This window comes from Anolis carolinensis, chromosome 4 (genome assembly GCF_035594765.1).
Source record: "Anolis carolinensis isolate JA03-04 chromosome 4, rAnoCar3.1.pri, whole genome shotgun sequence".
In the NCBI taxonomy this organism is placed as follows: Eukaryota; Metazoa; Chordata; class Lepidosauria; order Squamata; family Dactyloidae; genus Anolis; species Anolis carolinensis.
This window is the reverse complement of record NC_085844.1, coordinates 167,766,993-167,839,081: the sequence shown is the minus strand read 5'-3', so window position 1 is coordinate 167,839,081 and position 72,089 is coordinate 167,766,993. Positions and strand designations below refer to the sequence as shown.

General features: G+C 42.6%; 2 protein-coding genes across 2 annotated transcripts in view; both read left to right on the top strand.

Moving 5' to 3' along the window:
- The window catches only part of il23r (interleukin 23 receptor), a 59,165-nt gene extending 57,422 nt beyond the window's left edge, over nucleotides 1-1,743 (top strand). The window contains exon 16 of the mRNA XM_062978187.1: nucleotides 1-1,743. This exon is cut by the window's left edge and continues 364 nt beyond it. Coding sequence (XP_062834257.1) covers nucleotides 1-257 — 257 coding nt within the window. The 3' untranslated portion in view covers nucleotides 258-1,743.
- Nucleotides 1,744-20,215: 18,472 nt separating this feature from the next.
- il12rb2 (interleukin 12 receptor subunit beta 2) lies at nucleotides 20,216-64,058 on the top strand. The gene is made up of 19 exons (XM_062978178.1): nucleotides 20,216-20,303; nucleotides 27,552-27,605; nucleotides 29,690-29,803; nucleotides 31,092-31,175; nucleotides 32,175-32,214; nucleotides 33,600-33,853; nucleotides 34,618-34,732; nucleotides 36,161-36,315; nucleotides 37,381-37,523; nucleotides 39,465-39,603; nucleotides 40,120-40,199; nucleotides 42,378-42,591; nucleotides 49,888-50,085; nucleotides 51,563-51,664; nucleotides 51,758-51,916; nucleotides 52,702-52,836; nucleotides 57,528-57,630; nucleotides 60,569-60,668; nucleotides 62,141-64,058. Exons 3-19 carry the CDS (start codon nucleotides 29,797-29,799, stop codon nucleotides 62,669-62,671), a joined length of 2,559 nt encoding a protein of 852 aa, XP_062834248.1. The 5' UTR covers nucleotides 20,216-20,303; nucleotides 27,552-27,605; nucleotides 29,690-29,796; the 3' UTR covers nucleotides 62,672-64,058.
- Nucleotides 64,059-72,089: the final 8,031 nt, after the last annotated feature.

The following is a 72,089-nucleotide window of genomic DNA, read 5'->3' as shown; positions in this document are numbered from 1 at the left end:
GGCCTGATGAAAATACACTTTTATTTCAGAAAATCAGCCTTGTTTTGAACAGTGGTAGAAGTGGGCAAAGCAATGTGTTCAGCCCAGTAGAGGAAGAACCAAATACACCAACAGCAATGCAGTGGACTTGCCTGCTTTCAGATGACAATATTCAAGAACAGACTTTCATACCCGACGAACTGCTCACTTGCTTAAAAACAGTGGATAATGATTCTACAGCTGTAATGTCTTATTTTCCTCAAAGTATGGCAAAGTGATTGTGTGAGCTGTAAGAAAGAAGGATAGGAGCATCTTGAAACAGTGGCATAAAGCACCAGTTATCAGTTCCAAGCAGAATACCTCCGATCTGGGTTTCTTGTCTTTGGTGAAATCAAAAAGATGGCACCAGCAGCAATGACACTTAAAAGGTTCTCAAGCCAATTTATTCTGATGTTATGAGAAATTTATATTTTGAATTGGAAGGCTAGGGGAAGCCTGAAAGTCATCTGGAAAATTTCTGTTTAAAGACAAAGAATTGAATCTTCAAAAACAAAACGGAGAGGAGGGAACCAAAAAGCTGGTCAAAATGGATTAAGAGAGTTGGATTTTATCAGCTACTGGAGAGGATGGAGTTAAGGCTGCAATATACCTGAGACAGGGGTCTGCTATGGTGGGATTATTGCAGCATCTTTTTCTCCCTCCCCAGCAGCAGCAGCATCTGTCTATTTCTTTTTGGAAAGTTTCCTAAGCTTCTCCTCCAGAGAGGGCCCTGCTGGAAACTTGCTTTCCCAGCAGCACTTGCATGGGACAGGCATTGAAAAGTCTGAGTTCCTCTTGGAGCATGATGGGGGTTGAAGTTTCTTCTCTCTCTCTCTCTCTCTCTCTCTCTCTCTCTCTCTCTCTCTCTCTCTCTCTCTGTTTCTCAGCCAATAAAACGCCAAGTTGTGTCCATGCTCTGATTGGCTGAGAATGGACACAACCAGCGACTACAATTCTCAGAACCCTGTCTTGCGATTTGTCTTATTTTTAAAAATGTTATGATAAAAACCTTAAATGATTTTTTAAAAATCAGTAGATTGGCAAATTGTTTTTTAAACTTGGCAGGCCTGCAGTTGTAAATGGGATCTAAAACTGAAGTAGGTTTCATGCAGATAGGCCTTAAAATGACTAAAAGTTTCCCATTGTAGCCAATGTGCAGAATTTTTGCCGAACGAAAATGGCAACACCCCTCCCAATTTGAGTAACTTCCCGATAAACTGAAAATGGACGCCAAAATGGCATGCCTTTTGGCTGAATTTGCAGTAGAAAAATTCTTCAGAACTTGAACTGGGACAGCAAACTCCATCCACCATCATCTTGTTGCTTCCCAACATCTCTCATCTGAGGCCACCATCTTACTGCACCTAATTTGATACCATCTTACCACAAATCCTGTATAAACTGAGACTTTACCATTTCTAATTCAGAAAATTGGCGTGTTGCAGAAAACAAGTAGTACTCCATAGCCCATGTAAATGAACCAGTCATGATTTTTCATACCTTTTCCATTCCATTAGTCAGAATGTAGACCGAAGTCAAGAAATTAGAACACTGGGATTTGGAAACGTAGATATGAAGGAAATAGAAAGGATTTTGAAGTGTAAAGATATCTTATTGAATTCTAAAGTTAGGATTGTCCATATACTGTATATCTTATTTCTGTGTATGGCTGGGAAAGTTGGACAGTGATGGAAGCTGCTAAGAATAAAATGGACAGTGATGGAAGCTGCTAAGAATAAAATCAACTCATTTGTGCTGATAGGGAATACTTCTATGGATACTGTAGATTGATAAAATAATCCTAGAGCAAATCAAGCCTAAACTTTCTCTAGAAGCCAAGATGCCTAAACTGAGATTTTGACCCTTGGCCAAATCATGGGATGACATAATTCAACAGAAAAGACATTTATTCTTTGTGAGGTAGAAGGAAAAGGAGGAGACTGCAATACAGATGGATAGTTGAAATTGAAGACACCATGGCCCTGAACCTAAAATACCTGAGTGGGGCTGTTGATGATAGGGTGACATGGAGGACTCTTTTTTATGGGATCATCATAAGTCAAAGTTAACTTGAACAACATATTTGATCTAAAGATGCAAATATGTTTGACTCTCTGTCTAGTGGATTAATGGAGAAGCTACTACCTATGGTGATGATCAGACAGACAGATCTAATACCCCATTAGCCAGCAATCTATCTTTAGTAGTATCATTCGTCCAGGCAGGCCCGGTTCTTCATTGGAGCCCCTGAAGCCGCAGCTTCAGGCGCAGCCCTTCCTGGGCGCACTTGAAGCGGTGGCGGCGGCTGCGGCGGGCGGCGGCGGCAACCATTGGGTCGCTCTCCGCGGAACAAGGAAGTATTTTGTAATCTTGCAAGATTTCTGTGAGATGTCACGGAAATCTAGTGAGAATACAAAATACTTGCTTGTTCCGTGGCGAGCGACCCAATGGTCGGCGCTGGCGCCGCCCGCCGGCACCGGTAGGTTTGGGGGGGGGGGGGCGCACGGCCCTAGGTTGGCTTTCATCCTGCGTCCAGGTAAAAGTTAAGATATCCCCTTGACATTAAGTCTAGTTGGGGGGTGGTGCTCATCTCCATTTCTAAGCCGAAGAGCCAGTGTTGTCCATAGAAGCCTCCTAGGTCATGTGGTCGGCATGACTGCTTGGAGTGCCGTTACCTTCCCATGGGAGCGGTATCTATTGATCTACTCACATTTGCAGGGCAGAAGCTGGGGCTAACAACGGGAGCTCACCCCGTCCCACGGATTTTAACCGTCAACCTTTTGGTCAGCAAGTTCTGTAGTTTAGCAGTTTAATCTGCTGCACCACTGTGGCCTTCACTGCAAAGCAACTGCCTTTGTTTTTATTTAGTTTAGAAGAAAGGCAAGTAAGGGGAGACACATTACAAGCCTACAAAAATATGCATGGTTGGATGGACCAAGGTAGTGATAGATAGAACTCAGTCATTTAATGGAGCCAACTGGTGGAAGGTTGAGGGTAGGAAAAAGGAAGTACTCACAATGAATGCCTGAGCTGTGAATTTGCTTCCACAAGGTGTGGTGAAGGCTACCAACTTGGGTGGTTTATTAATTCTATATGCTTCCTGAAAGAGGTGACATGCTTCTTAGTCAGAACTTGGAAAAGTTACCGTTTGGGGATTACAAGTCTCAGAAATCCCCAGGCCAGCATGGCCATAGTGAAAAACAAGCTGCTATAGTGGGTGAATCTTTGGGCTGATCCATCTGGATTCTTCTTATGTTCCTGGTGGCAACAATGATATGGAAATAATGCAGGAGTCAGGCTTCCAGTTCTTAGCATGGTTTATTCGTGGTCCCATTAAAGAGAAGCCTATAATATGTCTATCAAGCAGTTGTTTTCAAGAAGTAGCAAAATGTGCATGCTACAGCTTCAGTGAGGGGGATATACCTACCTTCAGAAAGTGTGGCATCTGAAGGTTGTCAAAAAGATGAATGACTTCCAAGAAACTGAAAAATATCACTGAACATACATTTCTAGAACGCAAGCTGAGCTAAAATTAGTGGTTTCTGCTGTTGCAGGAAGGAAGTAGTAAAGAGAAAAGCCACACACATGACAACTTAAAAAGCACAATATGGAAAGTAATAAAGGGCCTTTATTGCATGAACTAGGAACACACACAGTTTTGTTATAAGCTGGAAATGTTTCTGTTCCTGTTCTGGCAAAAAATCATGGCCATGTATTACAAAATACCAATTCAATTTAGATGGTATACAAGAGGACATAGTCATTCTTCGGACTAGAAAAAAAGTCTGTATATCTGGTGTGACAATGAAATAAAAGACAATGTTTTGACTCTCGGGGCCTAATGCAGGAGTCGGAATTGTGCTGCTGTCTGGATATCAGACTGGAAGTCCTAGCCGTCCTAACCAGTGGTGAAGAATGCTGGAAACTGCAGCCCAACAATATTGAAAGATCCACACAATTCTCTCTTCAATCCAAGGGTTAAATTGAACTGTTAGCGTCAATTAAATTAGGCAGATTGAATTAATGAAACTGACCTAAATGTTGACTTACCAAACCACATCATTCAGTGGGGGTAACTGACAAAACAGCGTGGTTTGAATGTTGGATTAGGTCTTGAATCTTTTACTCAGCCATAAAAACCCACTGGTGACCTAAGTTATATGTTCTTTGGGTTTGATGTGTGTTTTCTGGGCTGTATGGCCATATTCTAGAAGTATATGCTCTTTTTCTTGTTGAGGGCTTTCATGGCTGGAATCACTAGGTTGCTGTGAGTTTTTGGGGCAGTATGGCCATATTCCAGTAGCATTCTCTTCTGACATTTTGCCCACATCTATGGAAGGCATCCTCGGAAGTTGTGAGGTTGGAAACTAGGCAAGCGAGGTTTATATATCTGTGGAACATCCAGGGTGAGAGAAAGAACTCTTGTCTGTTTGAAGCAAGTGTGAATGTTGCAATTAGCCAGCTTAATTAGCATTGAGTAGTCTTGCAGCCGCAAAGCCCGGCTGTTGCTGCCTGGGGGCATCCTTTGTTTGGGAGGTGTTAACTGGCATTTCATTGTTGGCTGTCTGGAATTCCCCTGCTGCTGAATGGTGTTCTTTATTTACTGTCTTGATTCTGGTGTTTTTTTTTTAATACTGGTAACCAGATGGTGTTCATTTTCATGGTTTCCTCCTTTCAGCCTGGAAAACTCACAGTAATACATGCTCTTTGCTTCAGAAGAAGCCCTACTCAGGGCCGGCCCCACTAATGAGGCACCTGACGCCGCCGCCTCGGGCGCAGGCCCGGGGGGGCGCCGTCAGGCTGGGCGGGAGGCGGGGCACCGCCCTGACGGTGCCCCGCCTCCCGCCCAGTGCGCCCTGGCCCGTCTGGCCTGCTAGAAAAGGCCAGACGGGCGAGCGGGAGTAGCGTGGGAGGCGGGGCCAGCTCTGACGCCGCTCCCCCCCCCGCCCAGCGTGCCTTGGCCCTGCCTCCCACGCAGCGTGGGAGGCGGGGCCAAGGCACGCTGGGCGGGGGGTGTGATGACTCATGGGCCTTGTAGTCCTGCTCAGGACATTGTAATTCCTGATGAAGATGAAAACTTGGGTTTTTTACCTTCCCAGTCTGAACTGGATTCCTCTCAGCCAGATCTTTCCCAGGCAGATCTGGGAACCTTGCACCTGCAAGAAAGTTGTCTCCCAGAAGTATGTCAAACAAGCCCAGAGCCTACTTCTCCCGTATTCTTGCGCCGGGAGTTTTGTAAACAACAGAGAAGTTTAGATTCAGCTTCGCGCAGGAGTGCGAGGATTGCAGCTAAGAATGTGGCCAATTAAGACTGCTTCTCGTGAGAATCTTTGGGGAGTCTCACATCTGGTCTCAGAGTTAGCTTTCGGTTCTGATTCCCAGAGAACTGCTTCGGCGGGAAGCTAGACTCTATTTAGGTGTTTTACCCGCGTAGTAACTTCGCGGAGTCAATTCGTCAGCCTACGGAGCGAGTTGTGTCTGGACAGCGCGCTCCGGTTCAAGCCTCGCTCCTGCTCAAGCCTTGCCTTGCTTTCCAGCCCTCGCCTTGCTTCCCAGCCTTTGTTTATCTACGGACTTTGCCTTGTTTCCCAGGATTAATCCTTGCCTTGTTCCACGGATTTATCAAGTTATTCCACGGACCTTGTTCTTGTTCTTAGTTACCTTGTTCCACGTTCAAGCCTTGTTTCAAGTATCAAGTTATTTCCTAGCCTCGCTCAAGTTTCATGGACTAAAGGACCTTGTCATCTCCCCTCACTTTGCTTGGCAAAGTGAGTGTTTCGGTTATTGGATTACAACTTTGGACCTTAATATTTCTTATTGGACATTGCTTTTTTGGACTAATTCTGACCTTTCCTGAAAGGTCTAATTCTGGACTATTTTCTACACTTGTTTTTATTAACTTTATATATTCCTACAATAAAGATATTAGATAGATTCTGGCCTCTGTGTATGGTTATTGGTGCTCTGCAGCCTGGGTCGTGACAGTTTGACTCCGCCACCCTAAGCACCAATTAACCTCGGCCAGAATGTCTACCGGAACCGTACCTGGGCCGAGCGGCCAGCCGATTACCTACACCATCGACAAGGAAGAGGTGGACCGAATCCGTGATAAGCTCAATGCACAGGATGGAGAAATAAGGGGTTTGAAGGAACGCGGAGTTCGTCTTCCGGCCATGGCGTTGCCAACCAAGTTTACTGGAGAAGCTTCTAAGGTTCATGTCTTCCGTCGCCAATGTCAAGCTTATCTGGAGGCCCGTGCTGCCGAGTTTCCCCAAGAAGACATCAAAGTGGCATGGGTTTACAGTCTTCTAGACGGGCCAGCGGCCAGCTGGGCGACGGCACTGTTCGACCAAGCCTCTCCACACCTAAGATCAGCGCAACACTTCTTGGACCACCTCAAGGAGACTTGGGGAATCGAGGACAATTTGGAGGCAGCCGGTCACAAACTCCGTCGCCTTTTCCAAGGAGACAGACCTATGTCTCAGTATATAGCCGAGTTCCGAGTGCTGGCCCACAACACCGGCTGGAACGATGTAGCCCTCAGGGGACAATTCCGGGAGGGTCTCAACATTGAAATGCTGGAAGAAATCTCCAAGGTGGATCCTCCCCAGACCCTCGAGGCACTCATTGATCAATGTTTACGGGCTGAAGTCATGATTGCCAACAGGAAACAGTGGGTTCGAGGCCAGGGCAGTAGAGCCGGGGCAAAACCCCCCGCTCCCGCCAGCGTTCAGCCATGTCCGGTGTGGAGACCCCCACCGCCAACCCCATACCCCAGAGGAGGCGAGGAGGTGCCGATGCAGTTGGGCAATGTGCGTCCCAGACTAGATGCCGCCGAGAAGGCCCGTCGTCAACGCTTAAACCTCTGCTGGTACTGCGGGAACGGAGGCCACTTCGCCAGAGAGTGCCCAGCCAAAGGGAAGCCTGCCGCCCGTCTTGCGGCGGCGTCCTCCACGGAGACGAAGGCGTCTGAGCCGACTGGCACACAGCCGGCGGGGGAAGCCAACGACCGGGTGTAGAGGGGCTCGCCAACCCGGTCAAAAAATCCATCCAAGAGCCGCCAACCGGGGTCCTGTTCCTTCTCGTGGTCACATTATGGTCAGCAAAAAGGGGACCCGTCATGATCCACGCCATGATAGACTCTGGAGCTACCAACAATTTCATCGATAGAGAGTATGCCGACTCTCTGGGATTACAATATCATGATTTCAAGAATGCCCGTGTGGTGCAAGCCATAGACGGCCGTCCCCTCAAGACGGGCCCCGTAAGTCAGTGGTCGGAACCCACCAGGATGTGGATAAGGGAACATATGGAAGAGATTTCCTTCTTTGTTACCGAGGTTCCCCATTTCCCTGTGATTTTGGGAATTCCATGGCTGACTCTCCACGACCCTAACATCTCCTGGTCCAACAGAGAACTGCAGTTTGCTTCACCGTACTGCCAAAACCATTGCCTCGTAGCCAAGGTATGCCATGCCACAGACACCGAGCCCATCATCACCTTGCCAAAGAAGTACTCCGAGTATTGGGATGTATTCAATGAGAAAGAAGCCGAAAAATTACCCCCACATAGACCTTATGACTGTGCCATTGACTTGGTGGAGGGGGCCCCGATCCCGCGAGGGCATCTCTACTCCCTGACTGAACCAGAGCAAGAAGCTCTCAGGGAATTCCTAGAGACAAACCTTCGCAAGGGATTCATCAGACCCTCTCAATCCCCAGCCGCCTCCCCAGTGATGTTTGTGAAGAAGAAGTCAGGGGAACTACGCTTGGTAGTGGACTACAGAGCATTGAACAATATCACCAAGCGGAACAGCTATCCCCTGCCTTTAATCTCGGATCTACTGGATCGGCTTCGAGGAGCCAAGGTTTACACCAAGCTGGATCTTCGGGGGGCTTACAACTTAATTCGCATCAGGGAAGGGGACGAGTGGAAGACCGCCTTCCAGACCAAATTCGGATTATTTGAGTCCCGAGTTATGAATTTCGGTTTATGCGGAGCCCCCGCAACGTTCCAGCATTTTGTCAATGACATTTTTCAGGACTATCTAGACAGGTTCTTGATAATCTACCTGGACGATTTTTTGGTGTTTTCCAGATCACAATCAGAACATGAGAACCACGTCAAAATGGTGTTACAACGATTGCGGGATCATGGACTTTATGCCAAGCTGGAAAAATGCGCTTTTGATCTACAAGAGGTAGATTTCCTTGGTTACCGCATCTCGCCTCTAGGGCTTTCCATGGATCCAGCCAAAGTTTCAGCAGTATTGGAATGGCGGGCGCCAACTAACAAGAAAGAGGTGCAGCGTTTCTTGGGGTTCGCGAACTACTACCGCAAGTTCATTCCAGATTTTGCCCGCTGGTCCGACCCCATCACTAGCTGCATCCGTGGAAAGCAGCCTTTCCGCTGGACTGATCAAGCAGAGAAAGGGTTCCAGCAACTAAAGAAACTATTCACCTCCCAGCCAATTCTACAGCACCCAAATCCTGGAACCCCTTTTGTGGTGCAAGCGGACGCCTCTGATGTGGCAATTGGGGCTGTACTCTTACAACCGGTGGGAGATCACCTCCACCCCTGTGCCTTTTATTCTCGTCAACTAACCACACCAGAGAGGAATTACACCATTTGGGAAAAAGAACTACTGGCCATAAAGGCAGCCTTTGAAACTTGGAGACATTGGCTAGAAGGGGCCAAATTTCCCATTGAAGTCCACACTGATCATCGTAATCTAGAACATCTAAGAACTGCCCGCAAACTAAATCAGAGGCAGCAACGTTGGGCTTTATTCTTTGAACGTTTCAACTTCCAGATCCATTATGTGACCCCAGCCCAAACCAAGCAAGCAGACGCCCTGTCACGTAAACCGGAATACGCTGCAGGACGCAAGGAGACCTTTGAATCCCAACTGCTACAACCTGAGAACTTTGCCACGCTCACGGTGGGGAACACCAAATCCATTCCCATTGGTTCAACTTCCCCTACTCCAGGACCCATCTGTGCTCAAGAAATCAGGGCTAGTCAGCAAGCAGATGCCTGGGCGCAGGACCAACTTCGCCACGGTCTGCATTTCCCCTTTTCGCTTAAAGATGGGCTGCTCTGCTATAGAAATCATGTCTATATCCCACCCGGACCGGGCAGGGAAAAGGCGCTTCGTCTGTGTCATGACTGCAAACCAGCAGGGCACTTCGGACTATTTAAAACTATGCATCTGATCCTAAGGGATTTTTGGTGGCCCAAGATCCGCAAGGATGTGGAAAAATATGTCAACACCTGCCCAGTATGCCAGCGCTCCAAGATACGAAGGGAGAAGCCCTCAGGGCTTTTACACCCCCTTCCTACCCCATCTCACCCATGGGAAATAATTTCCGCGGATTTCATCACTGACCTACCACCTTCCTGTGGGTTCACCACGATCTTAGTGGTGGTGGACCTATTCACCAAGTTAGCCCATTTCATTCCCTGCGAAGGCCTCCCCACGGCCAAGGAAACTGCGGATTTATTTCTTCAACATGTCTTCAGACTACATGGATTGCCCAAGAGTTTAGTCACAGACCGTGGATCTCAATTCACCTCTCGTTTTTGGAAGGCACTACAAAAACTATTGGGCATAGACTCTCGCTTATCTTCAGCTCATCATCCCCAAACAGATGGGCAAACGGAGCGCACCAATGCCACTTTGGAGCAGTATCTTCGCTGTTATGTAAACTATCAACAGGACAATTGGGCTTCTCTGTTACCACTGTCTGAGTTTGCCTACAACAATGGAGTTCAAGCTTCTACAAAAGAAACGCCGTTCTTTGCAAACTACGGCTTCCATCCACGTTTCTTTCCCCCTGTCATTGAAACTTCAGAGGTTCCCGCAGCAGAGGATTGGCTGCAGGAACTCACAGCGGTGCAACAACTTTTGCTCCAACAACTGGACCAAGCCAAGGAGGACTATAAACGCCACGCTGACAAACATCGCCAGCCGGGTCCCGAAATCAAGGTAGGAGATCGGGTTTTCCTGTCCACTCGCTTTCTGCCCTCCCACCGCCCTTGCCGGAAGTTAGATGCCCGTTTCATTGGCCCCTATCCAGTGGTGGCGCAATTAAACCCCGTGACTTTCAAACTCCAACTTCCGCGTTCAATGCGCATTCACCCAGTGTTTCACCGCTCCCTGCTCCTTCCGGCGGATGGTGTGCGTCCTGATACAGACCAACCGGCCCCCCCTCCTGTTTTGATGAATGGGGAGGAGGAGTTCGAGGTTGAGGACATTTTGGATTCTCGCTTTCACCGCCGCCGCCTACAATATCTCATTGACTGGGTGGGTTTTGGCCCTGAAGAACGCTCTTGGGAAGACGCCTCCACAGTCCATGCTCCTGATCTAACCCGTCGCTTTCATCAGACCTATCCCGCCAAGCCGCGACCTCGCGCCTCGGGGAGAGGGCCCCAGTTTGGGAGGGGCCTTGAGGAGGGGGATAGTGTGATGACTCATGGGCCTTGTAGTCCTGCTCAGGACATTGTAATTCCTGATGAAGATGAAAACTTGGGTTTTTTACCTTCCCAGTCTGAACTGGATTCCTCTCAGCCAGATCTTTCCCAGGCAGATCTGGGAACCTTGCACCTGCAAGAAAGTTGTCTCCCAGAAGTATGTCAAACAAGCCCAGAGCCTACTTCTCCCGTATTCTTGCGCCGGGAGTTTTGTAAACAACAGAGAAGTTTAGATTCAGCTTCGCGCAGGAGTGCGAGGATTGCAGCTAAGAATGTGGCCAATTAAGACTGCTTCTCGTGAGAATCTTTGGGGAGTCTCACATCTGGTCTCAGAGTTAGCTTTCGGTTCTGATTCCCAGAGAACTGCTTCGGCGGGAAGCTAGACTCTATTTAGGTGTTTTACCCGCGTAGTAACTTCGCGGAGTCAATTCGTCAGCCTACGGAGCGAGTTGTGTCTGGACAGCGCGCTCCGGTTCAAGCCTCGCTCCTGCTCAAGCCTTGCCTTGCTTTCCAGCCCTCGCCTTGCTTCCCAGCCTTTGTTTATCTACGGACTTTGCCTTGTTTCCCAGGATTAATCCTTGCCTTGTTCCACGGATTTATCAAGTTATTCCACGGACCTTGTTCTTGTTCTTAGTTACCTTGTTCCACGTTCAAGCCTTGTTTCAAGTATCAAGTTATTTCCTAGCCTCGCTCAAGTTTCATGGACTAAAGGACCTTGTCATCTCCCCTCACTTTGCTTGGCAAAGTGAGTGTTTCGGTTATTGGATTACAACTTTGGACCTTAATATTTCTTATTGGACATTGCTTTTTTGGACTAATTCTGACCTTTCCTGAAAGGTCTAATTCTGGACTATTTTCTACACTTGTTTTTATTAACTTTATATATTCCTACAATAAAGATATTAGATAGATTCTGGCCTCTGTGTATGGTTATTGGTGCTCTGCAGCCTGGGTCGTGACAGGGGGAGGAGCGGCGTCAGAGCTGGCCCCGCCTCCCACGCTACCCCCGCTCGCCCGTCTGGCCTTTTGTAGCAGGCCAGACTCAGCGGAGGTTTCTCCAGGCCGCGATTGCGGCCTGGAGGAACCTCCGCTGAAGTCTGGCCTGCTACAAAAGGCCAGACGGGCGAGCGGGGGTAGCGTGGGAGGCGGGGCCAACTCTGGCCCCGCCCCCCCGCCCAGCGTGCCCTGGCCCCGCCTCCCACGCTGCGTGGGAGGCGGGGCCAGGGCACGGGGGCGGGGCCAACTCTGGCCCCGCCCCCTCACTATTCGCCCTGGCCACGCCTCCCACGCAGCGTGGGAGGCGGGGCCAGGGCACGCTGGGCGGGGCCAGGGCGCCGGTGGCGGGGGCGCTTTTCAGCACCCCCGCTTTACATCAAAAAATATCTCCGGCCGGCCCTGGCCCTACTGAACAAATATTGCCAAGAAAACCTGTATACCTTTAATCCTATATTTTTATAAAGTGTATATTCAAATTATAGGAGTCCTCTCCGGTTTTCAACCCAGCAACACTGAGTACATTGTGATTTGAGGCCACTTGAACTGCCATAGTTCCATTGTATGACATCTTGAATCTGTAGTTTGAGGAACTTAGAATTGCTTGCTAGACGGTTCTGTTTTATTTGAACTAAATGATGGCAGCACTGTAACAGATGGTCATAGCTGCTTTTCTGCAGTTTTCTCAGTTGTACAGTCTTCTAGATAATCTGCATTGTGACATGTTGAACAAACTAATTGGTGATATCCCAATCTTCAAATAATGATAATACAATTGTGTTCTGAATTGAAACAAATTGATGCCTTCTGTTTGAATGGTGAGCTTAGTGGGCTACTCTTGATGTTTTAATGTGTGGACTTGTTTTGTGTTCTAATTGTATTTTTACTTTAATCCTGCTGTGAACCATGCTGAGTCCGAATTTCAGAGCGCAGTAGAGTATAATTCAATAAATATGTGCATACCTATGCTACACTGAGCCATATACTTACCCACGCACTGTACAGCCCAGAAGCCACTTCACACAGCTATCCCATGGTTCTTGGGATAAGATGAAAAGAAGTAAACAGAGTTGGAAGTTGCTGTTTTATACTTAGACAGGCTGCCATTTCGGCATTCTGGGAAGAACATTTAAACTGACTTTACAAAAATGCAGTAAAGAAACCTGCAAGGTGATCCTCCCTGATCACACAGGAACTCATAAAGGGATGTTGGCAGATTGTTTCCTGTTCTGTGGTTTGCAGTTGGGGGCCCATTCACACTACTGAATGACACCTCTGTTATTCCACTTGAGCCATCATGTTCCCGGTGTATGGACTCCTGGGCTTGGCAGGTTTGAAAGGGATGCTTAGTATTCTCAACCAGAGAACTCTAGGGGCTCCCAATCTACAAGTCCCAAGATGCCATATGGAACTTGCAGTTGAACTGGAACAAGCTTGCCTTTTGAAATCTTCATTGATCCTTGCTCTGTCCCGAAAGACAAGCCATCCAGTTTTTCTTTGATAGCCAATTTAAAATCATGTCTTCATAATTGTTTTTCAGGTATCCTGGTTTTGGGAGGCTTTTATAGATATACCCATATTTACTTCAATCTAATGTGCCACCCAATCTAATGTGCACCTCAATTTCCAAACCCCTGAAACCTGAAAAAGGCTTTGCTGCCAAATGTAATGTGCAGCGGCAAAAAGTGTACTCTTTGTCATTTAACCAAAAAGTTGTGCATTACAGTGGCTGCTTGCTTCTTTAAAAAGAATTACTTCTTGTGTTAGAACACCAAAGCTTCCAGCGACAAAAAAGAAAACATTGGGGTGCATCTATGCTAGAATTAATACATTTTAACTGTCCTGGCTCAATGGTAGGAAATCATGTACAGTGTTCCCCTGCTACTTCGCGGTTCGCTTTTCGCGGACTTGCTGTTTTGCAGGTTTTCTCAGATGCTTATGGGACATGGCCATACAGCCCTCCCTTCCTCACAAGCACAAAAGGGCCCCGGCTGAGGCACGTGGCCTGGCCTGGCCTATCCTCCTCAGCCGCCCGCAGGCAGTGCCAGTAGGTCCGACCTTGTACCTCATCACCTCAGCGAATGGCCCACGAGCCTCCCTGGGGCTTGCGAAAGGGAGAAAGACCATCTAACTACTAAAATAACGTATAAATATTAAAATTAATATTGCGTCCCTACTTCATGGATTTTCACTTTTCGCAGGTGGTCCTGGAATGTAACCCCTGCGATAAGTGAGGGAACACTCAGTGAAAATCCATGAAGTAGGGACACTATATTTATTTTCATATTTATACTTTATTTTAGCAGTTACAATATACAGTACACTGGCAGAGAAGAAGAATGGAAGCTAAATAACCCTTTTTTTATTTTCAACCCTTCCTTACCCTTCCCCCTCCCTTTATTTCTCCCCTTCCCCCCCTTCCAAAACCCTTTATTATAAGCCCACCTTCTCCCTTCCTCCCCAACATACCTACGCACACACCGCAAAAACCCGTGAAACAGCAAAAATACCGCAATAAATTGTGTACATTAATATTTATTGAAAATCTACGAAACAGCGAGGCTGCGAAAAGCGAACCGCAAAGTAGCGAGGGAACACTGTATACCACTTGAGAAGATTCTACTCAAATGGGTTTTTGCCTCTTCTCTAACAGGTTATTAACACCATTCTCTAAAAGGTTATGATCTCTAAAAGGTCATGCTTTTCGAAAACATCCTTTGACAGAGAAAAAGCAAGACCTTGTCAAACTACGTACAACCAAATGTAATTATGCAAGGCAATAGTTGTTAAACTGAATAAGTTGTTGTCTCTGATCTCTTAGGAAACAGAGAATATGCCAGTACATTAATTCTGAAGCAGTTCTTCAGAAGTGTTTTTCAGTGCCCAAAAATATATCTACTCTCCCATAAAACAACTTGTTTTATATTATACACTCAAGAAACAAATTCCAACAGGATGCAAGCTACAAATCCCAGGATAGCAGAGCATTGAGCCATGGCCATCAAATTAGAGATGAGGTCCCTCAAATAGGAGCTCCAGGCACTCCTGAAACAGCTTCCCCTAAGATTACCATATTACACAAATCTAATGTGCATCCTGTTTTGGCAAGATCATTTAGCCAAAATAAGATGAGCATTAGATTTGAGTAAATATGGTACTTTGGTTGGAACAGTACTATTCAAGGAGGTGGGCCAGGAACCAGAGCTTGCCTGCAACCATCAGTCGCCAGTCCCTAGTGAGTTTGCAGGTGAAAACAATTGTCACCAACAGGAACAAAATTTGGTGCAGGCACACTGGGGAAAACATTGCTGGTTCCTTACAGTTGTTGTTGTTGTGATTTCAAGTTGTTTCTGACTTACGTCAGCCCTAAAATTATCCTTTCATGGGTTTTCTAGGGCGAGTAGTGTCTGACTCACCCACAGTCACCCAGTGGGGTCCCATGGCTAAGCAGGGAATTGAATCCTGTTCTCCAGAGACATAGTCCAACACTCAGACCACTATACCACACTGCCTCTTACATCAAACCGTTTGGAAAGGACAGCTTTGGAAAATAATGTAGTCAGAGCCGGCCCTAGGTATTTTTCAAGTGTAGGCGAACAGAATTTTGGCACCCCCCCCCCCAAACCAATCACTGAAAAATAAAAGCGTTGGATAAGCGAAAATGTTGGATAATAAGGAAAGATAAAGGAAAAGCCTATTAAACATCAAATTACATTATGATTTTACAAATTAAGCACCAAACATCATGTTTTACAACAAATCAATAGAAAAAGCAGTTCAATACATGGTAATGTTATGTAGGAATTACTACATTTGCGAATTTAGCACTAAACATTGAACAGGGATATAGGGCAGTGTGGACTTAGATAACCCAGATAGCCCTCAGTATTTAAAAAAAACTCTAAAATCAGGACAATAAATAAAGAACAACACTCTGAAAACAGAAGAAATCCAGACAGTAAACAATCAGGGACAGCTAACACCTCCCAAAAAAAGATTCTCCCAGGCAAGAAGAAGCCAAGCCTTGAAGCCACAGGGCCATTAAATGCTAATCAAGGTGATTAATTACAACATTCACACCTGCTTCAAAGAAAAGTTATTTCTCCCACCCTGGACCTTCTACAGATATATAAACCCCACATACCTAGCTTCTAAGTTCCCACAGACCTCACAATCTCTGAAGGCCCCAAAGGTGGGCTGCCGTGGTGCGAATGTGGGTCTGCGCCGGCCGGAAAGCCCAGCACGGGCACTGGGAGGCCCAGCGTGGCCGCCGGAAGGCCGAAAAGAGAAGGAGGTGGAGAGTGGTGCCCTCCTCCCAGGACGATGGCGCCCTTGGGACGATGGCGCCACAGGCAAGTGCCTAGTTCGCCTTATGGTTGGACCGCCTCTGAATGTAGTTATAGCATCGTAAAATCTGGTCTCTGCTGTTTTTAAATGAGTCTTTATGAGAAGGCCATTTGAATTTTATATTCATTCTAGATTAATTTACCTGCATAAATGAATTCAGATAAATAAGCCATTGAGTACATTTTGGTGGAATGAAAAATTCTGACCTTAATTTTAGTTAATTACAGTTGTAACTGCTGCTGTTGTGGAAAGTACAGTACAAAATAACATAAGAACTGCTGTACTGAAGCAAAACCACAAATTCATCTATCACAGCCCTGGAAAGTTAATTTCTTAAAAATTGACTCCTACACCGTGCAGCTATTGTGGCCAGTGGCTTTTTCTCAGTCACCCATCTGCTTGTGCTTGCCCTCAACATATCAGATCATTACTTTCTCACAAAGGAAAAACTTTTATAACAACCATCTTCTCAGACTTTCTCTCTGAAGACAGACGCAGCTAAAAACATCTCAGCTTGAGTAAAGAAAATAAAGCATTTCTGATAATGAGGAGGCAAGAGCTTTTCTGCCCCCAATGTATTTTGCCCCTAGGAAACGTTGGTTTGGAAAAAAAACCCTGTGTATCCTGTGGAAAATAAAATCTTGAAAGAGCGTATGATATGCTGAAAACATTGCTTCTAAGAAGCTACAAGAGAAGGGAAGAACATACCTCTACTTATTAAAAAATATTCACAATCTGGGGTGTTGGGGCCTTTTTTTTTTGCTCTTTTAATTACACTATTAACATAAATAGCTAAAAACCTGTCTTTAACAAATGATACTCCTTACAAAATCAAGAGAGTAATGTCTGCCCCTCTGTATTGCTTGCTACCGTGTTTCCCCGAAAATATGACAGTGTCTTATATTAATTTTTGCTCCCAAAGATGTGCTAGGTCTTATTTTCAGGGGATGTCTTATTTTTCCATGAAGAAGAATTCATATTTATTGTTGAACAAAAAAATGAACATATATTATATACTATGCAGTAGTTGTCATCACAATCCAACATAACCAGACAAACTGTGAATCCTATCAAGAATTTCCTGTTACTACCATTATTTCCATGTACAACTGGTATGTACATTTACCAATTCTGCATGCTCTGATGTTCTGTTTGGCAGGCGCCGGGCATGCTTCCAAACAAAAACTTTGCTAGGTCTTACTTTTGGGGGAGGTCTTATATTTAGTAATTCAGCAAAACCTCTACTAGGTCTTATTTTCCGAGGATGTCTTATTTTCGGGGAAACAGGGTATGTGCAAAGAACTAATGTCTGAATATCAACTTATTGACTCCTGTTGGTTATCTGCCCAAGGTTAAAGCAGTGTCAAACATTTTCAGCCTATGCTGACAAAACGGAATTACGAGTTTCATTTTCTTTCTCACATTCTCCCTCCAATTTCACACTTTTTATTGTTCACCAGTTTTCTGGCTAGTTTTGCTTTGCAGTTTCATTTATCTGAGAACTTGTCCTAACAGACCAACGTCATCATTGTCCAGGTTATTTTTGCCATGCTTATCATTTACCATTAGTTTAGAAAAGGAACCAAACCCTGGAGTTCACTAAGGTTTCTGCGAGATATCATGACTGAGATGTAGATATAATCATTTTTATACAGGGGTTCCCTAAAATTATTTCAGGAGTCCGGAAAAATTCTTAGGATAAAAAGTTTGAGAATACAGGCAGTCCCCAAGTTATGAACAAGACTGGTTCTGTAGTTTTGTTCTAATAGCTTTAGATAGCACATATATACAGAGAGAGAGAGCGCGCTTTGGATAGCATAGGGAAGGGTAACACCCCTGTGGTGTTTGTTTTGCTGTCTGTGTCCCTGCTCAAAAGATTTCACCTCAATTTCTGTCCCTGTGATAATTGGATTTTTATGAAATTATAAAACAGGGATTGGTAATAAAGCTTCAGTGAAGACACCTTTTCCTCATGATAACTCTTTCAGGAGGATATATATGTCTCACTTTTCCTGTCATCTCACCCTCGTTCTTAACTATGAGTTGTTTCCACGTCAGATGTTTGTAACTCAGGGTACACTCCTCTTAGGGTGAAAATGGGAAATACTAATAATGTTTTCTTTTGGACTTCAGTTCCTTGCTGTTTTTGCTGGCATTGTTGGAAGTTGCTGTTTGACAGCATCTGGAGGGCTCTGCAATTCCATATCTCTTCTAAGTCTGAACCCACTTGATTCGGAGTGAGCTAATTTAAAAGGATTTACATCTGATTAGAAATGCTCAGGATCACATTGGCAATGTTATTAATCCTTCATAAGGGAGGCTAATTGTTGCTTGAAATTGAAAAGCATTTTAAAATCCTTCATTTGATAATGAAAATAGCACTGATAGCAGGTGATGTTTCTAGAATGGGAACTGTGCAATAAACAGTTATGGAATGACATATTATGATTATAGAAATGGTCCAGTCTATGCTTGTGGATTATGTGATAAATTATGATTGTATGGATTTTAAATGTTTTAATTGTATTTTTATTCTAACTTAAATGTCTATTTTAATATATTTTCAAAATATTTCGAAATATGAGATGTGCAACATTTTCCCTAAATATGTCTTACAGTTAGTATATACAGGTTAAGTTGGATCCAGGTCTAACTCCAGTTGTTAGTTTCAACTAAAACAAGCCCAGTGGATCAATAGAAAAGTGGTAAATCAACAGCTATGTAATGTATTTTTGAAGACTTTCATGGCCGGAATCACTGGCTTGTTGTGAGTCTTTTGGGCTGTATGGCCATGTTCCAGAAGCTTTCTCTCCTGACATTTCGCCCACATCTGTGGCAGGCATCCTCAGAGGCTGTTATACCTCACAACCTCTGAAGATGCCTGCCACAGAAACGTCAGGAGAGAAAGCTTCTGGAACATGGCCATACAGCCTGAAAGACTCACAGCAACCCAACAGCTAAATAGATAGATACCACTGATTCCTTAAATCTAGTTTAGTTGGAACTAACACAAATAAGTCATAGTGATCGTCATGGCACCATTGTACAAAATCTTTGGTTTTGTAGTTTGTTGATTTAATTCTCTACAAGAGAGCCCTAATAGTGCTGCATGTTAGACCACTACAGCTTTCTCAGAGGAAGAAATTTGCAGAAGAGCAGATTTGAGGATTCCAGAGGATGGAGCCATAACAGTTAAAGTAGTATCAACTGGCCAAAAAGGGATGATACATTTCAGCAACACCTCTTTAATGCAACACCTCTATGCAACACCTCTTTAATGTAGCATACATAACCACAGGTGGGCCAACAAACTAAGATGCTTGTTAGAGAGTTCTCACATCCCCAAGAAGCATGAATGTTGCAACTTCAATGCCTGGGGGAAACCATCAGGGCCAGCTAATACCTCCCAACAAAGGATTCCCCCAGGCAGGAAGCAGCCAGGCGTTGAAGCTGAAAGGCCATTCAATGCTAATCAAGGCGATCAATTGCAACATTCACACTTGCCTCCAACAGACAAGAGTTCTTTCTCCCACCCTGGACCTTCTTCCACAGATATATAAACCTTACTTGCCTATGTGTTGTCGAAGGCTTTCATGGCCGGGATCACAGGGTTGTTGTATGTCTTTCGGGCTGTGTGGCCATGTTCCAGAAGTATTCTCTCCTGACCTTTCGCCCACATCTATGGCAGGCATTCTCAGAGGTTGTGAAGTATGGATAAACTAGGTAAGGAAAGGAAATAATAACTCCCCACAGATATATATTCTTTCCTTTCCTTACCTAGTTTATCCATACCTCACAACCTCAGAGGATGCCTGCCATAGATGTGGGCGAAACGTCAGGAGAGAATACTTCTGGAACATGGCCACACAGCCCGAAAGACATACAGCAATCCTTACTTGCCTAGTTTCCAATTTACTTCACAACCTCTGAGGGTGCCTGCCATAGATGTGAGCGGAACGTCAGGAGAGAATGCTTCTGGAACATTGCCATACAGCCCGGAAAACTCACAGCGACCCACAAATACATTTTGATCTTCCTGTGGAATAAAACAAAAACCAAGCTCAGTAGAGGAGAAATGATGGCGAAGGCTGTTCTGAGGGCTTGCCCCCCCCCCCCCCCCGGCATCTGCATTGTAGACCTAGAGCAGCTTGAGCTCGCTTGAACTTCCATGGCTCGATGCTACGGAATCCTGAGAGTTGTAGTTTTGCAAAGTCTGGAGCCTTAGCGTCGTTGACATCAAAAGGCACAGGAACTTATAAACCACAAGTCCGAGGATTCCGTGGCATGGATTGAGCCGTGGCAGATGGGCGGAGAAAGAGAGCGAGCGAGCGAGCCGAGCCGAGCCGAGCCGTGCGTGGTTTGCGCAGCAGAGGCGGAACGATTCCCCGTCTGCACGCCCTGCCAGGCACGCGCGCGCCTCGCCTCGCCTTCCCTTCTGGCTCCAAGTCCCGATGGAGCTGAACAAAGCTTGGGTGAGTTATGTCACGGTTTCCCATGTAGATAAGAGCAGGCGTGGGCAAACTTGGGCTCTCCAGGTGTTTTGGACTTCAACTCCCACCATCCCTAACAGCCTCAGGCCCTTTCCTTTCCGCTTAAGCGGCTGAGGGGGGAAAGGAAGGGGCCTGAGGCTGTTAGGGATGGTGGGAGTTGAAGTCCAAAACACCTGGAGAGCCCAAGTTTGCCCACGCCTGCTATAGAGGAAATATTATCTGTCCAGATTATCTGTTTTGAACTGGATTACATGGTAGTGAAGAAGGAGCCTCATATAATCCAGTACAAAACAGATAATCTAGATTATTTGATTTGATCATCTGGATTATATGGCAGTGTAGACTCAGCCTGAGACCCCTTCTACACTGCCATAGAAAATCCAGAATATCTGTTTTGAATTGGATTATATTGCAGTGTAGCCAGACTCAAATAATCCAGTTCAAAGCAGATAATCTGGATTATCTGATTTGATCATTTGGATTTTATGGCAGTGTAGACCTAGCCCGAGGCCCCTTCAACACTGCCATAGAACATCCAGAATATCTGTTTTGAACTGGATTATATAGCAGTGTAAAAGGTAAAGGTTTCCCCTGACGTTAAGTCCAGTCATGTCTGACTCTGGGGGTTGGTGCTCATCTCCATTTCTAAGCCGAAGAGTCAGCGTTGTCCGTAGACACCTCCAAGGTCATGTGGCCAGCATGACTTCATGGAGGGGCGTTACCTTCCTGCCGGAGTGGTACCTATTGATCTACTCACATTGGTATGTTTTCGAACTGCTAGGTTGGCAGAAGCTGGAGCAACAGCGGGCGCTCACTCCGCTCCCGGGATTTAAACCTGGGACCTTTCGGTCTGCAAGTTCAGCAGCTCTGTGCTTTAACACACTTCGCCACCGGGGTAGTGTAGCCAGACTCAAGTGATCCAGTTCAAAGCAGATAATCTGGATTATCTGATTTGATAATATGGATTATAGGGCAGCATAGATCCATCCTGAGAGCAATATATTGATATAGATGAGACTTGAAACCTAAATTATGCCTGTTAAGTGAAAGTTAGATATGACCCAAGATGACTGAATCTGGTAGACTTGTAGATCGTTGTAGATCGTTATAATTCTATATACAAAATATAGTGCTGCCTGTGACTGTATATTTCTGTGCGGCAGGGGGTTGAACTGCATTGTCCCTGTGTTTCTTGAATAGTACTAGATCATGTTTGATCTTGGAAGCTAAGGAGGGTCAGCCCTGGTTAGTACTTGGGTATGAGACCATCCATTAAGCCTGCAGAAGAGAAGGTTGAAAGGAGACATGATAGCCAAGTATAAATATGTGAAAGGGTGTCATAAGGAAGACCGTACAAGCTGTTCAACAGTGGAACTCTCTGCCTCGGCGTGTGGTGGAAACTTCTTCCTTGGAATAATAATAATTTAAAAAGGGACTCGGGGCAGCTTACAACAAGGAATAATACAAAATATGTGCAATACATGATAAACAACAATAACAATAACCAATTATAATTTAGTGCAATTTTAAATGCCATAAGTATTAATAAAATACTTGGAAACTTTTAAACAGAGGCTGGATGGCCATCTGTGAGGGATACTTTGTGTTTTTCCTGCATGGCAGGAGGTTGGACTAGATGGCCCATGTGGTCTCTTCCAACTCTATGATTCTGTGAATACCAAGTGCTGTGGACTATATTTCAGAGAAAGGAACTGACAAAACTTCATCTCATTGCTCCTTGCCTAAGACAATCTAATGAAGTTGCCCTCAGTCGACAGGCAATTTAAGAGCAAACCAAACCTACCTATCCTGGGGTTTTCTTGACAACCTTTCTTTGGAGGTACTTTGCCCTTTACTTCCTTTTGGGGGGGGGGGGGCAATGCTTTCATTTTGCCCACTCCTATAGATACACTCCTGGGTATGGGGCAGTCACCCGGTTGCTCCTGACATGGGGAAAAAAAAACCAAAACTTATTTATTCAAATATTGTGGGATCTCAGAATAGTGTACAAGTAGAAGAATTTCAACATGTTAATTTCAAACAAGATAACAAATACCTATGAAACAGGAAAGCAGACTGAACTGCTTATAAGGTTAAATCAGTAAAAAAAAAAAAACAAACACAACAGGAACATGGAAGTTTGGGAAAAATAAAATAGATCCCAAAGGTATAATAAAAAGCTGTGTTTTGTCCAGAAAGAAGCCGACCAGACTTCCAAAATCCATATGGACACAAGTTTGGAGTAGATACCCAGAGTCTACTCAGCATAAAAAGCACAAATGTTTTCCAAATGCAATAGGGCTCCTTTTTTGAAGGCTTTAAAACAACGGCTGGATGCCCATCTGTCGGGGGTGCTTTGAATGGGATTTCTTGGCTTCTTGGCTGGGGGTTGGACTGGATAGCCCATGAGGTCTCTTCCAACTCTATGAGTCACATGTTGTTCGAAGCAAAATAATATGCTTTATAATATTATTTAAAATAATATCGCTGGTGCGAAAATAAAGAAGGGCAGTTGACTGAAAACTGCATTCTCATGTAGACTGTCCTTAAAAATGTAAGAGTACTGCATTAAGCTTTCATAGCAAAAGCCTCAGCCGCAAGCATCTTACAAAGAAATTGGAAGAGGAGATGGAAAAGGTATTGTTGGGAGGAATGAAGTAATAATGTAATTATGTACATAGCTTACAAGAATAGATGGATTTAAAATCTGTAGAGAATAGCTTTTGAAGAACCTTTTTAATAATTTAAAGAGCACGCCTTTGATTAACTGGCAGGACATTCGTGTGAGAAGTGTAGATTTTGTGGTCTGTCATTTGACAAAAGTGAGGGTGGGTGTCAAACCACTCCTTGTTCTTAAAGAAAACTTGCAGTGAGTTGATAGCTGCTGTGGGACATGGGGAAGCTCAATGTAAAAGGGAAACCCATTACCATAGTATAATGGAAAGAGGGAGGTACAAAATACATAATAATAATTATTAATATAGCACAATCCCTATCTAAATGCTCTTTATTCTGCACCATTCATAGAATCATAGAATCATAAAGTTGGAAGAGATCTTGTGGGCCACCCAATATTTATGACTGATGTATTCTGATTGCTCTTTATGTGATTTTAATATGTTGTAAGCCACTTTGGGTCCCGTGAGGGAGAAAACCGAGATATAAATAGATTTTTTATTTGAAACACAACAAGATGAGTCCACAACAGACACTCTGCTGGCTGTTGTATTGGATCACACATCAGACACTTCCCAGGTGTCTAGGACTGTGTGATGTATCAGCGAATAATGCGTGCAGATCCCAGTAAGGTGGCCTTCTGCAGCTGGCAGATGGTAATTCTATCAGCACCGATTGTGTTTAAGTGCAGGCCAAGGTCTTTAGGCACTGCACCCAGTGTGCCCATCACCACTGGGACCACCTTGACTGGCTTGTGCCAGAGTCTTTGTAATTCAATCTTTAAATCCTCATATCGTGTCAGCTTTTCCAGTTGTTTCTCCTCAATCCTGCTGTCACCTGGGATTGCAACATCGACAATCCATACTTTGTTTTTTAACACGATTGTGAGGTCAGGAGTATTGTGTTCCAAAACCCTGTCTTTCTGAATTCGGAAGTCCCAGAGTACCTTTACATGTTCATTCTCTGTAACTTTTTCCAGCTTGTGATCCCACCAGTTCTTTATTATTATTATTATTATTATTATTATTATTATTATTATTATTATTATTATTATTATTATTATTACCCTGTCCAATCCCCTGCCAAGAAGCAGGAAAATTTCATTCAAAGCACCCCCAACAGATGGCTATCTGCTTAAAAGCCTCCAAAGAAGGAGCCTTCACCACATTCTGGGGCAGAGAGTTCCACTGCTGAACAGTCTCACAGTGAGGAAGTTCTTCCTAATGTTCAGGTAGAATCTCCTTTCTGAAGTCTGAAGCTATTGTTCCACGTCCTAGTCTCCAGGTCAGCAGAAAACAAGCTTTCTCCCTCCTACCTATGACTTCCTTTCACATATTCACAATTAAAATGGATGTGTTGGCTACAGGGGAAACTATCTCTTTTTTCACTATCAAAATATTGCTATTTGTGCCCTACAAAAAAGGATGATACCTTGTAACAGAAGTTTAGTGTTTAACCTTGAAGTTTAACCTTGATGAAAGTAATCAACTGGGTAAAAACAGTATCATTGGGCAAACATTTTACAATCACAGAAACGGGGGAATTGTTCTAGGAAGATGCACTGTAGCAATAAGGCACAGAAAAGGGTGTCTGAGAAAAAGTGGTCAAAACCCATAGCAGTGGCTATGGGAAAAATAATTCCAATGAGACAGAAGATAGAATTATTATGGAACAATATCAGTGATCAGTTGATACAAATGAGACTCAAAGCTTAAGCAATGTGTGTTCAAGTGGAAGTTATGGACCAAAATTACTGCATCTGGAAGACTGCCAGATTGTTGATTTTGTGCGTGTGTGTGTCAAGACCAACTTGAGAAATTGCAGGTTGCTTCTGGTGTAAGAGAATTGGCCGTTTACAAGGACGTTGCCCATGTTTTGATGTTTTACCATCCTTGTGGGAGGCTTCTCTCATGTCCCTGCATGGGGAGCTGGAGCTGACATAGGGAGCTCACTCTGCTCTCCCTGGATTCAAACTGCCAACCTATTGGTTAGCAGTCCTGCCAGCACAAGGGTTTAACCCATTGTGCCACCAGGGGCTCCTTGCCATCCTGTGGGAGGTTTCTCTCATGGGGAGCTAGAGCTGACCGAGGGAGCTGACCCGCTCTCCCCAGATTTGAACCCCCAACCTTTCGGTCAGCATTCCTGCTGGCACAAGGATCTAATATTTTGAACCAGTTTCCGTTGTCACCTGTGAGTATAGTATTTAGGCTCAAATGACTTTCAATGCCTGTGTATATAGTTGTTTGAACCTAAATGGTTCAATGTAATCAATTTGAACCTATTGCAGTTGAAGAGCCTCTCTTTCTTTCTTGCATCTTTCTTTCTTTCTTGGCTCTTGCCTGGCTTATTCTATACAGTATTTTGCCCAACTATTTAATCTTGTTTGTAAAAATTACAAGAGTGTGTACCGCAGAATCTGATGATGGTTCTGGAAGACTGAAAATGTCAACTTCATCAGAAAAAGTAAACACAACAAAAACCCTCATAGAGTGTGATCTTCAAAGGTTCAGAAATCAGAGTTTTGCAGTCATAGGGAACTTTGTTTCATTTAGGGGTTTTTTTGTTCCGCTACGCTTTTTCAATTCTCCATGGGGTATGGTTGTGTCCCTTGAGAAACTCCCATTTCCTTTCTTGTGCAAGGATTAATATCCAGTCCTCTTAGGCGCCTTCTACACTGCCCTATAATTCAGATTATCAAAGCAGATAATCCACATTATCTGCTTTGAACTGGATTATTAGAATCTACACTGCCATATAATCCAGCTCAAAGCAAATAATCTGGATTTTACATGGCATTGTAGAAGGGGGCCTTACTCCTCTGCTTCACAAATTTCATATTATAAATTCATCTACTCTTTTGCAAACTGCTCTAAAAATGTTGTGAAACACTGGGAAAATAATAAAAATAATAAGAGCCCAAATATTGTAGAATGGATGGGAAAAATAATGGATTTGTTTGAGTTAGATAAATGAACGTTTTTAAAGAAAATTCTATAAAAACTTATCTAAAATGTGGCAACCTTTTACAGACCATGCAACAAAAGAAAAAAGAGATTCTGTAACTATTGGCTTTATGTAGAGAAGAAACATCATTTCTTTATTATTCAGAAAGATAGTAAATAAATTTGATGTAGTTTAGACTTTGACTTTTATTATAGAAAGATATTGTCTATCTATTCTTCTGCTCAACAAGTATTGCATATGATATTATAATTTATCAATAATTGTTTTCAATAAGATGTTGTGCAGTGATTTAGGCTGAAGTTGGCTGTTGTCAGTGATAGGACATAATTAAAATCAGTCAAATTCTCAGTTAAGTTTGAAATTTGCCACTGGACAGCTGTAACTAGATTGAATTTATTTTTTTAACTAAAGTGATTGAGTTAAGTTGGAGTTTCAGCATTGATGTTATTCCCATAATTATCTTGTTAATTAAGCAAATGGCACAGTATTAAACACTCAGCACATTTTACATTACTGTTTTATTTACCCCAAACATTTTGTTTCTGTGTCTTCAAGTCACTGCCAACTTAAGGCAACCCTAAAGTGAACCTATTATGGAGTTTTCTTGGCAAGATTTGTTCAGAAGAGGTTTGCCTTTTCCTTTCTCTGAGGCTGAGAGAGTGTGACTTTTCCAAGATCACCCAGTGGGTTTCCATGGCTGAGCAGGGATTTGGACCTAGTGTCCAATGCTCATATAAGTACACCATACTGGTTCTGTCCAAAACTCCTAATTTCTTCTTGATCATCCCTCAGGACTAAATAATGACAGGTTTAGGTCATGAGACTCAGACCTTCAAATATACAAGCAACACTGTCCCTAAATATTCTCCAGGAGGAGGAGAGAATATGGTACATGAAGGAATTGGATGTTTGGTCTTCTGGCCAAGCAACCCACTTTCCCCAAAAGTCAGAATTCAATGAATTTCGTCTTCATCAGAAAGTATTCCAGAAAGTGTTTGAGTTGGGGGAGATGTACTGTACTTGAAATCTCGTGACATAAATCCATGCTGTGTCTTTTCTTCCTTCCATTCCCTTTGATGAACTTTTCATCTATCTTGAAAACAATTCTAGTAAAACAGAACCAGACTTCTTTCTTGTAAATGGCCAGAACTGATCACTCATCCAGTCTGCGTCTTTGACAGATAAAGAAACTGAAAAGAAAGGTAGTTTGTGTGGAATGCTTTATCATACCTGACAGATCAACCTGAAAAAAATACATTTTATTGTTTGTGTGTATGTACATCTCTCAGAGACTTCAAAAAAATGTCAGGAAAATGTTTAATGGATACATTTATCTTCACTACTCCACAAATCACAAAGGTACCATGAGAAAAACAGGAGTAAGAATTGTGTGGCTCTCTAGCATTATTCAGCATTGGGTTGCCAGGAGTGCTGGTACTTGCAGCCTAACAACTTCTGCTGCTCGATTCTCAATCCTGGGCTAAAGGAAGGAGGTAAACTTTTCCATACATTTGAACCTTCCTCACTTAGTGACAAATAATATGGTACTCGAAACAATCCACTAAACTGAATTTATGTTATTATTGACAGCAAAGAACCCGAACATAGCTATGTTCATTTTCTGAAGACAGTTCCTGCTTTCTGGTAAGTTGCTATTAATGTTTTGGGTTGCTGTGAGTTTTCCAGGCTGTATGGCCATGTTCCAGAAGCATTATCTTCTGACGCTTTGCCCACATCTATGGCAAGCATTCTCAGAGGTTGTGAAGAACCTCTGAGGATGCCTGCTATAGATATGGGTGAAACATCAGGAGATAATGCTTCTGGAACATGGTCATACAGCCTGGGAAACTCATAGCAACCTAGTGATTCCGGCCATGAAAGACTTCAACAACATATTAATATTTCGTACCTAATTTACCCTTTAGAAAGATTTCAGATATGTCTAACTTCTTTCAGCCTTCTCTCTAGATGTGTTACTCCACCTCCCATCATCCTGAACTAGCACAGCCAATGCCCATTCTGGCTGAGGATGATAATATTGGTAAGATAACACATCTGAAAGATACCCAGTTGGGGAAGAATATAGCATAATACACAAATGTGCGCTGGAATTGAACACATTTCTTTTTCATTTCTCTATAACCCTGTAACCAGAGAAATAAATAATACATTCAACAGTCTTTATTTCTCTGGATAGATGGATATAGAGCAGGCATGGGCATACCTTGGCCCTCCAAGTGTTTTGGACTTCAACTCCCACAATTCCTAACAGCCTCAGACTCCTTACTTTTCCCTCTCAGCCACTTAAGCTGAGGCTGTTAGGAATTGTGGGAGTCCAAAACACCTGGAGGGCCGAGGTTTGCCCATGCCTGATATAGAGAAATGAAAAAGAAATTAGTTCAATTTCAGCTCACATTACATTCAAGTTACATTTATTCCATAATGAATACAGACCCGTACATTTTGAGATTAAATATTCTTTAAACATTTCAAATTTAAGAAAACCATTGTCTTGTTTCTGAAGTGAGCCTGGTAAGGTTGAGCATTGTCATTAAAGAGTATTTCTCCAGGCAAACATATTCCAATTTATTGACTCCAAACCCCTTTTGCAAAAGCTGCAGTACTTCTGAATATCAACTGTAGTGAATGGGTGTCTGCCCTCCAACCACCACATCTTACATTGGGTTTTTTTAAAAAAAATAAAAAAATAATGTATTTAATCTTCAGAAGGAATCTTAGTTACATTCCAATGCAACAAAAGCAGGGAAGTAAGAAGAGGAAAAGAGGAAAAGAAACTACCCTATCATACACAACTAAATAAATAAATCCTTCCCTACAGCATGCAACTGATATTATAGGAAGTGTAGTCCTAACTGTATTGCTCCTGAGTCCTGATAGATTCTTGATCTACAGATACAATTGTATCTGCATTGCACATTTAATATCACAGTAACGGCTGTGTTTACATCATATGGAAGCTGCGGATTTCTAATTTTGGGGTGTACTTAGATTTTGGTGCTGGAGAACCCAAGTGCATTAGATCCATACATTACAGCTGTGTTATACAACTTCGGGTGCATCAGCACCATAGAATTAATTAATTTTCACACTACTATAACTGCCGTGGCTGTTCAGTGCTGTGGAATCTTGGGATTTGTAAATTGGAGGCACCAGCACTCTTTGACAGAGAAGGCTAAAAACCTTGAAAACTACAACTCCTAGGATTCCATAGTTAATGTGATATCAAACTGCATTAATTGTATAGTATAGATGCACACTTTGCTTCATCATCTCAGACATAATTGGAAGAAGTGAAGAATTAAATGTAGGAAGCTAGGGATGCAAATAGTGTGGTTGGCTGTCTTGTTAGTGATGGCGAAGAACCATCTCTCTTTGTCAGAGAAGGTTAAAGACTTTGTAAAACAACAACTCCCTTGATTCCATAGCATTGAGTCACGGCAATTAAAGTGGTGTCAGATTGCATTAATTCTACTGTATAGATCACCCACATGCTTTCTGAACTTTTTTGTGAGAAACCTTCTGCTACCTGTTGCGTGAGAGTTCACAAAACTCATAAAACACATTTGTTCCATCTCATCACAATTCCTTGAAGTTTACTCTGTCGCCATTCATTGTGACAACAGCAAACTATAGCCAAAAAAGATAAAAACACCACAAGAAGCCGATTGGACCATTGGAATCATCTTGTTCACTGTTTTATATTTTAGTACCGATGCATCCAGAAATGAAACTGCAGAAATATATCTCATGAAGCAAAAAAGAAACTAATACATATTGCTCATGAATCAGAAAAGAAACCAGAGATGCATTGCTCATGAAAGGTAAGAATATGAAAAGAAGGGAAACCTTTGAATGGCGCAACTAGTGTCGCAGTGTTATATTCTGAGTCTATGAGGAGCTCTAGGTTTCTTTATATCACCTTATTGTTTCTGTGAGTATTTTCTTTCCACTTGTCAACACTATGCTGAAAAGTCCGAGAAGCTTGGGGTATGTTTGGGATATAAAGCAGTTTGCTCAGAACCTATCTTTAAAAAAAAAATCAATTCAAACATTTCATAAAACAAATAAAAAGCAATTTACTAGTATTATTCATTTCTGTTGGGGATAACCCATGAAAGATTGTTTTTGGTAGCAAGTTACATAATGTTTTTACATGGCCCCAAATTATTCCCAAGGAACATGTAAAGTGTAATGAAGTAGTTGCCAAAGGCTTTCATGGCCAGAATCACTGGGTTGCTGTGAGTTTTCCGGGCTGTATGGCCATCTTCCAGAAGCATTCTCTCCTGACGTTTTGGCCACATCTGTGACAGGCATCCTCAGAGGTTGTGAGGTGTTGGGATTCCCCCGGCAGGAAACAGCCAGGCTTTGAAACTGCCAGGCTATTCAATGCTAATCAAGCTGGCCACTTGAGACATTCACACTTGCCTCAGGCAGACAAGAGTTCTTTTTCTGGACCTTCCACAGATATATAAACCCCATTTGCCATTTCCAACAGACCTCACAACCTCTGAGGATGCCTGCCTACATGTGGGAAAAACGAGAGAAGAGAATGCTTCTGGAACATGGCCATACAGCCTGGAAAATTCACATCAACCCTGTAATGAAGTACATTTAGTTATATTACACTACAAATATTGGTACTGGTTGGCATTTTGTTTCAGAAAGTCTAATAAAATACTGAATTTTGTTATTCCGCATCAACCCCACATGTTACTTTTAGTGAGTTACGTCTACCATATAAACTTATGTATAAATTGGAAGTCATGTATAAATCAAGAGCAGGGTTTTGGGCCAAAATAATTGCTTTTGAGCAGGCATGGGCAAACTTTGGCCCTCTGGGTGTTTTGGACTTCAACTCCTGCAATTCTTGGCCTCAGGGCCTTTCCTTTTCCCCCTCCGCCGCTTAAGCGGCGGAGGGGGAAAAGGAAAGGCCCTGAGGCCAAGAATTGCAGGAGTTGAAGTTCAAAACACCTAGAGGGCCAAAGTTTGCCCATGCCTGTTTTTGAGGGTCACTTCCCAGCAAAGTGAAAGCACCAATGCTGCCTTAAAATAATTCTGCTGCTCCTCCTTCTCCTCCCCAACACTGAATATATATATTTTTTCAAACAGGGCAAACCACTATAACACTCATCAAGATGTTATTCCAGTGGAGTGTGTCTTTAACACTTGGGCTTTTAGTACACATGGGATTACGTGAGTATCTCTTTCCAGGCATCATCAGTTCTTGTGCCATGATATGAGGATTCCTCAATTGCAAAGGGGATATGAAGAAAGTGCAGAGGAAGAACTCTCGTTCTAGCCTTGAGCGCAAACAGTTGGTGCCATATCAACGTATTTTGCATCACGTGAGACTACTATACTATTCCTCTGTGTGCTAGCAAAGCTTTAGAGGAATTCTTTCTTTCTGGGTGCATCTACACTGTCGAATTAATGCAGTTTGATACCACTTTGATTGTCATGGTTCAATGGAATGGAATACAGTAATGGACACTGCCATTTTACAAGGTCTTTAGACCCCTCTGCCAAAGACTGCTGGAGCCTCACATGATTCTATGACAATGAGCCACGACAGAAAACAGTGCCAAACAGTATTAATTCTGCAGTGTAGATGCACCTTTTATCTCAGCATCTCAGATATTGTAACTGCAAGAAGAGAACAAATATAGTAACCTAGGAGTGCTTTTTAAAATCGTATCAGAGGCGAATTCAGAATATACTGCAAGTTGCTTCTGGTGTGAGAGATGTTGTCCAGGGGATGCCCGGATGTGTTACCATCCTGTGGGAATCTTCCCTCATGTCACCACATGGAAGCTGGGGCTGACAGGTGGGAGCTCACCCCATCTCCTGGATTCAAACCACCGATCTTCAGGTCAGCAGTTCAGCCAGCAGAAGGGTTTAACCCATTGTGCCATCACAACTCCACCTGGAAGTGCTAATAATATGGTTGACTTTCCCTTGTTAGTTATGGAGACGTAGGAGATTCCCAACACTGGCATCTTCTGGAAAATGTGAATCTTTACCATATTTTGCCTGGATATGTTTAGGGAGTACAACCAATTTCAAATTGCATATTGCATCACATTTAGCAGTCATGTTTGATTTTATTTTGATGTGTTTGGGGTTGTTGTTTGTTGGAAGGCTTCTTTTATCTTTGAATTGCTTATCAAAAACACTGCATTTTTTTAATTCTAGGGGTACATTTTGGGAGACCAGAGGAGTGCATTGCATCTCAGTTGAGTATTGCTGCTTTTAATTCATTTTCTCCAATTATTGATATAAAATATTAATACTTTAATAGTGAATATTAAAAATATTTAGGTTTCCGGGTTTAATTGTCTGATGGAGAAAGTGTGACCTTACAGTTGTCACAGCTCCCATCATCCATCACCACTCATTTTGGTCCTAGAGTTCACCGTACTCATAGCCTTGCAACTTTTTGTGTGTGTCAGGAGTGACTTGGGAAACTGCAAGTTGCTTCTGGTGCAAGAGAATTGGCCGTCTGCAAGTACATTGCCCAGGGGATGCCTGGATGTTTTGATGCTTTACCATCCTTGTGGGAGGCTTCTCTCATGTTCCTGCACGGGAAGCTGGAGCTGACAAAGGGAGCACACCCTGCACTCCCTGGATTCAAACCGCCAACCTATCGTCAGCTGTCCTGCCAGCACAAGGGTTTATTTAACCCATTGCGCCACCGGGAGCTCCTTGCAGCTCACCTGAAATGTACAGTCAATCCTCTGTATTTGCTGGTGTTAGGGGCACAGGACCCCCATGAAACTGAAAAATGGTAAATCAAGAAATTGCTAAATTTTTTTAACCTGAAAGAACATTTCTCTGGGGATTTCTAGATTTTCCAGCATGACTCTATGGTCAACTTCTTCTTCCGGTGGGCTGTTAGGAATGGTGGGAGTTGAAGTCCAAAACACCTAGAGGGCCCAAGTTTGCCCATGCCTGACATAGAGACACCCTGGAAGAGCTAGGGGTTTCTAGAGAGAATATTTAATCAAACCCATGAAAAATCAAATCCACAAAAACAAAACTGCAGGTGTGAAGAGGCACCTGTACCTGTCACTGGCTCTAAACATTGTTGGGCTTCAACTCCCATCATCTCCACCCTGCACAGCCAGTGTTGTTGACTATGGGCGTTATAGAGCAATAGCCCCTGGAGAGCCACACATTCCCGGCTTAACGTTACAACAAACAAGGACCTCCACAAAGCATTCCACATGGGAATGCTTTCAACATGGAAGTAAAACAGTCCTCCTGTGGGAATCTGGTGGTGGGATTTCCATGCCTTTTCGGACATCAAAATGGCTAAAACAACAAATAGAGCAGAAGACATATCTGTACACCAGAAAAGGGGGGAAATGGCATTAGCTTCAGGCCAGACAAGAAGCAGGTACGGAACATGGAAAGTCTTCAACTAAACAAGTCAGCCAAGAAGCCAGTACAGAACTTTCAGAGGTGGTGGACTACAACTCCCATCACTCCTAGCCATTTCATGCTTTAACCATTATTGTAATTGGGAATAGAGTGCAGATTTGTGTTATCCAAAACCAGAAAATTTTCTTATATATGAAGTTGTTGCAGTGTGCATAATGCTGGTTTTCTGCTTTATAGGGGATACATGAATTCTAGTGGCACTGGCAGTTGTCTGCCAAATGGATCAATGGTGACTCTGTTCTGCTGGCCAAACAGCGATGCTTTCACTAGGCGCTTCCAGAAGATCTCCATTCTGCAAAACCTAAATGAAGTAAACAGCAGTGGTGGTCCTTGGGTCAGCACCCCTGTTTTCCTGGACAGATTTGGAATGCAGGAATTTAGATGCCACTATTCATTGCAGCTCGTATGTGGAATCAGAATTACTGTTGGACGTAAGATATTTTCCTTTGTACATGTTGTGCTTATGTGGAGTCCTGACAAGACTCATCAGATCTGAAATGTATCATTGTGTTGCGTTGACTCAACAATTGACAGAATGGCTCTATTCCAGTTGGGACTAACCAACAGGCTGACAACCCGGCAAAACTCCAAGTTTAGGAAGGTTATTTTTACAAAATCCAGGAGCTGGAATTCCCAAAGGTAGTGATTCTAAGGAATTTAATGTTTATTATAGGAAGAATCTGTTACCCATTCTTCTGTATTTTGACATAGCTCCTTGTATTCAGTTTAGTTGATTCATCACTGGAATCCCTGAGCATCATCCAGGAAAAATCAAGCAATATTAATTGCTATTTTTAGTTATTTAGTTATGTCTGGAGATTTATCATATATGCACATGTATGGATCAACTTTATGTATAATTTGAGGGCAGGTTTTGAAGCCAAAATAATGGATTTTGCTATTATGCTTAGCTATATTGAGAATTATTCTATGGAGAGGGGAAAGTTTTTAGTACTTAGATGCTGCATTACCTGCTGCAGTGTGCAAGCCTTTAGCATTCTCTGTTCATTCCTGTGTAAATGAAACTCTTGCAAAAGGAAGCAATTATTAAAAATACAATCTGCATCAAACCTTAGGATAAAACAGCCTACAAATTAGACTTTGAATTTACCCTACTCCTAAAGTCTTGCATTAAAAATTCATTCATATTAACCAGCTCATGGCTTAGCTCCTAACTAGTTCTTTCTTTTTGCAGTTCCTCCAGACCAGCCAAAAAATATTCTCTGCCATCAGTATGGAAAGAACGGATCTGCCACTTGTTCTTGGGATAAAGGACGTCATACTTATTGTGTTACTACGTACACAGTAAAGTAAGTTTTGCTTGTATCTCAGTTCTTTTTCTGTACTTCTATACACTCTCACCCAAATTCTGCTATTTGAGCTCCTCTTTACTTGACTTCGAAGTCCCTGATTGCACAGCGGGTTAAACCGCTGAGCTGCTGAATTTGTTAACCAAAAGGCTGGCAGTTCAAATCCAAGGAGTGGAGTGAGCTCCCTCTGCTAGCCCCAGCTTCTGCCAACCTAGCAATTCGAAAACATGCAAATGTGAGTAGATCAATAGGTACCACTCCAGCAGGAAGGAAACAGCACTCCATGCAGCTATGCTGGCCACATGACCTTGGAGGTGTCTACAGACAACATTGGTTATTTGGCTTAGAAATGGAGATGAGCACCAAACCCGAGAGTCAGACACGACTAGACTTAATGTCAGGGGAAAACCTTTACCTACCTTACTTGACTTCAGAAGTCCTGCTCTTGCATGTCTTTAGTTCTTCCATACCTACTGCCCTATCTTGGGAGGACAGCAATAACAAATTGATTTTCTATTGAAGAGCATAGCATAGACACCTCACTTTTCCCCTTCAACCTTTAGCTCAGCAAATTTGTTTGTATTTATGTCACTTAGGATCATATCATAGGACAGCTTGAATCCTGAGGCAAGTGAAAAAAGGGAAATTTACAGCTTTTTGTTTCCTTTTTCTTTCTACAGCCACCGATACCTTGTGAAAAGCCTTTTGTGTAGTTTCAGTTGGTACCTTCCCAAAACATGTCTACATAGGGGCCCTCATCCACCATGCACTACTTTTTTCTGCTGTCTCTCTGTGGAGGAAGCAGCTGCTTTTAATTCGGCTGAGGATATATGCAGTTTGTTATAGTTGTCCATCAGGCCATCAGGTGGACATGAGAAATATCAAGAAATGTGTTGTTGAAGGCTTTCATGGCCAGAATCATAGGGTTCTTGTGTATTTTCCGGGCTGTATGGCCATGTTCCAGAAGCATTCTCTCCTGACGTTTCGCCCACATCTATGGCAGGCATCCTCAGAGGTTGTGAGGTATATTATACTACACCTGACAACCTTTATGGATGCCTGCCATAGATGTGGGTGAAACGTCAGGAGAGTATGCTCCTGGAACATGACCATACAGCCCGGAAAACACTCAACAACCCACTATCAAGAAATGTTCTGAAATAATAAAAATAAAGGACCTATTTTCTGCCATTAACTTGCCTAGGAGCCTGACACTTTATAAATGTGGATGTAGTGATAGTAGAACCTTATCTGATGCATGACTTAGCTCAGAATAATTAAATACAACACCAGAATAGTAACACCATTCTGTCACACTTGGTCAAACAGATGTGGAATTGCTTTAACTCAACAACAGCACAACATCCTTTTGCCTTATGGAAAAGAGGTTATCAACATTTTCATCCATATTTGTCTTTCTATTTGCAGGCTAAGCAATGGAACATTTGTGAAAGAGATTCATTCTGAAGACAATGAAGTGGATCTCAGAGTAAGCGTGGACTTCAAATCTACTTACGCAGTGGTGGTTACTGCCACAAACCTACTGGGGAATGTGTCTTCTCAGCCAATTCAGTTAGACATAGGTAAACATAAGGTGTTTGTCTCACTTATTTGGCATTAGATTGGGAAAAAATTATTGGAATGTGCAATATGAGGAGGGGATATTAGTACTGAAACTTATTCAATAGTTCATCACAAGGGACCTGGCACAAAGAAATCTGTCAACGTCTACTAATTATGGTTCTAGCTATAGAACTCTTACATCAGGGGTCCCCAAACTAAGGCCCGGGGGCCACATGCGGCCCATCAAAGCCATTTATCTGGCCCCTGCGGCGGCAGCTCCCTCCTCCTCCACCAAGGAAGGTGCGTGCAGAGGGAAAGGAGGGGAAGGTGTGTGCGGAGGGTAGGAGGGAAAGGCATGCACCTTTCCCGTCTCCTCCCTCGCCTGGTGCATGCCTTCCAAAGCTTGGCTTGTTTATAATGGTATTTTAATTATTATTTAATTAATAATTAATTATTCAGGGGTGCTTTGCTAGTGCTTTTGGTGCACAAAGGCAGAAGGAGGTTGGACTAAATGGCCTGAGGGGTCTCTTCCAACCCTCTTTATTATTTTTTATTATGGTTATGATTAACATTGGAGCTGTATTTATTCCTGTTTTGTTTTTGTTTTTTAATTTCAAAATAAGATATGTGCCATGTGCACAGCATAAGAATTTGTTTATATATTTTTTAAAATAATAATAATAATAATTTATTTTTATACCCTGCCTCTATCTCCCCAAAGGGGATTCAGGGCGGCTTACATGGGGCCAAGCCCGAATAAAAACAATAGCAATATAAAACACAATAGACAAGAGACATGCACAATTATAAAAATTTAAACATTACCCAATAAAAACAAATGACAAAAAACTAATAAAAACATGGATTAAAACAGAGAGGTTGTAAAAGTAGACTATAAAAAACTAGTCTGTCCCGCCAACTGTCTAAGGGACCGTGAACTCCCTATTTAAAAAGTTTGGGGACCCCTGTCTTACATTGTTACTAATATGGCAGTTGCTGTATATTTCGACTGGCATTTTCCAAGTATTAACTTGTGTGTTTGTGTTAAAAACCTTTCTTTTGTTCTTTTGTTTGCCATTAACCAGTGCAGCCTTATTCTCCAGTAAACCTCTCAGCCAAATTTGATGGCTCTGATGGGACAAAGTGCACCATTCTGTGGCAAGATCAAGAAGACACACAGCATTTTAGATTAAGATACCAGCCCATTCACAGTACTTCCTGGACCATGGTAATATTTTCTAAGTGTACCATTCTGCATCTATAATAAGATGAAGGAGAGGGGAAGAGAAGTGGGTGGAGAGAGTAGAGAAGATAAAAGGCAACATGTCAGGCTATGGTTCTACCTGCTGCCAAAAGGTGGTCTCTAATAGATTGCAAGTGAGGGAATGCAAATAGCATTTTCTCAAGTCAGATTGCCCTCTAGGGTCCCAGGAAATCCCAGACATATAATGAGTGAGACTGCTATGGTCGCCTTAGTGGACGATCTTGGTCTCAACACTGACAGAGGGAGTGTGTCCCTGTTGGTGCTTCTAGACTTCTTAGTGGCCTTCAAACATATCGACCATAGTATCTTTCTGGAGTGCCTGCAGCACAGTATTTCTGGGAATCAGAAACACTGTGCTGCAGTGGTTCCAGTCATACCTTTCAGGCAGGTTCCAGATAGTGGTGCTTGGGGATAGCTGCTCCTCAAAAAGGTGTTATATGGCATCCAACAAGGAGTCATTCTATCCCCAAAACCTTTTAACATTTACGTGAAACCACTGGGAGAGATCATCCACAAGCAAGGGGTAGGGTTGTATTAGTATGCTGATGACACCCAAATATATTTCTCCATGCCTTCAAAAACAGCCTCAGCTAAGGACAGCATGTCTCCTTTGAACAAATGCCTAAAGGAGATAATGGGCTGGATGAGGAAAAACAAATTGAAACTGAATCCAGACAAAACAGAGGTGCTTGACATCAAGGGTCCTAATCTGGGAATGGAGGTGTGTCAACCAGTTCTGGATGGGGTTACACTCTCTTGAAAGACAGTGTTCGCAGCTTGGGAATGCTCCTGGATCTGTTTCTCCAAATGTCATCCGAGGTAGATGCGACGGTCAGGAGTGCTTACTATCAGCTTCGGCTGATACGCCAGCTGTGCCCCTTCCTAGATTTTGGAGGACCTGAAGATGGTTGTGCATGCGCTGGTAACCTCAAGGTTGGACTTCTGCAATGTCCTTGAAATTACTCATGTACAGAAGTGAGATAGCACACATTAGAAATGCATGTGACACATTTTTAAAGTGACACATACAGTAGAGTTGGGGTTATCCGACATAAACGGATTGGCAGAATGTTGGATAACTGGAATTTTTGGATAATAGGGAGGCCCTATTATCCCCTCCTAGCAAGTGTGGGTGCTGGCCTGAGGGACAACCCTCGTCCCTTCAGCCAGAGCCCGCCCCGTTTAGGGAAGACCACTGCGTATTCCTGGACAGCACGTACCCAGCTTCTCCAAAGTGCGGGGCCCCGGGTGCTTGCCAAAGGGAAGGGTATTGTCCCTCCGGCAAGCACATCAGATAATATGGTAGATCAGATAACCAGTAGTTGGATAACCGGAACTCTACTGTACAGGATGGGATAGACATGCAGGATTAGAACTTCCAAGAAATATCCCTGATACCAAGGGGAGGTTTTCACACAATGATATTGTCACCTCCTTATTTTTCTGTCCCTTCCTGCACTACTTCTCCTTTTTGTGTGGAATATCTATTAAGAGAGAAAAGAAAGATGAGACACTTTTGTAACATCTGTCTGTTGCTTCCAGGCCTCTTCACTTTGGAAAGCATAATTGCTTGACCTAGCATTTAGGTGAGAAGATGGTACCATTCTCTGCATGACATATATCTGGGTGGAGCTTGGAAGTTTCTTTTCTTTTTTACTACAACTTCCACAAAATCTTCCCACCAGCGTGGTCATGGCCATATGGGTTGGAGATTTGTAGGAATTGTAGTCTCACAGGCTGTGTCTGTTGGACCTACAAAAATATTTACAGGATGACTGCTTTGTTCTTCTGAGCTTCAGCCACCAAAACAAAAAAGAAAACAAACACCCTCCTTTTCACATAGGAATCATGAATACCAGCACTTGTTATTTTGCTTCAGTGTGCTTTCATTTCTTTTCTTTCAAGCTTGAAAACATACAAACAAGAAGATATGAACTACATGGCTTAAAGCCAGACACTGAATACATATTCCAGGTTTCTAATCGTTTCCTGCCCAACAAAGGCTTATGGAGTGACTGGAGTGCTCCATTTCAAACGGAAGCAGGTAATAATATTATCATGCCTGGTTGTACACCTTCATTTCATTTTGGATACTTTTGAGCAGTCTCTGGAAGAGTCAAACGTTTTTTATTATATAAGCTGTTTCTTTCATTCCTCCTGGGTATAGCTTTAAACAAAAAAAGTTTGCAGATTTGTTTTAATTGCTCTTTTTTGTTGGGTAGAATCATATACTTAGTCCTTCCTTGTATTTTCTAGTTCTGGCACCAATTATCTTGTTAGCATAATCATAGAATACATCTATTCATTGAGGCATTTCTTTGTGGGCTCCGCTCTTATTTTTCTAGGGAAGGTTCTGATAAAAGGTTTTCATGAGTGGCACAGAGGACTTTAGTGACTTGCCAAGATGGTAAGAGGATTATGATTTACCATCTGTGCCATTCCTGAAATGAAGGTGTACAAACTCAACCGTTTGCGTTTGTTTCCTGTCTGAACAATTTGCAGACCCAAACTCCTATTGATATATCTGTTACATTATAAAGCTCTCCTCATTTTTCCCCAGTACCATTTGAGCCCAGTGATGTCTGGTATTTAAAGAAGGATGTGTCTCCCCAAATGCAGAACATAACTCTCTTCTGGAAGGTAAAAATTTCTATTCACTTGATCAAATGTGAAGATGCTGGTGTCTGGATGGGAAAAAAACACTCTGTGTGGTACTTCTTTACCCTAACTCAGTAGTTCTCAACCTGTGGGTCCCCAGATGTTTTGGTCTTTCAACTCCCAGAAATCCTAACAGCTAGTATACTGGTTGGGATTTCTGGAAGTTGTAGGCCAAAATGCCTGGGGACCCACAGGTTGAGAACTACTGCCTAGAAGAGAGAGACGGGAGAGGGAAGATGCATCTTTAACCACATTTTTGAAAAATCTTTTTCAGGCTGCATTGTCTGTATCTTCGGTGTTTAGTATAGAGATGAAGTGGTTAGTAAGAACTAAAAGGGAAAACGTTTGAGTATTTTAATTGCCATGGCTCAAGGCTATGGATCATGGGAGTTTGGGGGGGGGAAGGGGGGTTGGAGGAAGAGAAGGCTAAAGACCTTGTAAAACTTCAATTTCCATGATTCTATAGCTTTTAGCCACGGCAGTTAAAGTATTGTCAGACTGCATTAATTCTTCTTTGTAGATGCACCAATGGATTACTTCTGCCTTCATCTCAGTCTGTGTTCACAGAGAAATTTAATCAATACAAATATTGGCCAACATCCTGGTAGTGGCTTACACATATACAATGTTCCCTCGCTACTTCACGGTTCACTTTTCGCTCCCTCTCTGTTTCGCGGGTTTTCAGTTAATATTAATGTCCACATTTATTGCGGTATTTTCACTGTTTTGTGGATTTTTGCAGTGTGCAAAGGGCTTTGGAAGGGGGGAAGGAAGAAATAAAGGGAGGGGGAGGAGAGGGAAGGGTTGGAAATAAAAAAGGGTTATTTAGTTTCCATTCTTCTCCTCTGCCGGTGTACTGTATATTGTAACTGCTAAAATAAAGTACAGACTGCATTGTAGTAAGTACTCTGTGGTTTGCTCTCCTCCACACATAGAATAAATATAGTGTCCCTACTACGCAGATTTTCTGTTATTGCGGGTGGTCCTGGAATGTAACTCCCGCAATATGTAAGCGAACACTGTATAACCTTAGATTAAGTGCACAAGACACCACTGCTTTGGATTCCCAAGGGAAGGAAAAAGTCGGTTCACTCCTTTTGAAAGGGCACCTTCATTTCTTCACTTCTGATTTGAGACCAGCGTCAACTTCATGGTCTGAATTGACTCCCACCACCACCATCACTGTTATGTGATGAGAACAGATTCCCCGCTCCCCAAGATTGATAATTGCTGAATGATACGAGGATATGGCTACCCTGTACACATGCTGTGTGTTCCGCAATTTCAGACTAGTTAATTTTAATTCTGTTTATACAGTAAAGTGGAAAGCGAATGCATGGAGAGGGTTTGCATTTGGTGCACCGTTGTCTAGTTTCTCATGTCAAATGAAAACACTGTGCTAAACCATCACGTCAGGGATGTTTGGTGAGACCAACTAGATCACTCAAACTCTCCCCACTCCTTTAGCATAGTGCATTGTAAAAGTAGGGGTTCTTCTTACCCCACCCATGCATTGGCCACTTCCCTTAAGTTAGCATCTGGTTGAATTGATATATTTAATGAGGAGAATTTGAGAAAATGCTGGTTGTCCATTGCAGCAGCCAAGTCCATTCTCTTTCCCCATCTGTCAGTCTGGAATGACATTAGAAAGTCATTGTGAGAGAAATTGAATGAAGTTAGCATTTTACATTCTGGGCCAACATGGAGGAGCAGTGAATGGTTCAACCGTGGGAGGCCAGTTTCATATCTTCACTCAGACAACAACGTTAACAAGCCGGATTCAGCCATACCACAATCTTCCATCTAGTCTCCTCTTGGAGATGTGTTAGAAAAAACAAGACAGCAATTTTGAAACCATTTTAATGTTACGCCTTGCACTGGGCAATCTTTTAATGATATTTTATTGTTAGATTTTTATCCCCTCCTGTGTGTCTCTCCAAGTTTTTTATAATGTTATAAATTAACCTTTCCACTGTTCCAGTGTGAAAGGTTAGGTTGAGATGGTGAAAAAGCAGTCAGCCCAATATCTTTCAATTATCTTCATGACTTTTGCACCCAGGGCTATTCCATGGTAGGCTTTAAAAATTGAGAAGATCTTTTCAGTGGGGATGAACAGTGATACAATAAGGGGAGAAAAAATGCCATGCCATTTCTTCCTAGGCAAGTGATGCATCAGAAAGAAGAAGCCATCATTACAGAATAACATTTCAAACCCTCGGCCAGAAGCCTCACAGAACAGCAAAGACAAGTCCCACAATGCATACAGTTTTCTCAAAAATTGTGCCTAAGGCAGACTATAACATAACAGTTTGCTCCTACAACTCGCGGGGAATATCTCCACCTGTCCACATCACAACTAAACTAGGAATTACAGGTAAGGTATTCCCATCTGCACTTCTAACAGTTCATTTTGTGTACATCAAAATGTGATCTATCACGTTTAGCTTGCCTAATCTTCAAATTACAGGACTTAGTTGTAACAAGTCATGTCTGTGTTGGGCAAGTAATTTTTTTTATAAATTCAGTTTTAATTACTAGTGAGCAAACTTTAGATCACAAGTTTCCAGGGGTTATTCCTGGAAACTATCAACTTCATAAAATTCTCAGCAGTTTAATCCTAACTCTTTATGGAGTTATAGCTGATAGCACCTCCGATGTTTTCTGAGATCTGCATGTTCCTCTTCTTTCATTTTAAATGGGGGATTGTAGGAAGATACCTAAGGTCATGTGTGATTTTTTTTTCATCTGGTGCATAACTTGTTGAGAATACAATTGTACTTGATTCAAGTTTGTGATGCCCAGGTGCTTCATAGAAGTTGGTGAAGATGCAAACTTCTAGGACCCAGAGTTTTGTTCTCAGAAGTTTTCTGCTGGAAAGAGGAAGAGACAGATCACTTTTAGATAAGGTGCTTGTATGTTTTCCGGGCTGCATGGCCATGTTCCAGAAGTATTCTCTTCTGACGTTTCACCCACATCTATGGCAGGCATCCTCTGAGGATGCCTGCCATAGATGTGGGCGAAACATCAGGAGAGAATACTTCTGGAACATGGCCATACAGCCCAGAAAACATACGACCACCCTGTGATCCTGGTCATGAAAGCCTTCGACAACACTTTTAGATAGTTTTAACTCTCTCTCCTCCTCACTGCTACCTTGTGACTTCAAGAACAGAAAACAAATTAGTGCCGAATGCTACTGGTGGGGGAAGAAAATTGCCCAAACGCCTCCTAACTCCTATTCCATGAATGGATTGAGCCTGTGATTGATTTAGTTACCACTGCTACACAGATATCTTAGTTGTTTCACCATCCAGTTCCAGATGTTATCCCATTAAGAATGGCTAACCTGTTTGTTTATCCTCCTTTTTTCCTTTGGAGGACATCTTTTCATATCTTATTGTGATGACTCATGGGCCTTGTAGTCCTGTTCCTAGTACTATTGTGGCAGACGAAGAGGAAAACATGGGGTTTTCGCCGGTTCAGCAAGAGCTGGAGTCTCTTCACCTGCAGGATGTTGATGTTTGCCCTCAAGAATTCAGCCAAACAGGCCTTGGGCAGAACTCCCCCCCGTTTCCCAGGAGGGAAAATTATTCTAAAGATAGGGGAGTCAGGGAGGCTAATCGGAGAAGCCTGAGAATCGCTGCCAAACAAATGGCTGATTAGGTCTGCTTCCCTTGGGAAATTCTAAGGAGTCATGCATCTGGACAGAGTTGGGTTTCGCTTCTCGTTCTCTAGGGAAAGAGTTCTGTTGGCGGGAAAACGAGACCCAATATAGGTGTTTGGCGCGAGGGATTCTTTGCGGAGTCAATTGATCAGCTTGAGGAGAGTGATCGTGTGTGGACTTCGTAATCCCAGTTCCTTGCTTCCCGGATCAAGCTTCAAGCCTTGCCCTGTCTCACGGTTTTACCACGGACTCTGTTTCATGCTTCATGTTTGCCTCGTCTTCAGTCACGGATCTAGCCAAGAATCAAGTTTATTTCCAGCCTTGTTGTCAAGCTTCATTGGACTTTAAAGACTCTGTTATTTCCCCACACTATTGCTTGGCAAAGTGTGTGTTTCGGTCAAGTGGATTAAAACTTTGAACTCTAATATCTTATATTGGACAATACATTTCTGGACTATATTTGACCTCATCTGAAAGGTCTGCTTCTGAACTATATTCTTCACTTGTTTTTATTGATTTTATATATTTCTTAAATAAAGATATTAGATAGAGACTGGCCTCTGTGTAAGGTTATTGGTGCTCTGCAGCCAGGGTCCTGACAGTTTGACTCCGCCACCTTAAGCACCAAACAACCTAAGGCCAGAATGTCTACAGGAACCGGAGCGGAGGCTCAACCACCCAGTTACACCATTTCCCAAGATGAATTCAATCGAATCCGGGACACACTCCAAACGCAGGAGGGAGAAATACGGGGCTTGAAGGAACGCGGAGCCCGTCTCCCTGCCCTAGCGCTACCAACCAAGTTTTCTAGAGAAGCCTCCAAGGTTCATGTTTTCCGTCGCCAGTGCCAGCCGTACTTAGAAGCCCGCCAAGCCGAGTTTCCCCAAGAAGATGTCAAAGTGGCGTGGATCTACAGTCTCCTAGATGGGCCTGTGGCCACTTGGGCGACGGCGCTATATGATGCGGGTTCCACGCATCTAAGCACCGCGCAAAATTTCTTGAACCACCTTAGAAAGACTTGGGGGATCGAGGACGACGAGGAGGCGGCCAGCCATAAACTCCGACGTCTCTTCCAAGGGGACAGGCCGTTGTCCCGGTACATAGCCGAGTTCCGGGTGCTGGCTCAGAGCACCGGCTGGAACGATATAGCCCTTAGAGGACAGTTTCGCGAGGGCCTCAACATCGAGATGCAGGAAGAAATCTCTAAGGTGGATCCCCCAGGGACTCTTGAGAGACTCATCAACCAGTGTTTACGAGCTGAAGCCCTGCTTGCCAACAAGAAACAGTGGCTCCGAGGCCAGAGTGGAAGAGCCGGAGTGAAACCCCCCGCTTCTGCCAGTGTTCAGCCACGTCCAGTATGGAGATCCCCACCGCCAGCCCCAAACCCATGGGAAGCGAGGAGGAGCCGATGCAGTTGGGCAATGTGCGCCCCAGACTGGATGTTGCCGAAAAGGCCCGCCGCCAACGTTTGAATCTGTGTTGGTACTGCGGGAATGGGGGCCACTTCGCCAGAGTGTCCAGCCAAAAAGAAGCCCGCCGCCCGCCTGGCGGCAGCGTCCTCCGCAGAGCCAGAGGCGGCCGAGGCGGCTGGAGCAAAGCCAGCGGGGGAAGCCAGCGACCGGGCGTAGAGAGGCTCGCCAACCCGGTCAAAAACCCCACTCAAGAGCCGCAAACCGGGGTCCTATTTCTCCTGGTGGTCACGCTGTGGTCAGTGAAAAAAGGACCCGTCATGATCCATGCCATGATAGACTCAGGGGCAACAAACAATTTCATCGATAGAGAGTATGCCGACTCTCTGGGATTACAATATCATGATTTCAAGAATGCCCGGGTGGTGCAGGCCATAGATGGCCGACCCCTAAAGACAGGTCCAGTAAGCCAATGGACTGAACCCACCAGAATGTGGATAAGGGAACACATGGAAGAAATTTCTTTCTTCGTTACCGAGGTTCCCCACTTCCCTGTGATTTTGGGTATTCCATGGCTGACACTCCACGACCCAAACATCTCCTGGTCCAACAGAGAACTGCAGTTCGCCTCAAGATATTGCCAAAACCATTGTCTAGTAGCCAAGGTCTGCCATGCCACAGACGCAGAGCCCATCATCACCTTGCCCAAGAAATATTCAGACTTTTGGGATGTTTTCAATGAAAAGGAAGCCGAGAAACTACCCCCACATAGACCCTACGACTGTGCCATTGACCTGGTGGAGGGGGCCCCAATTCCGCGAGGACACCTCTACTCCCTGACTGAACCAGAGCAAGAAGCTCTCAGGGAGTTCATAGAGTCAAACCTCCGCAAGGGGTTCATCAGACCCTCTCAATCCCCAGCAGCTTCCCCAGTGATGTTTGTGAAAAAGAAGTCAGGGGACCTACGCTTGGTTGTGGACTATAGAGCATTGAACAATATCACGAAGCGGAATCTCTACCCCCTGCCTCTGATCTCGGACCTATTAGACCGGCTCCGAGGGGCCAAGGTTTACACCAAGCTGGATCTCCGCGGGGCTTACAATCTAGTTCGCATAAGAGAAGGGGACGAATGGAAAACCGCCTTCCAGACCAAATTCGGATTATTTGAGTCCCTAGTCATGAATTACGGATTATCCGGAGCTCCCGCAACATTCCAGCATTTTGTCAACGATATCTTCCAGGATTATCTAGATCGGTTCTTGATTATATATTTGGACGATTTTTTGGTGTATTCTAGATCACAATCGGAACACGAGCAACACGTCAGAATAGTGCTACAACGATTGCGGGATCATGGACTATATGCCAAGTTAGAGAAATGCGCCTTTGATCTGCAAGAGGTAGACTTCCTGGGATACCACGTCTCGCCACTAGGGCTCTCCATGGACCCGGCAAGGGTTTCAGCAGTATTGGAATGGCGGGTGCCAACCAACAAGAAGGAAGTACAGCGCTTCTTGGGGTTTGCAAACTACTACCGCAAATTCATTCCAGACTTCGCTCGCTGGTCTGACCCAATCACCAGCTGCATCTGAGGGAAACAGCCTTTCCGCTGGACGGAGCAAGCAGAGAAAGGGTTCCGCCAGCTAAAGCAGTTATTCACGACCCAGCCAATTCTACAGCACCCTGATCCTAAAACCCCTTTTGTTGTGCAGGCTGACGCCTCTGATGTGGCAATTGGGGCTGTACTCATGCAACCATTGGGAGAACATCTTCATCCTTGTGCCTATTACTCCCGTCAACTAACAGCCCCAGAGAGAAATTACACTATTTGGGAGAAAGAACTTTTGGCCATAAAGACAGCTTTTGAAAATTGGAGACATTGGTTGGAAGGGGCCAAATTTCCCATTGAAGTTCATACTGATCATCGAAATTTAGAGCACCTAAGGACCGCACGAAAGTTAAATCAAAGGCAGCAGCGCTGGGCTTTGTTCTTTGAACGTTTCGACTTCCAGATCCATTATGTGACCCCGGCTCAGACCAAGCAAGCAGATGCTCTATCACGGAAACCAGAGTATGCTGCAGGACGCAGAGAGACCTCAGAATCTCGATTGCTGCAACCCGAAAACTTTGCCACGCTCACAGTGGGAAACACCAAATCCACTCCAATTGAACCAACTCCCTCTAACCCAGAATCCCTTTGCACTCAAGAAATTAGAGCCAGTCAACAGACAGATGCCTGGGCTCAAGAACAGATTCGCCAAGGACTACGTTTCCCATTCTCACTTAAGGATGGGCTACTATGCTACAGGAATCATGTTTACATTCCTCCAGGTCCCGGCAGAGAAAAAGCACTTCATCTGTGTCATGACAGCAAGCCAGCAGGACATTTTGGGCTATTTAAAACCATGCACTTGATCCTGCGAGATTTCTGGTGGCCCAAGATCCGCAAGGATGTGGAGAAATATGTCAATACCTGTCCTGTATGTCAGCGTTCCAAGACACGAAGGGAGAAGCCGTCAGGGCTACTGCATCCCCTTCCCACTCCTTCTTGCCCATGGGAGATAATTTCTGCGGATTTTATCACTGACTTACCACCCTCCCTTGGATTCACCACGATTCTAGTAGTGGTGGACCTTTTTACCAAGTTGGCCCATTTCATCCCCTGCGATAGTCTCCCCACGGCCAAAGAGACTGCAGATTTATTCCTTCAACATATTTTCCGACTACATGGATTGCCCAAGAGTTTAGTCACTGACCGTGGATCTCAATTCACCTCTCGTTTCTGGAAAGCACTACAAAAACTAATGGGCATAGACTCTCGTTTATCTTCAGCTCACCATCCCCAAACGGATGGGCAAACTGAGCACACCAACGCCACTTTGGAACAATACCTTCGCTGTTATGTAAACTACCAACAGGACAATTGGGCTTCCCTATTACCTCTGTCAGAGTTTGCATACAACAATGGTGTCCAGGTTTCAACTAAAGAAACCCCGTTCTTTGCAAACTACGGTTTCCATCCACGTTTCTTTCCTTCTGTCATTGAAACCTCAGAAGTCCCTGCAGCGGAGGACTGGCTGCAGGAACTCACAGCAGTACAAGAACTTTTACACCAACAACTGGATCAAGCCAAGGAGGACTACAAACGCCACGCTGACGGCCATCGCCAGCCGGGCCCCGAGATCAAGGTAGGAGATCGGGTTCTGTTGTCCACTCGCTTTTTGCCTTCCCACCGTCCCTGCCGGAAGTTAGATGCCCGTTTCATTGGTCCCTACCCAGTGGTGGCGCAACTTAACCCCGTGACTTTCAAACTCCAACTTCCGCGCTCCATGCACATCCATCCGGTGTTCCACCGTTCCCTGCTCCTTCCGGCGGATGGTGTATGCCCCAATGCGAGTCGGCCGCCCCCCGCCCCTGTTCTAGTGGACGGAGAGGAGGAGTTCGAGGTTCAGGACATTTTGGATTCTCGCTTCCATCGCCGCCGCCTTCAGTATCTCATTGACTGGGTGGGTTTTGGCCCCGAAGAACGCTCCTGGGAAGACGCTTCCACAGTCCATGCCCCCGACTTAGTCCGCCGCTTCCATCAGGCCTACCCTACCAAGCCGCGGCCCCGCGACTCGAGGAGAGGGGCCCTGTTTGAGGGGGGCCTTGAGGGCGGGGATAGTGTGATGACTCATGGGCCTTGTAGTCCTGTTCCTAGTACTATTGTGGCAGACGAAGAGGAAAACATGGGGTTTTCGCCAGTTCAGCAAGAGCCGGAGTCTCTTCACCTGCAGGATGTTGATGTTTGCCCTCAAGAATTCAGCCAAACAGGCCTTGGGCAGAACTCCCCCCCGTTTCCCAGGAGGGAAAATTATTCTAAAGATAGGGGAGTCAGGGAGGCTAATCGGAGAAGCCTGAGAATCGCTGCCAAACAAATGGCTGATTAGGTCTGCTTCCCTTGGGAAATTCTAAGGAGTCATGCATCTGGACAGAGTTGGGTTTCGCTTCTCGTTCTCTAGGGAAAGAGTTCTGTTGGCGGGAAAACGAGACCCAATATAGGTGTTTGGCGCGAGGGATTCTTTGCGGAGTCAATTGATCAGCTTGAGGAGAGAGATCGTGTGTGGACTTCGTAATCCCAGTTCCTTGCTTCCCGGATCAAGCTTCAAGCCTTGCCCTGTCTCACGGTTTTACCACGGACTCTGTTTCATGCTTCATGTTTGCCTCGTCTTCAGTCACGGATCTAGCCAAGAATCAAGTTTATTTCCAGCCTTGTTGTCAAGCTTCATTGGACTTTAAAGACTCTGTTATTTCCCCACACTATTGCTTGGCAAAGTGTGTGTTTCGGTCAAGTGGATTAAAACTTTGAACTCTAATATCTTATATTGGACAATACATTTCTGGACTATATTTGACCTCATCTGAAAGGTCTGCTTCTGAACTATATTCTTCACTTGTTTTTATTGATTTTATATATTTCTTAAATAAAGATATTAGATAGAGACTGGCCTCTGTGTAAGGTTATTGGTGCTCTGCAGCCAGGGTCCTGACACTTATACACTCTTGTTTTCAAGTGAAGGAGGTGATATATTTTTTACTGCTTCTTGTTTCTTCCAAGACTTGCCAACACCTAGACACCGCTCGGCTGCATCCAAGGAGAATGAGAGCATCGTTGTGACATGGGAAGCCCCATTTGCTCCTTCGCCTTTGATCAATGGATATGTAGTTCAGTGGACAGAATTTCGTCAGGACAAACCCTTGAAAAGCACCCCAAACTGGCTAAAAGTACCTGCATCCAACTTTACAGTCAAAATAGGTAGGTGCATAGCTTAGGAAGAGAACATATACTGCTTCATTAGGTGAAAGATTGGCACTATGCTCCTGGCCAAAGATAAGCAATTAGAGCTCTTATGAGAGTAGACATTTGTTTTTGTCCAAACATTAAGCTTCGATTTTGCACTGCACACAATAGCTCATCTTGTCTTTTAGTTTTTTCCAGATGGCTTCAGATTATCTGTATTAAGCCTTTGACAACATATCTGTATTAAGCTGCAGCTCATCAAAATCACGGAATCACCCAGGTGTATGTTCTGTCTTTTCAAATGATCTGAACAGGGTAACCTATCCAACACTGTATTGCTTCCAAAGTATGTGCTGGCTGCCATTTTTGTCAAAGTTCTTTCAATTTTGACACAAAATGTCAAAAATTGGGACTTCAGGTCAAGCTATATTAGCCAATTTATACTGTCATGGTGAGGCCGTCTTAAGGTGGAAATGATATTCTGTAACCTAGTGAAAGGAGCCTGCGGTAGTGCAGTGGGTTAAGCTGCTGAGCTGCTGAACTTGCTGACCGAAAGGTCAGCAGTTCGAATCCGGGGAGCGGAGTGAGCTCCCACTGTCAGCCCCAGCTTCTGCCAACCTAGCAGTTCAAAAATATGCAAATGTGAGTAGATCAATAGGTGGGAAGGTAAAGGCACTCCATGCAGTCATGGCAGCCACATGACCTTAGAGGTGTCTATGGACCACGCCGGCTCTTCGGCTAAGAAATGGAAATGAGCACCAACCCCCAGAGTTGGACACGACTAGACTTAATATCGGGGGGAAATCTACTTTTACCTAACAGTGAAAAGAATGCCATAACAGCTATAATATCTTCTCTGTGCATTTTAATATCACATTGTGCCATATTCCAGCCAACTTAATGCAGAAAGCTAGTTTTCTTTGAAAATGGAAGGGGAAAATTGAAACATATTTTGGATCTTCTGTACAATTTCATCATTATGTGAAAATTAAGATGTAGGGGATTTTTCCTAAGTAAAAGATAACTGGAAACAAAAATAGAAGACATGTATTCATGGCTTGTAAACAGAATATAGAGCAATCATTAGCACCCATTTGGCTTTCAGTATTATAAATAAAGTGTATATTTTATTCATCGTCATTATTAGCTTGGAAAAGTCAGGACCCCTGCATGTCAGGAAGTTAAAACATCACCATTTCTCAAGTCTCCTACACCTTGTCTATAAACCATTTGTGTTACAATATTGCAGCTCCCATAAACATTTGCCAGCATAGCCATTGGCTGACAATGATGGGCATAATCCATGAACACCTGGAGGGCCACATATGCCCCATCCTTGGGTTATCTGAATGCCATTGGTTGTTCGTTTCTCACCTTCAAAAATGAAAAATAACTGTCTTATGGCTTCTTTTGAACAAGTCTGGTCTCGTAGTATTGAAATATTGACATATTTAAGTCATGTTTCTGTCAAATATCACTTCCTCTCTCCTAGAGAACCTAAAGCCTAATGTGTGCTATCAGATCAGTGTGTTTGCACTCTATGAGAGCCAAGCAGGAAAAGCAGCTTCCACTACAGAGAATGTGTCAGCAAAAGGTAAGAGCGATGGCCCTTGTGCAGTTCAAGATCTGAAATAATAAACTACACTGTTTTTTAAAAGAGAGAGAGAAAAAAATCTGTGTTTTGCAGCCCCATTAAGAGGACTTCACATTAATGCAACTGAAGATGAAGACGGAAGAATTTTGGTCTTTTGGGAGGAACTTCCATTCCATCAATGGATGGGCTGCATCGTTAACTACAGGATATATGTGCAGAAACAACCCTTCAACTACACCTCTAAGATCTATGGTGGGTACACCTACGAAATGCCAGCACATCAGTCCTGGCATTGAAAAACAGAGGCACGGCTTTGGGGCAGAGTCTTCTTCATAATGTCCTTTGTGGCAAAAAGACTCCCCCCTCTGCCAACACTATTTTTGGAAAAGCATAAAAGACATAAAAATATTTGCCTATTGTGTAAGGAAAGGGAACGTGTTCTTCTTCCCAATCGAAATTGATGCAAATTCCCTGTCTTCCTGTTTTAGGGGATGGATGCGTAGCCCCTTATCTAAGTAAACTATGTGCTTTCAGGTTGCCTGCCTGCAAACTTACAGTGCAAAAGGAGAAAAGAAAGGAAGAAAGAGAAAATGGCTTTATTGCCATGGCAACATTCATATCTTCCTGTAATGAAAACTGCATTGCCTCACTGGCCAAGCAGATGGACTGGTGTCTGCAGAATATGAGTGTGCTCTGTTTTATGAGGGGTTGTTTTCACCACATTGCTCATTGTTTGAGACATCTTTGAAAATCACTTTGAAAGCTGTTACAAGTGAAATTAATGGGCCTTTTAATTCTAAGTTTAAGTGGTCAACAAGAGAAGATAATAAAATTCAAGAGCACTTGTTGCAGGCAATAGCATTAGGGTATTAGAATTAATCAAATCATTCTTGTGGACTTGGGATCAAATATTTGATTTTTTTTAAAAAAATATTTTCATTGAATGTACTTGTGACATGATACTGTTCATGCCCCTGATTGCCTTATTCAGCAAGGATCAAGAACCTCTTTGTATCTTTCCTTTTTCCCACCCTCAGATATCTCTCAATCCACCCTGCAGCCATTTCTGATAAGCAACGTGCAAGCCGGTGCCGTGTATGCCGTATGGATGACAGCTTCCACTGAATCTGGAGAGAGCCCTAAAGGGAATGAAGAAATCATTTACATAAAAAGTAATTATGATCATCTGCTTCAAAAGCTGAAGTGTGAAGAATTGACAGGATATTGCCTGAAAGCGCTGTGTAACAGGGATATGTTTAAAATTTTGGTTGAGACTGTAAATAATGATTAAGGGGAGAAATGGGTTCAGGGAGTCCACATTATCTCCTTACTCCTTAGTGAGCATCCACAGTCCCATCCACTTCAGATTTCCAGTTGGATAAAGAGGACCCACAGCAAGGTTTAATCCTGCTCGATTAATCCTGGCTATGACCCAGTTAATTGGACTGAATGGTGTTCATGCATATATTCATTCTTTTGCTCACTCTCACATAACCCAAGCAAAGAAACGTATGGTACCTCAAACATTTTGATATGATATAACCTGCTGCTGCTACTTCTTCTTCTCTTCCAACTTCATGATATGATTATATTACCTTAGTTATTTTGAGGGTTCTGAGATAGCCTCAGTGGCAGTATTGGGCTCCCTTTGGTTTCTTGTACTGGGGGAGACCACTCTGTCGGGAACAGCTCAAGATTTCATGTCTACCATGACAACCACAGATCTGTGCCAAGTAGTATCTAATACCATCCTACTGCAGGATAATTCGAACCTGATTTTGTATTATGTGCAGGATGATGGTGATCTGGGTCTGGAGGAATTTTCTGTAGTTCTGTTGCCATGCACTGATCATTACTTGGTGGGGTGGGATGTGATTAAGATGATCTGCCCCAGGAGACTTGTGGATCCAGGTGGATTCCTAATTGGTCTTGGGAAGTTTTCTGTCATCTTGGCAGGTGATTGTATCAAAGTCCTGGCTGATCTCTAGAACAGAGAAATGATGGGGAAGTTACACTGCCCTTGAGATCTCTGGCTGACAGCTCAGTTGTTAACCTAGCCTCAATTGTGAGCCCGGATGCCCAAGTTTCAGCATGGACAGGAGTGCAATTGCACAGCTACATGTAGTGCACCAGGTGCACACAATCCCTTGAAATGTCAGATCTGGCTATGGGGGGTGGTGCACACTTTGATTGCATCCTGTTTCCACCAGCTATAACACATTTGGAGATTTGAAGACGTCCAAAATGCTGCAGCCTGAATGCTGCCCAGGGTCGGTTACATAGAGCATTTAACTACAGCTTCATTGGCAACCAGTTCATTTCCAGGAACAATTCACAGCGCTGGTCATGACCTACAAAGCTAATACAGCTTAGGTCTAGACTAGTGGTTCCCAACCTTTGGTTCTGTAATTGTTTTCAACTTCAACTCCCAGAAATCCCAGCCAGCTTACCAGCTGTTAGGAATTGTGGGATCTGAAGTCCAAAATACTTGGAGGATCAGTGCTTGGGAACCACTGGTCTAGACAATCTGAAAGATCGTATTTGCCTATATAAACCTCCCAGAGTTGTAAAATCCACAGGAGAAGGATTTCTCTTGATCAGACCAGCACCAGAGGTTTGCTTGGTGAGGACACAAGAGGGAGCCTTTTTAGGGGCTGCTCCCATCCTCTGGAACACACTTCCATGGGAGGCTAGGCCAGCCCTCTTCTCTCCTTTCACTGACAAACAACAAAAATATTTTTGTTTAAGCAAGCTTTTAATATGTAAACAGGAGAGCTTCTTAGTTGGCTGTTTTACCTGTTTTTTAAAAACTTTGAAATGCCTTCTTAATGATTTTATACTGTTTTAGATGGTGATTTCAATTGCATTCAATTGTATGTCTTTTAATTGACTATTTCTGAGACATGCCTTGGGTTCCAATCTGGGAGAAAGGCAATATATAAGTGAAATAAATAATACATTAGTTTTTTAAATCAGTATATAAATACCAGGATAAGGGGCAAGGAACTGTAATAGGTGGCATCAGAAGCAAATGAAAGAGAAAGAGTATAGCACATGGACAATACTGTGCAATTATATCAATCCCATACCATTTTAATTGCCATGGTTTTAAGACAAGGTACAGTATAATGTTTATATTTACCCTACAGCCCCCGGTGGTGCAATGGGTTAAACGCTTGTGCCAGCAGGACTGCTGATCGACAAGTTGGTGGTTCAAATCCAGAGAGAGTGAGTGAGCTCCCTCTGTTAGCTCCAGCTCCCCATGTGGGACATGAGAGACGCCTCCCACAAGGATGGTAAAACGTCAAACATCAGGGTGTTTCCTGGGCAATGTCCTTGCAGATGGCCAATTCTCTCATACTAGAAGGGACTTACAGTTTTTCAAGTCGCTCCGGACACGGAAAAAAAAAATTACCCTACATTATTTCTGAGAGCAGTGTAGCATTTAAGATCTTTTGCAAGACTGTACTTTATCTCACATTGTTAAAATTCTTGGTCTTGGTTTCCATCTGTCGCTTTATGAGAATGAATGCATTATGTCTGCTTGGCATTTTCTGAAGACTGGGGGGGGGGGGATTGTTTGTTTGTTTATTACTGTTGATGGCTCCTCCCGTTTTATTGTTTTGTATTTTGCACACTCCTCATAACCAACAAAAGCAAAGATCTTCCTTATACTTCAGAAGCTCTTTCACAGTTCAGAACAAAAAAATGCATAAAGAAGTAAATTTGTAATTATTGCTTGGAACCCTCTTGGCAATTGGGAATATGTAATCTGCAGTTACACATCTGCAAGTGCCATTTATTCACAATCTTTTGTTTAGGGGCTACATTGGGACTGTGAAAGTCCCATAATCCTACTTACGGGTCAGCAGCTGCAAATTCTACCTGTTGTGCCAGAGATCCTTCATGGAAGGGACGGGGAATCTCAGGCATATTACCTTCCTACTCTTGATTCAAGTCAGGACTAGGAGGGCAGAGCCCTACTGTGTTTTCATTGTATGCCTTTTCTCCTCACACTCTTTTTCTTCCCTCCGTTTTATTTTTTATCATTAATGTTGAAAATCCATATAGTATGACCCCCATATTCATGAGGCCGCTGTTTCATTTACCCATGATTGACAACATATCATCTTCCTGGGCATTTTCTAGATTCTCCAGGCAGTTCTATGGTCCCCTGAAAGCATACCACCGAGTCACACGGAGGGACCTAACTATGCCTATAGCAATATCCTCTCTGGGCATTTCCTCCATTGCAGCTCCATAGCATGCTTCTGTTAGAAGTAATTCGTTTAGTATGATAAGAGAAAAGTAGAAAAAAAATTGGAAACCATTTTATAAGAGCATCATTAATAAAAATCTGGGAAAATTATAAAAAATAAGATTTTAGTAAAAAAAAACACCATTGTAGATATCCCCTATGGAAGCGCAACAAAGAAGAGAACTAGAGTGGAATAACTGGCTGACTTATGAGGATATTCTTAAAAAACAATCGGATATTTAAAGTCTCAAGAGGAAATAAATTTGAAATATGAAAACGTATCCTGGTTCCAATATATACAATTAAAGGAATATTTCAACAAAGATAAACAATTAGGCTTCTCAGACAAGGATTCAGTATGGGATAAGATATTAAGGACAAATACGAAACTGATTACAAAAATATATAAAATTCTACTGCAATGATCAACAGAAACTGAGCAAGTAAAAGATTGCATGATTAAATGGGCCACTAATATTGGACATAATGTAAAATTGGAAGACTGGGGAAAATGCTGGAATAAGAAATTAAAATATACGTATTCCTATGATTTAGAGGAAAATTGGTATAAGATGCTATGTAGGTGGTATATGACATCAAATAAATTGGCAAAATGTTATAAGAATATACAACCAAACTGTTGGAAATGTGAAAAACATATAGGTACGTTTTACCATATGTGGTGGACGTATGAAGAAGCAAATACATTTTGGAAAAATATACATGAAATAATTTTTAAAAAATTAAAATGGAAGTTTCTAAAGAAACCAGAATACATTTTATTAGGTATAACAGATTTAACATTTAATAAAAATCAAGATAAATTATTCTCATATTTTACAACGGAAGCTAGAATAGAATATGCAAAAAAATGGAAAATCAAAGAAACACCCAGTATGGAAGATTAGATTATAAAACTCATGGATATTTTAACATACCATCTAAAAATTACCAAGTTACTCCAATTAATAGACTGGACATGTTTGAAAGAATATATAAACTCAGACAATAGCAAAATTTTCATTTGATTAAACATAAATTAACAAGAGAGGATTTCTGGTCCTTTCTCCTTTTGCTCTCATTCCAACTATCCTATAATCAAATTGTTCTACCACTTTCACTGTAAAAGGAAAGACAGTACCTGCTATATTCCCTTTTTTATTTCTCTTTCTTTATTATTTTATCTTCAGTAAAAATGAATAAAAAAGAAGTAATTCATTTAGAAGGTTTAGCTATTACCCAGTATCTTGTATCTACACAAAGTCCTAGAGCAGTGGTTCTCAACCTGTGGGTCCCCAGATGTTTTGGCCTTCAACTCCCAGAAATCCTAACAGCTGGTAAACTGGCTGGGATTTCAGGGAGTTGTGGCCAAAACACCTGGGGGCCCACAGGTTGAAAACCACTGTCCTAGAATGTGTCCCCCATAGATATGGGGGTCATATTATACATTTAAAAAGAAAGAGCTCTGTAGTCTTGAACGGGTTATTCTTCTTTGTTAAGGGCGTCAGAAGCAAGTATGTGTGATTTTTAACAAATTGACCTTCTGAACTCTTGGATCATAAAGGTCACCATATTCCTTGAAAACATGTCTTACTGCCATAACAGATTCAAATGCGCAAAAAGATGTACCTGAGTGGGTTCCTGTTCTAGCGCTCTGCCTGGTCGGTCTTTCTGCCTGCACCTGCTGTGTGCCACCTGCTAGACAAAAGTAAGCAAATTACTTTTATCAAATGTACTGTGGATTTTAGATGTGTAAACCAAGCATGTGAAATATAATGTGAAACTACATACTGAAAAACGACATTTCTTTATGTTGTCGAAGGCTTTCATGACCGGAATTACTGGGTTGCTGTGAGTTTTCTGGGTTGTATAGCCATGTTCCAGAAGCATTTTCTCCTGACGTTTCACCCACATCTATGGCAGGCATCGCAGAGGTTGTGAGGTCTGTTGGAAACTAGGCAAATAGGGTTTATATATCTGTGGAATATTGTCCAGGGTGGGGGAAAGAACTCTTGTTTGTTTGAGGCAAATGTGAATGTTGCAATTGGCCAGCTTGATGAGCATTGAATGTCCTTGCAGCTTCAAAGCCTCCCAAAAAAAGATTCCCCCAAGCATGAAACAGCCAGGCTTTGAAGCTGCAAGGCTATTCAGTGCTAAGCAAGCTGGCCAGATGCAACATTCACACTTGCCTCAAACAGACAAGAGTTCTTTCTCATTTTCAGCTTATGGAGATCCTCAGGCTTACCTATTATTAGGTTTTATTGGCAACAATAATTACTACTACTACTACTACTTTATTTGTAACCCACGCTATCTCCCCAAAGGATTGTTCACAGAAGATTTGCTATTCCCATCCTCTAAGGGCGAGAGAGTGTCACTTGCCCAAGGTCATCTACTGGTTGGGAATTCAAACCATGACTTTTTAAAGAAGTGGTTCTCACCCTGTGGGTCCCCAAATGTTTTGCCCTTCAACTCCCATTAATCCTAACAGCTGGTAAACTGGCTGGGATTTCTGAGAGTTTTAGGCCAAAACACCTGGGGGCCCACAGGTTGAGAACCACTGGTCTAGAGTCTTAGTCCAACATTATAAAAAACACAGACCCTCCCTATTAGACATCCAGAAGGAGTTTGTTTTAGTGTAGTTTTCTAAGCTTTCATAGGTCCTGACCTAAAATACTAATTATTGTGATAACTGTTGGAAATGACAACCTTCTACAAACCTCCTATACTAGTTATTCGTTACGTATATAAGTGTGATTGCTTACTATATTGTATGTATATATTGATATGCAGTTTTCCCCTAACTCTATGTTGTTTGAGGTTGTGGGAGGAACTGCAGACCATGTGACCAGATCTGGGACTATTCAGACTGAGGCTCCATTTTAGAAGCCAGTTTTGCACCAGGAGCAGTACAGTTTAGCATTCAGTCAGTATGCTGCACAGAATAGTCAGTCTTTATTGAGTCAATGTTCAGTAATGTATTAGTCTGAAGAGAGTGTTAAGTTTGTATGCAACAAAGAAGAGACTAAAACAGAATGCTTTGGAGAATAGATAGTTTAAACTATCAACCAATAAGAAATATACATGTATGCTGAATACATGAAGTTTGTAAGCAAATCAACGATGTTACTCTTAACGAACACTACTTTTTTTTCTTTTTTTTGGTCTCTTGAGAGCATGATTTAAAAGCAGTATATTTTATTGGAGAGTAGATGTTTTTGGGGCAACTGAAATAACACTTCTGAAGATCTGCTATATATTTTGTGCATTGGCATTTCTTTGTTCCTAACAGTTCAGAAAGATAACTAGGTATATCAGTCTAACAACCGAGAAGTCTAAATTGCCTTGCGTGAATACTAGTGGATATTTACCACTAAGGAGAAGATTCACTCAAATGAGAATTTAACTCTTCTCAGAAAGATAATGCTTTACAAAAGGTTATGATTATTCCAAATAGTGTAAATAGCAATTAATCTCCAAAAGGGTCATGCTTCCAAAAGGCTAGAGATTCCTGGTTTTCCAAAAGGTTATGATCTCTAAAAGGTCATGCCTTTCCAAAAATAACTTTCAGTGACTTAATATGATTTTCACACAACAGTTATGGAAGCCGAGTGTTAATCATTTCGACATCCGTTAACATACAGAGATACATTTCAGAAACACACATACGTTGTTGCTTGTGAAATACCACAAGTGTTTCATTTGTGTTGTTGGAAAACTAATGTAGTTCCCTACAAACTTCTTTACTTGTGGCAAAATAAATATGGATGATGCTATTCATAAATGTATAGTGTTGCCTCTAACTTAGAGGCAGGGTTTCTATGATCCTGTGGATAGTGTCCAACTGTAATTCCCATCATCCCTCATCATTGACTATGCTTTCTGTGCCTGCTGTCCATTGCAGTTCAGCAACATCTGGTGAGCCAGAAGATCCCCATCCTGTCCTATAGAGATGCAGCCTCTGTCCAGAAGACAGGGAAGAAAAGGAGAAAGAAAGCTGATGCAGAAACTATGTGGAAGGAAATGGGAGAGAAGAATGCTTTCTTTCCCAAAAAGGCCCCTGAGGAAGAGTCATATACCCTAAAGACATGACCTAAATAAGTCCAGTTTCCTCTCTTCCTCATTTTTGGAACCCAAGCTAAAAAAAATCAGATGGTACTTTCATGATGGTAATTATAATATACAGTGTTTTGCTTTTCAAAGGCATTGCAAAATCTGTCACGTTAGGGCACCCTGGTTTTCTTTTGTAGTTATACCAGTGAGCAAAAAACAGATGATGGGCTAAACCAGAGGTCAGAATGATGCAACCCTACAGATGATAATGTTGAGCCACAATTTCCAACAGCCTTTGACAGCATAGCTAAAGTAAAGCAATATTGACAACTGCAGTTTAACAACATCTGGAGAGATTCTTGAGTACCCCATGTTAAGTCCCAGCTGCATCCCCACTCAAGCGAGTCCCGTTGATTTCACGGTTCTACTCTTGATTAGGATAGCCTTGCATTTAGACTATTGTATTGGCAGAGGTAACACATCTATGTGTCAGTGGGTGTGTTTTTGCAAATGGACTAACTGGCATTACTCATTCTTCAAAATATTAAATCTTGAAGTTTGAGAATGTGTTATTTTTTATTATTTCCTACTAGGCTTTTCTCGTGCCTTTCTATTTTGCTCGCCGAATGTAATGGTAAAGCTGTTCCAGATCCAGCAAACTCCTCTTGCATTAAAGAATTCACATCCATGCAGGTAAGCTTATATCTACTAGGACACAGTATTCATTCTGAATAGCCCCAAATCTGAGGCTGTATCTAGATAGGTGAATCATGTATCCATGCCTCATTCCCAATCTTCATGGAAAACACATTTCTTTTGTTCATAAGTGAGAACATTTTCAATGCCTGGTGGCTTTTGGGCTGTTTAAGAAACCTCCAGTTAACTTTGCTGTTTTGGGAAAAAAACAGCTTTCTGAAATAGGTGGTTTAAATGCCAAATTGGAGTTGCAGGTGATTTGGGTCTTAAAAAGTAGCTCTATCACTTTTATTCCATTTGGGAATGGGTACGTTTCATAATTTTTACATCAAGCAGCTGGTGAACAGTAAGGTTTATGTTGGATGCTCTTCTGGCTAAAACGTTCAGGATGATTAATCAGATCATTAGTTATCTATATATATAAAAGAGTGATGGCATCACGGCGACCCACAAAACAACAAAACTAAACACCCCACAACCTCGAAAATGGATAGCACAACCCCTCATCCATGCCTCTAGGATGATACAACAAAAATAGAAGAAAAATAAAGTCCTAATTAGAGGGAGAGGAAGAATTGTTTTTATCCAATTGCTGCCAGTTAGAAGGCTAAGCTCCTCCAACTTGGTCTCCTAGCAACCCCAAAAAAATAATAAAAAACACTAAAAAATAACTAAAAACACTAAAAAATTAATACAATAAAATACTATAATAACAGAAAATAACTAAAAATAATACAAGAAAATAATAAAACATAATAAATAAAAAGATAACTTACAATAAAATTAATAAAAAAACAAATAACGTCAAATAAAAATTACACAACAATTTTTAACCAATACCACCACCACTTTGCCACAGCAACGCGTGGCCGGGCACAGCTAGTAAGTTATATACAAGAGACAATAGGGTCTTTCTAGCTAGCTGTCTTCTATTAGTTTTGTATTCTGTACAGATTGAGTATCCTTTATCCAGAAATCAAAGAGTACAAAATTGTTGATATGGGTGCTTGAGATTATGACATATTTGCTTGCTCATTGGTAGTGTACAAAATTCTTAAAAATATTATGTATATGCTATGTGTACAAAGTGTATATGAACACAATTACAGTCAATGAACATAAGTGAATCTTGTCAGACCAGGGCCCCATCTTCAAGATATCTCATGTGTATGTGTGTGTGTGTGTGTGTGAAAATAATTTGTGGAATTCTTGCTGAAAAAATAATGACTTTTGTTTTCTGTTCTAGAAGATTTGCTTCACAGTGGTTTTGTACATATTTATTTCGAAATGTTGCTTGTTTTTACTTTTTCTATAAGTTCTATCAATTTGGTACTTTTTTTGCTTTGTGGGAGGGGGAACCTGTGTAAGGTCTTACAGAATGGTCACAAAACTCTGACGCTTATGCACATGGTTTTATAAAATAGTACCAACTGCTTTAAACTAATGTTTCTTCTCTTCTTTTAATTAAGGATGAATCAAGCTTATATTTCAAACAGTTCCAGAAGAATCCAAGTAGCTTTGAAGAACCTGAAGCTTTACCAGTAGAGGAAATCTTCATGAAAAGGCAATGCCCACCTCTTCAGGATGGATCCCACTTCAAAAACAGTGAGAAGGGAGAAAGCCAAAAATGTCAGATGCCAGTCAGTTTGGAAGAAGAGGATCCCACTGTAATAAACGTGAACTACGCTCCTTTGATCCTTGATACACCAAGCATCACCAACAAGCATTCGCTGCTACCTTTGTATAGAAAAGTTGCACCTAAAGAACCAAATGAAGGCCCGATATTTTCTGACTATCTCAGCAATCCAGTTGAGGATACAACGGTAGACTACTTGCCAACTGTTACAGCCAATGATACGAACAATGATGAGGACAGCTTTGACTCTGAACTCAATTCATTTTCTGTTTTCCCGAGAACGTTTCTATCCCAGACATTTTCACTTGGAGGAAAGCTTACTCTAGATGCTATAAGAATTGACTGTAATTCTTACACAGACTAAGGTTGCAATCTTATTCCAATTGATCTGGAAGTAAGCTGTTTCACTCTATGGGACTTACCTCAAAGTAGGTGTCTAGAATTATGATGTTAGCTAGGGATACGCAACTTTTCTGATTCCCGAGGGCCATATGGTAATGCCAGGTCAGCCAAGGATATCAGTCCAAGGCATGGGAAGATGTAAGCCTCCATTCTCTTTCCCATGAGATTAGACTGTTGGAAGGGCAGGGGTAAAGCCTTTCCAACCCATCTTAAAAGAGACAAAGGGAAACCCAAAGCTTGTTGCATCCAGCTGTTCTTAAGAATATAGTAACACATCTAAGGTATTCTAGCTCTGACCATTAACACTTAAATAGGCAATGTTCGTAATTGCCTCCTAACTACCTTTAGTATTTTAAAACTGCTATAATATACAGTAGAGTCTTGCTTATCCAACATAAACAGGCCGGCAGAAAGTTGGACAAGCAGAAATGTTGGATAATAAGGAGGAATTAAGGAAAAGCCTATTAAACATCAAATAACGTCGTGATTTTACAAATTAAGCACTAAAACATGTTTTACAACAAATCAACAGAAAAAGCAGTTCAATACATGAGAATGTTATGTAGTAATTACTGTATTTACGAATTTAGCACCAAAACATCACAATGTACTGAAAACATTGACTACAAAAACATTGACTACTAAAAGGCAGATTGTGTTGGATAATACAGAACGTTGGATAAGCGAGACTCTACTGTACATCCCATCTCATGCAGACCAAAAGCCATTTTAAACACTAAAATACACAAATACTTTTGTAATGCAACATGAATATGATTTACCCACAACAATATGTTCTGTATAACTTCCTTTTTCAGTTCATCATTAAAATCTAAGGCTTCATGTTTGAATAAGTATGGTTGTCGTCCAAATGTAGGGTCTTGGTGGTGGGTCCGTAGGTAACTATAGAAACCTATTCTTGATCTGCTTGTTCTTTCACAGTGCTGAATGAGTTTCTTATTTGGACCTCAGATTGTTTATATCAGTTAAAAAGTTTAGGTATGCTTCTATCAGAAGTTGATCCTAGATTTCCACTGGAGGGCCGACCTAGAAATGCTAAGGAAGTGTTTTCGCTAGACATTTTTAAGGCCCTCTGGCATGATTCCATGGTATGCATTTCAATAGGGTTCACTATTATCTATGGTTTCACATTTCCATAGTCCAAGTCCAAGACTATATCGCCTACAGATATGAGGGTTATATTGTAATTGTTATTTTAAAATTCTATACAAATTATTGAAGGGATTCTTCATGCAAGTACCTCCAGTTAGGAAAGGCAAAACATGATTTCCACATGTGTTTTCCAAGAGGGATGATTTTATTATTTATTAAAACATGTTTGAATAATATTTTATTCTTGTGTCTGTAATAGCGGTATCAAAATACAATAAAAATCCAAATTATGTCCAGAGGAAAATCCTGGGTTCAAGAAAAACATGATCTGCCAATTAAAATGTGGGCAGATGAGTTTTTTCACTGCAATGTTGGTGCTATGAACACCTGCTTAGAGAAAGTGTACCACAGTTGGGAAGCCACAACCAAGAAGGCTCTGACCTGATGGATTAAAATAAAGGATATATCAAAGTTACATTTTTTAACACAGTAAGGCAAGACTGTTTAGAACAGGGGTCCCCAAACTAAGACCCGAGGGCCACATGCGGCCCATTGAAACCTCCCCATGGTGGTGGTGGCTCCCTCCTCTACCAAGGCATGCCTTTCCCGCCTCCTCCCTCGCCTGGTGTGCGCCTTCCAAGGTTTTGCTTGTTTATCAGGGTATTTTAATTATTATTTAATTAATAATTAATTATTAAGGGGTGCTTTGGTAGTGGTTTTGGTGCACAAAGGCAGAAGGGGGTTGGACTAAATGGCCCAAGGGGTCTCTTGCAACCCTCTTTATTATTTCTATTATGATTATAATTATCATTGACGCTGTATTGTTCCCATTTGGTTTTTTAACTTCAAAATAATAGGAATTTGTTTATTGTTCTTTTTTCAACTATAGTCCGGCCCTCCAATGGTCTGAGGGACCATGAACTGGCCCCCTGTTTAAAAAGTTTGGGGACCCCTAGTTTAGAAGATTATGACATCTCTGGTCTTCAAACCACTGCAACAAAAAAAAAATGATGGGACAAATCCAGCCAAAAAAAATTTATCTGAAGCTGGGAATGCCAGCAGATGGAAAGCCAATGCAACTTCAGTCCCACCTTCTTACATAGTCACATTGAATTTTTAATTTGACACTGATATCCATTGGGGGGGGGAGCAATATATTGTGCACAATACTGCACTTCAGAACTGACTCAAATTTCATATTGGTTCATGCATTTGTCCAAAGACTCTCATTTACTAAGTCAATACTTACCTTGAGAAAGATCCAAACCAGGGTTGTTCATAGTGCAGCCTATAGGTAAAGGTTTTCCCCTGACATTAAGTCTAGTCGTGACCGACTCTGGGGGTTGGTGCTCATCTCCATTTCTAAGCCGAAGAGCCGGCGTTGTCCATAGACACCTCCAAGGTCATGTGGCCGACATGACTGCATGGAGCACCGTACCAGCATATAGAATGAATGAAACCACCTCCCCTCCCCAGGCCATTTTTGTGGATCTGAGGGCCTTTTGGAGGTCTAAAAGGGGACATGGTTGGCTCTGCAAAGCTTCCCAGGAGATGTGGATGGCATTTCCACCATGTTTGGAAGCGGCCCACCAGGAGTCAAAAAAAGTTTTCACAAAAATCATTTAATTTTTGTGCCAAGAGCCCGCCTGGAGATGTGGGGGGCATTTCCACGCTTTCATCCACCTGGTCCAATTGAGTTCCACAAAATGCCATTTTGAAACAAAAAGTGACTGAAATAGCCCAATGATCCTCTGAAGATGCCAGCGACAGATGCAGCGAAATGTCAGGAGAAAATGCTGCTAGAACACAGTCATACAACCCAGAAATCAAACAACACTCTAGTGATTCCGGCCGTGAAAACCTTCAACAATACCATATATACATTTTGTAGAAATTCTTTTGGAGTTCTTCCCAATCCCTTTAAGCATGACCGCTTAGTGTTGTAAACAAACTTGGCCATCTTAGAATTCACACCTTGTTCCAGGTCATTTAAGAGAGATTTTAAAAGCAGTGGTCCCAACATAAACAAATGGGAAAGTAATTCACCTCTTAATAATTTTAATTCCTAAAGTTTACTTTAGGATTTTATTCCCAGAAAAAAGACCTTAAAACATTTTCCCTTACAAGGAGATTTACACCTCTTTCAAAAGATGTCTATATTCCCCAAAGATTTTGTAGTAGCCACAAAACAAAATCATAGAATCATAGAATAATAGAATTGGAAGAGACCTCATGGGCCATCCAATCCAACCCCCTGCCAAGAAGCAGGAAATCGCATTCAAAGCACCCCCCACAGATGGCCATCCAGCCTCTGCTAAAAAACCTCCAAAGAAGGAGCCTCCACCACATTAGAGGTATTTCACATCTAAAGTTTATAATCTTGCCAAAGGTGTATCATTGAGAACATTTTGGAATATCCAGGATTCAAAATCATTCTGGATATACAATATCAGGAATCATTCTGAATAGTTTCCTGCATGTAGGAAACTAGTTATAAAATATTAGTACGACACAATTTAAAGATAGGACATGGATATTTGTATCACCATATTTGAAGGGCAATACATCTGAGTCTTTCAATAGCATGCATGCAGGTGTACCTTCAGGTTGCCTGTTGACCCCATGAATTACATAGGGTTTATTTTTAGGCAAGGAATACTAGGATGGTTTTGTCAGTTTTTCCCAGATCCAGTTAGCCCTTGATATCCATGGATTCAATCATCCATGGTTTGATGTGTTGGCGAAGACTTTCATGGCTGGAATCACAGGATTGTTGTGTGCTTTCTGGGCTGTATGGCCATGTTCCAAAAGTATTCTCTCCTGATATTATGCCCACATCTATGGCAGGCATCCTCAGAGGTTGTGTGTATATGGCGAAACTCAGCAAGAAAGGTGGAAGGTCCAGGGTGGGGAAAAGAACTCTTGTCTGTTGGAGGTCAGTGTGTATGTTGTAATTAATCACCTTGATTAGCATTAAATAGCCTTCCAAGCTTCAAATCGTGGCCTGGGGGAATCCTTTGTTCAGAGTCGTTAGCTGCCCCTGATTGATTCATGTCTGGAATTCTTCTGTTTTCAGAGTGTTGCTCCTTATTTAGTGTTCTGATTTTGGAGGCCAAGAACAAGCCATGAAAGAAAAGACAAAGATCCACTCAGAGGAAAAGTGTTCTTACCATACATCAAGGGAACCACTGACTGCATAGGCAAACTGATGAAGAAACACAACCTACAAACTATCCACAGACCCACTAGGAAAATCCAACAAATGCTATGCTCAGCAAAGGACAAGAGGGATCCTCTCACCTCTGCAGGAGTCTACCGTATCCCATGCAGCTGTGAACAAGTCTACATAGGGACCACCAAATGCAGCAGCATTGCCCAAACACCAATCCAGGAACATGAAAGGCACTGCAGACTATCTCAGCCAGAGAAGTCAGCCATAGCAGAGCACTTGGTGAACCAACCTGGATACAGCGTGTTATTCAAGAACACAGAAATGCTGGACCACTCCAACAATCACCATGTTAGACTACACAGAGAGGCCATTGAAATCCACAAGCATGTGGACAATTTCAACAGAAAGGAGAAAACCATGAAAATGAACAAAATCTGGCCACCAGTATGAAAAACTCTAAAATCAGGACAGTAAATAAGAAGCAACACTCTGAAAACAGAAGAATTCCAGACATGAATCAATCAGTGGCAGCTGACTCTGAACAAAGGATTCCCCCAGGCCAGGATTTGAAGCTTGGAAGGACATTTAATACTAATCAAGGTAATTAATTACAATATTCACACTGGCCTCCAACAGACAAGAGTTCTTTCCCCCACCCTGGACCTTCCACAGATATATAAACCTTCTTTGCTTAATTTCTCCTTATACCTAACAACCTCTGAGGATGCCTGCCATAGATGTGGGCGAAACATCAGGAGAGAATACTTCTAGAACACGGCCATACAGCCTGGAAAACACACAACAATCCACGGTTCAGATTTTATTTTTTTAAAGTAAACCTTTTTGGATGAAGTTGTGAATGCCACAGAAAAGGTCTGAAGGTAAAAGGGAGGGAAATATTATGGAAGAGATGGAGGGATGTCGATGAATTGTGTACTACCCAACTTCTTGCGTACTTTCACATTTGCTAAGGTCAAATTACGTGGCAATACCTACTCTCTGACACACAAATGTCAAAAGTAGCTGTTGTCCCTATGTATAGTCTATATCTAGAGAAAATGCCATCACTCCATAAATGGCCCTCTGCAAGCTGCCTGCAAATATGACAGTTCTTCAGATAGTGACATGTATCTCCTTTCCAGATGGGGGTTGCATTCAATGGCTAGATCACAATGGATTAGGTGGTTAACAGCTTCCAGAAATATGAAGTTCACAACAAACACAAGCAAATGAATATTCATGTAGCTACAAGTGATTCAGATTAACTCACAAGTGCAAAAGACCATTACAGTAGAGTCTCACTTATCCAAGCCTCGCTTATCCAAGCCTCTGGATAATCCAAGCCATTTTTGTAGTCAATGTTTTCAATATATCATGATATTTTGGTGCTAAAGTCATAAATACAGTAATTACAACATAACATTACTGCGTATTGAACTACTTTTTCTGTCAAATTTGTTGTATAACATGATGTTTTGGTGCTTAATTTGTAAAATCATAACCTAATTTGATGTTTAATAGGCTTTTCCTTAATCCCTCCTTATTATCCAAGATATTCGCTTATCCAAGCTTCTGCTGGCCCGTTTAGCTTGGATAAGTGAGACTCTACTGTACTTCCTATCTGACAGATGCAAACTGGGAACAGCTGTGGATTACCATGTGCACATCCTCTATACAAACCCATAAACTTGATAGGTTTCAGGACACTTATTTCCCTCATTTATATCCTGCCCTTCTCACTCTAATAAGAGTATTGGAAGATAGGTTGACTACATTGAACTACAGCAATTAAGAACTAAGTAACTATTGAGAACTATATAAAAATATAGTACTTTATGTATTCATGCATGGCAGGGATGTGGACTGGATGTGACCTCTTCCAACTGTGAAGGGCACAGACCACGTTTTATCTCAGAAGTTAATAAAGTCCATACCTGGTTAGTATTTAGATGGGCGATCATGACCTAATACCAGGTGCTGTAGTCCGCATTCCAGAGGGAGTTACTGGCAAAACCATCTCTTGAGTATTCCTTAAGAAAACTTTATGGCATTCATGGGGCTGCCGTACGTCAACAGGTCACACGCCAGCGCGCACACACACATAAATATCCAAATTCAGGAAACTACACTCTAAAACATGTATGTAATTCCTTTACTATGAAAGGTTCTTTTAAATCATTACAAACCTCCTCAGCTGCTTCCTCCTACGCCTCTCCCCACAAGGACTGGTCATGTTGCATTATAAGCATTCTTAACACCCCATTACAACAAAGGCAGTGAAACTAGAATCCCCAAATGCAGTGCATTTCTGCATTTGACCCTTTTAAAAAAACAAAAACAAAACTTCCTCTTCCCAAAAGTTAAATATACTTTTGTAGGGTAGAAAACTTTGTCGAAGAGCAGGTTTGGTCGTGAAACAAAGCTGACAAGTCAACTCATTTGAAATGTGCCGAAGAATTTGATGATTCCATGGACCAAATCAATGGGCCCTAGTACAAATCAAGCCTCAACTTCCAGAATAAGAAAAAAAAATGACTGAATCAATGACACAACTCATTTGAAAAGATCGTTCTTGGCACAGTGGAAGGCAGTGGGAAAAGAGTAATACTGCATTAATCCCAATGGGTAGTTATTAAGAATGTTATCATGGTTCTGAGTTTTGAAAACTCCCTGCTTCTTGGCAGGGGGTTGGACTGGATGGCCCATGAGGTCTCTTCCAACTCTACTATTCTATGATTCCCAGTCTTAGCATTTGATAGTATGTAATTATAATTTGTATAGATCTCCATTTAATACACTGGAAAGGAAAAAAATGTATCACTGATTTGAAATCCATGATCAAAATCTCCAGGAGTCTTCACACAAGAGTGCCTTCTTCACATGCTATATTTACCTGAGTCCAATGCTCACTTTTTTGTCTAAATTAAATTGGCTAAATTGAGGTGCACATTAGATTCGATGGCATGTTAGAATTGCACACATAAACTCACATGTGTAAAAAGGCCTAGGGGCACCTGGAACCCGAGGCCATGTGGGGAGGCACAGAGGCCATTTTTGGTGGCGGCAGCAGCCTCAGGAATTCAGAGTGTCTAGAGCAGGGGTCCCCAAACTAAGGCCCGGGGGCCGGATGCGGCCCATCGAAGCCATCTATCCGGCCCCCACGGCACAAGGGCAGAAGGGGGTTGGGCTAAATGACCCAAGGGGTCTCTTCTTCTCTTACAACCCTTATTATTATTATTAACATTGAGGCTGGGTGGCCATCTGTCAGGGGTGCTTTGCTTGTGCTTTTGCTGCACAAAGGCAGAAGGGGGTTGGACTCAATGGCCCAAGGGATCTCTTCCAACCCTTTTTTATTATTATTAACATCGAGGCTGGGTGGCCATCTGTCAGGGGTGCTTTGCTTGTGCTTTTGCTGCACAAAGGCAGAAGGGGGTTGGACTCAATGGCCCAAGGAATCTCTTCCAACCCTCTTTATTATTATTATTATTAACATCGAGGCTGGGTGGCCATCTGTCAGGGGTGCTTTGTTTGTACTTTTGGTGCACAAAGGCAGAAGGGGGTTGGACTAAATGGCCCAAGGGGTCTCTTCCAACCCTCTTTATTATTAACATTGAGGCTGGATGGCCATCTGTCAGGGGTGCTTTGCTTGTGCTTTCGGTGCACAAAGACAGAAGGGGAATGGACTCAATGGCCCAAAGGGTCTCTTTCAACTCTTTTTTTATTGTTGTTGTTGTTATTATTATTGCTCAGTGGCCAACTATAGTCCGGCCCTCCAACGGTCCCGAAGGATCGTGAACTGGCCCCGTTTAAAAAGTTTGGGAACCCCTGGTCTAGAGGACCGAGTCATTCCTGCTTAGTCATGGATCCTGCCTCCCAGGTGGCCTTCAGGGTCTTTCCCCGCCCTCCCGCTTAGTCCCATGCAGTTCCTTACTGACTTCAGGAAGCCTTCAAAACCTCAAAACCTTCAAAAGTTCTGAAGGCCTTGTGAATGAGCCAGTTAGAAATTGTGCAAAGCTGGCAAGTTTACCAGCTTCAGGGCATAGCTTCCCACATGGCCTTGTTCATGCTGCCTGCCTCGACCGACATGCTGTCTGTACTGCTGGGTGCATTGCATTCAAGGGCAAATCCATTGAGGTATTATATTTGATGGCACATTATACTCAAATACAGTATTTGAAGTGATCTTTCCTCTCATTAAATCACAGCATACACTGTGGGATCCAACAAGTGGATTCCTCTATCATTACTCTAGTGTCACTTCCATTTTCAACCATGTAGTTATTATTTCAACAGTTCTCCTTAAAGAAATAGTACATTTCGCTTACCAGGCTCCTATTCTCTTTAGCCACACCCCTGAATTCCACTGCATTTTGGAATGTGGCAGGAGATACAAGATCCTCTTGTTTATGCTGTTCTTGTTTGCTTCTTCTATGTACATTTCTTCAACTGAATTGTTGGTGACACACATGGGGAGGGGTTGTTCGTGAAAACAGCTCTGAAGTTAACTGCAGTTCTTAATACTTGTTGCTTTATTGCCTTACCTTATTACTAAAATTCAGATCCAAGGGTTTGCAAGTCCAATTATAAGATTGAACCGATGAAAACAGAACATTGCCAAACACAGGCCTTTGCAAGAGTAGAATAAAGCAGAACACCCACCTTTTCTCAAGAATTATTCCCCGCCTTCCCTTTCTCTTGCCATCAAACTTGCCACCTTCACACCCTAGTGATTTTTTAAAGCCAGTGTGAGGCCTGTCATCTTGAAGGCCAAATACAATTTCAGAATTCTTCAGGGCCTGCAGGTCACTAGATGGAGTAAAAGGCTGGGATTGGAAGTAGCAGCATATTTTAATTTAAAGCTCTTGTTGCCAATAGCCTTAGGAGAAACATTTGAGTACCTTTGGGAATCCCCCAAAGAAAGTATCAGAACCTCCTGGGATCTAGAGACCAAACTGAGAAATGCCAGATTTGGTCCTGAGCTTCCCCACTCATTTTTAAAGCTTTATTTGGCTTATGGAAAAATGGTATACCAAACAGGGACATACACAATTTTCTTCAGCCCACTTTAAATCATTTGTAGATTAGGGTACATGTT

Coding starts and splice junctions, on each gene's coding strand:
- il12rb2 (XM_062978178.1), top strand. Junction 34,733..36,160: donor GTTACTACGTACACAGTAAA/GTAAGTTTTGCT, acceptor TTCTATTTGCAG/GCTAAGCAATGGAACATTTG. Junction 52,837..57,527: donor AGAAATCATTTACATAAAAA/GTAATTATGATC, acceptor CTGCCATAACAG/ATTCAAATGCGCAAAAAGAT.